This window comes from Phasianus colchicus, chromosome 11 (genome assembly GCF_987193195.1).
Source record: "Phasianus colchicus chromosome 11, bPhaCol1.hap1.1, whole genome shotgun sequence".
Classification (NCBI taxonomy): Eukaryota; Metazoa; Chordata; class Aves; order Galliformes; family Phasianidae; genus Phasianus; species Phasianus colchicus.
Window position 1 is genome coordinate 3,709,376 of NC_143446.1, and position 60,948 is coordinate 3,770,323.

General features: G+C 55.6%; 2 protein-coding genes across 2 annotated transcripts; both read right to left on the reverse strand.

The window, feature by feature from the left end:
* Positions 1 to 17,337: 17,337 nt before the first annotated feature.
* Positions 17,338 to 20,420, reverse strand: LOC149916399 (E3 ubiquitin-protein ligase PHF7-like). Its single transcript, XM_090148538.1, has 9 exons — positions 20,238 to 20,420; positions 19,913 to 20,027; positions 19,523 to 19,614; positions 19,333 to 19,431; positions 18,954 to 19,078; positions 18,602 to 18,764; positions 18,404 to 18,510; positions 18,100 to 18,213; positions 17,338 to 17,947 (listed from the first exon to the last, which is right to left on the reverse strand). Exons 1-9 carry the CDS (start codon positions 20,418 to 20,420, stop codon positions 17,338 to 17,340), a joined length of 1,608 nt encoding a protein of 535 aa, XP_090004664.1.
* Positions 20,421 to 46,368: 25,948 nt separating this feature from the next.
* On the reverse strand, positions 46,369 to 59,853 carry LOC149916400 (E3 ubiquitin-protein ligase RNF123-like). The gene is made up of 16 exons (XM_090148000.1): positions 59,791 to 59,853; positions 57,576 to 57,768; positions 56,534 to 56,618; positions 54,207 to 54,286; positions 53,294 to 53,391; positions 52,743 to 52,797; positions 52,346 to 52,431; positions 51,858 to 51,944; positions 51,282 to 51,349; positions 50,253 to 50,378; positions 49,468 to 49,582; positions 48,584 to 48,688; positions 48,322 to 48,447; positions 47,626 to 47,718; positions 47,359 to 47,432; positions 46,369 to 46,869 (listed from the first exon to the last, which is right to left on the reverse strand). Exons 2-16 carry the CDS (start codon positions 57,655 to 57,657, stop codon positions 46,707 to 46,709), a joined length of 1,443 nt encoding a protein of 480 aa, XP_090004126.1. The 5' UTR covers positions 57,658 to 57,768; positions 59,791 to 59,853; the 3' UTR covers positions 46,369 to 46,706.
* Between the last annotated feature and the right edge of the window lie 1,095 nt (positions 59,854 to 60,948).

The window sequence follows — 60,948 nt, forward strand, 5'->3', positions numbered from 1 at the left end:
ATTTCTTGCCGAAGACGGATTTCTGGTTATCCGCTCGGCCACACAGCACGCATGCTGGAGAGGAGAGAGGAGCACAGTGAGCGCCTTGCGGGGCCAGGTGCCCCCGGGGGCTGTCCCAGGGGCTGCTCTGTGCCGGCCGTGCCAGCTGAGGGGCAGGGCTGGAGGCCGTGGAGGGCAAGGGGCACTGCAGGCCCAGCGGTGCCAGCAGGCAGCCGCAGCCCAACCGCGGCCCCCCTGGCCAAGGAGCACACGGGCCCTGCGTGCCCCCGCCTCCCCTCTCCGCCGCAGGCAGACCCCCAGCACCCCTCTGCCCGGCGGCGGGGAGCTGCGTGCAGGGATACTTTGCTCTCACCCAGCTCGCTCAAGCCGGCGGCCTCCTGCGTCCCCTCGGACATCGTGTGCATCAACAGTGAGCCTCGCAGAGCGTCTGTCCCGGCAACACCAGGCTTTCTCCTCCGCGTGACAACCTGTGGCAGAAGCGGGACGAGGCTGAGTTCTCAGCTCAGGCCCTGAGCGCCGGGGAACCCGCCTCCCTCGGCAGCCCCAGGCAGCCCCTTCCTCCCTGCTCACCTCACCAAGTCGCACTGAGCTCGGCCTGAGCCCCGCAGCCTTAGCTGTGTTCCACACCCCGCGTGTCACCATGGCCGTTCCGTGCCACCTCTGTGACGCCATCACACCTCACAGTGGCTGGGGGCACCCAGGCAGGAGGGCGGAGGCTCTTGCAGCCAGCGCAGGGTGAGGGGCCCGGTGCCGCACGCAGCCCCGCTGGAACCCGGCGTGTTGGTGCTGCTGAAGGCACTGGGCGACACGTCCACCCTCCTGGCCCCACCTGGATGCTGCCGGGCTACGGGTGGCTCCATCAGTATCCCAATGGCGCGTTCAGGTGTTTCCATGACTTTTTGGTTGCTTGCTGCTGATTACCTCTCCTTACAATAAATGACTCGATTCACAGAATCACATTATCTTTGTGGTTGGCAAAGACCTCTAAGATCACCAAGTCCCACCGTCCACCTCCCCACCTGCCCACGTCCCTCAGTGCCACATCCCCACGGTACTGGAACACCTCCATGGACGCTGACTCTCCCAGCTCCCCAGGCAGCTGTGCAAGTGCCCGGCCGCTCTTTCAGCAAAGATCTTCTTCCTGACATCCAATGGGGAGCTCTGCTGGTGCAACTTGAGGCTGTTCTCTCTCATCCCATCTCCCAGGCTGGCCTGGGAGAAGAGGCCAACCCCCACCTCTCTACAACCTCCCTTCACAAAGTTATATGGAATGCAGAGGACTAGGTTTTGCTAATTTGTTTGTGCAAATGCTTCATTTAAGTTTCCAAAACTGTATTATGGTGTCAAAAGCTCTACTCTGTAGAATCCAACCTCTCCTGTTAATCTCAGCAGAGGGCTCGCTGCCTCATGGGTGCTGAGCGAGCCGTCCTTGTTGGTGGCACAGAGCGACGCTGGGGGCCCAAGGCTTCCATGGATGGTCTCAGCCCTCTGGGCAGCGCATCCAGGGATGGTGACTCAACCACCTTCCTGTGGAGCTCATTCCAGTGTTTAACCACCCTTTCTGTAAAGAAGTTTTTCCTGATATCCAACCTAAACTTAACCTGGTGCATCTTAGGACCACTTCCCCTTGTCTTGTCACCAGTGAGAAGAGACCAAAGACCAACCCCGCTCTCACTGTAAGCACCTTTCAAGCCTGCAGGGTTGCCTGGGGTTGTTGTGGGCAAAATGCAGGACTTGACATTTGACCCTATGGAAACTCATACAGTTAACTTTGGCTCATCAATCCAGTCTATCCAGGTCTCTCTGAACATTCTCCACCTGCTCTGCAGAGGCACACACTCACATACTTGCCATTTCTTTTCTCTCTGGAATTAATATTAATTGTGAGGGGAGAATGCACTGCAGTCAGACTGTCTGCCTAGTTCAACAGAAACACAAGGCTGGCCCAGGTGCAGCTCATGTCATCAGTCAACACTGGCAAAGCATCTGAGACTATCTATGAGTCTGTGATTCCATGACAGCCCTTTAAACAGCGCCCAATAACTGTTTCTGCAGTTCAGCCTGCCTGACTGGATCAATTAGAGAATTACTTCTGCGGACGGAACGTCTCCACAGCTGTACTTCTGTACCTTACAAGTCCTGGGATGCAGAGATAATGTAGCAAAAGATCCAGAGAGTGCTTACCCCTCCTCTGTCCTTGTTGTTCAGCAGTAGCTTCAGAATTTGAACCTGGAGACCTTCCACCACTAAAACAGGGACACAGCAGTTTGCTACTGGACAGCAACAACTGGAAAGCAACTGCCCGTGCTAACTCCACCTGTACCCTGCCATCAGGAGAAAGACCACCACCCCAGCACAAAGAACCAGGTCCAGCAGAATGCTAGTCCCATCGCTGGGAGAATTTTCTCCTTCTCCACCCAGCAGTAAATTAATCCCCAGCTGATAAACAATGCCCCTAAAGGTGGGTTTTGCTTTGCTCACAACGCCTGGCAGAATGCTGCATGTGTGGGCAGTGGGGACTCAACACTTGTACCCATCCAACAGTGGCCATGGCTGGCCTCTGCCTCTGCAGTGCAGCCTTTGTGATGGGAATACAGCTGCACGTCAGGTCAGGAAGGCGATTTGGAAACAGCTCATGGGTTGATCCCTCTGGCTGCACACAAAGAATGGGATCTTGGCAATCTCTCTCCTTCCTCACAGACCTTCAATGCGCTTCTTGAGCCGCTGGCAGCCTCTTTCATAAGCCCGCCGCCTCAGTCTTTCCTCAGCACTCTCCTCCTTCACCTCCTTACTCTCCTTGCCCTGGTTGAGGAACAGACAGAGATTAAGAGGAGTACGCAGCATGGGGCAGCATCCTGCCAAAAGGGGAGAAGAAACTCACTGAAATGAGGCATGAGTGTGTGGACACAAGCACACCTAATTGTCCCTCCTTGGCCTTGTAAGAAATCATGGCAGGAGGTCTTCTGAGGACACACAAGCCCATCTACAACTTCTTTGACTCTGTGAGGTTCCCTTCCAAAACTAATGCCATGGAAAACTGTCACCTCCCCAGTCCTGAGACACACACCCTAACAGGAGATGACAGGGCAGCGGAGGGGCGCAGCTTCCACACAGCTCTGCTCAGTTTCCCTGCATTAATAAGGGCCCACAAACTACCGAGGTCCTTTGCTCTCCTTAGCAGATGTGCCCTGACTCACCTCCTTGGTGAAGCGGTTTGGCCACCAGGTGGTGGGAATGAGCTCCTGCAAACCAGCCTCCTCCACACGCAGTGGGCTCTTAATGTAGAAGAACACAACTGAACGGAGCACATCAAAGCTGCAGCAAAGTTAAAGGAAGCACAAAAAGCTGTGGCAGAGAAGGGATGGGATATGTTTTCAGAGCTGGAGTCAGAGACCCCTTTCCAAAACCACTCAAAGCTCTGCAAAATCCAGAGCCTCCTCTTGGGAGAAGCCTCTTGTACTCAGAACAGGAGCTGCCCAAATGCTGGCATGGCAGTTAGTCAGCTCTGAAAGGAGTTAGAGCAGTGGTGTGCCCTAATGCCTAAGGACATTAGACAAGCGGGTCAGGCAGAAATAAAGCCCTGTGTGTTGGTATGATGTGACCTTCATGGCACTGCTTCCCACTCCTCAAAGCAGGACTTTGCACAGAATGCTGTCAGGCAAACAGAGGAGACTTGAGAAATGAGAAATGACCTCTCAAAGATGGGGTGGCTTCTGCCTCCAGGGAACTGCTAATCCTTGCAGTCTCCTTGGCTGCATTATTGAGGGCAGGGAGAACAGAGGACCGAGCAGGCACAAAGGATACAGAACATTGCTGAGGAGGTATTTCCTGGATTTCTCATGCTTCAAGACTGCAATGGTGAGCCGGAGGTAGTGAATCTAGGGAAATGAGAAGCAAAACTGACTCCATCCATAGAAGAGTATGCAACTCTCCAAGAGGTACAGTGGGACAGAACTGCCACTGCAGATCATATAACTGCAGATAATCAAAAACATTAGGGACCTTTGGACAAGGGGTCATAACAGAAGCTGGCTAGTCACAGATTCCTGGAGACTCAGAAATGCAACTCACTTGTAATCCTAGGTCTGGGATGATAGGAGAGAACCTGTAGGCCCGCAGCAGTGACATCAGTAGCTGCTTGAGGCACTCGTGCACTTCATATTCCTGAGGAAACAAGAAACAAAACCAATGGGATGAAGTCAGGAACAGCTATAGTTCCCACAGTGCAGCTTTGGAAGGATGCAGCGTTTACTTCTGAATTGAAAACACAAGCACCCTGCACCCACAGCATTTGCTCACCTTACTCAACAGGAGAGTGTGAGCAGTGGTTGCTACTATCACTTTGTACAGGGGATAAGTTCCTGTGTGAGTAAAATCAACCCAGTGGACAAGCCAAAGTCCCAGGCCCTACTTGGCTGGGCTGAGTCACCCATCCCCACAGCCCCCAAACCTAATCAAATCAGCCCTGGCAGAATCAACCCAGAAGGGAAGGACAAGCTACTCTTGTTAAACGTGATGGTGGAAGAACTGCCTTGTTGAGTCTAACTGACAGACAACCAGTGGGACAAATGCTGTCTCTTCTACGATCTTGGTACCCACACCAGCAAGCACTTTTGGCTTCACGTGGTCAGCAAGATAATCTCAGGAAGAAGAGTGTCTACCGCAAAATGGGATCTCATCACCAGGAAGGCAAAGAAGTTGATCACTACCAGCACGTTCCAGTGGATGCTCCTATTCTAAGCACCTCACAGCACTCCAGCAACTCACCTCCATGAGAAGCCACATGAGATCCAGCAGCTGCTGAATAAGGGGATGGGCCTCCACTGCCCCTCCTCGCTCCAGGATGCTCAACAGGAAGGTCATGAGCACATCTTCCACCAGATACACCTTGCACTGCAGGAAGACAGGCAAGTCAACAGCCTTCCAAGGCAAAGTCACTTCCCAGCAAAGACTGAGGCCTGATTTACATCCCTTTGTCAGCAAGAAACCAGGTACTTACAGAAGCTTGCAATGAGCAGGCAAAACTCACCATAAGAGGGGAGAAATAATTGAAGATGTGGGCCAATGTAATCAGCACTGTGGGTTCTCCCTGCAGCTGCCACATGGATGCATCCTTCTCCACCAGCTTCCCCTCCTGCAATGACAAACCCATAAAAACACAGCTTGGTGCCCACCCAGTCCACCTCTGCACTGACTGAGTGTACCAGGGGCCTGGAGCAGCCACTGCTTGCTATCACACGCTAGAATTGGGCTAGAAAGCTTGAATGTGACAAGTTAGGATGGCAGAGCAGCAGCCACGATCATGCCCCAGGTGTCAGTATCAGTCACATGCATGCACCTTGACAATCTGTTTTTCCAAATGAAAACTTGTTTTCTGAGTGCATGTCATTACTTGTAAATGTGAATCTCTTGCAGATGAGGTCAACAAGTGAACGGGGCTTGCAAGTAAATTGAGACTAAAGCAGAGAGCATTCCCCATGTTTTGGGCATAAAGAGAACATCTCTCACCCTCGAGGGAAAAAACCTGGTTTCTACTGAACACTGGTACAACCAAAACAGTTCTCACAGCAGAGAGCATGACCCCATCATTGCACCAGGACATCAGGAGAATGTATGGGCTGCAAACAAATTTCTTTCAAAGCTTCAAAATCAAATGCAGTAATTCTGAGCCCAACAAACATCACCTCTTGGAAGGAAACTTTGTGGGACTGAGAGCAACAAGGCCCAGTATGATCTATCTGAAGCCTTAGGGTGGAACTATTAGGAATCCCATTTTGCAAACCAAAGACCAGAGATGTGTATGCCCCCATGTAAAGGCACGCAGGTGTCAGGAAAAATCTGAGCATGTACATAGTGCAGAACCACGTTTCCTGGCACGATGCCCCCCAGACCTGCCCAGTAACATCAGCCTACCGTCACATCGATCCCGATATGGATCACATTCTTCAGGAAGCCCAGCAGCTTGCGAGCCTTCACGAGGTCTGCAACAGGAGGATCTTGCAAGGGGCGGTAGCCTTCCACTGGATAAGTGGGCAAGTGTTAAGGTAAAATGCAATCAGATTCTTTCAGGCCTTCTTTATCCGAGCAAAGAAAAGTGTCTGTTTTACGGTATGCATGTCTACATCAGAGTTCAAGGCAAAGTGCACTTCTAAGTGCATGACAGGCCACGAGATCTCCTCCTCAATACTGCAGTACTTCCCTATCTGCTTCTGATCAGAAAGGAGCCTCCATGACAACTATCAAGGGGCACATTCAGGACTGCTGCAGGTCTCAGCTTTCACACAGAAAGGCAGCATGCAATGCTTCTACTATGCTAGTGGTCCTGCATGGCTGAGAGGTTGAACAGACCCAAAGCCAAGAGGTTCAGAAGCACAAAAGGTTTCCAGGTCTGGAAAGTGAGATTTTCTAGGATCTGAATGCCTGGAAACTGGCAGCTCCAGGCTTGAAGCTGTTGATTCAGAGCTTAAAGTAAACTCAATTTCAGCAATTGCTAGCGCCAGCAAAGGTGACTGTGGGCCCTGCAGTTGTGGTCCAGCTGAGGGATGTCTGCTTCTTCTCTCCTTGATCCTGCTCTGAGCAGAAGTGCTAAGAGAAGAGAGTGAACTGCACTCAGATACAGATATTCCACAGCCTCCATAGATGGTTTCAGGGCAGGCTCTTCTCCCTTCAGACCTCCTCTCCCAACAACCAAAGGATATCGAAGTGGACGGCTTCCAAAGTTAAAAGCAACAGACTCTTTGAATGAGAGACTGATGGCAGGGAAGTAAGCCATTCCAGCACCTCTCGTGATGTTATCAAAAGCAGTTCCTAGAGAGATGCCATTTCTGAAAGAAGAAAAGCCCACAAAACCTTAGCCACGGTCAAAAGGTTTTGTGTTCAAGCAGGCAATTCATGTGTCTGCACCCCCCTCTCAGCGACCTGCCAACACAGACATCACAGTCATTCATACTTCTAAACACTTGTAACCTGACAGATGTGCAAACACCACAGTGCTGCTAAGCAAGTACCCTGGCAATCACAGCCGAATTCTCATTTGCATGTAATGGCATGGAAAGGCATTGGAGCCTGCACAATATGAAGAGCCCTGCTCAGCTTCAAGGGCAACCCAAATCCTTGCAAGGTATGTGATTACCAGGACATTTTAAAGGTGCCATTTTTGGCCTCATCTACTTGACACTGATAGAAATAGAAGGATAATGGTCTTAGTCCACTCTTCTCTGGAAGACAATGACAGCCTCTGACAGTTTTTCATTCCAGCTGACTTGTCTCAGGCCATAGTTTATGGCCAGGGAACAATTCTTACTCAGGTTGGCCACTGTTCATTGTCCAGCGAAGATGGAGGCTGCAGATTTATCACATTTACCACACTTCCCTCTGACTCTACTACAGGCAATGTCAACACTTGCCATGAAAGCAATCAGTGGGGCTCAGCCAACTGTAGTATTAAGCATCCCAACATATGCCTTCTCCTTCAAAATCCCAGCAAACTTTACAGCTATTTAGGAGCTTGAGCACTTTTCCAGCAACTGCTCTCACCCAAACTTAGGAGACTCCAAAGCTCACCTAGATGGCTTCTCAAAACAAAGCAGAAAAGCAGAGGCTGGAGCTAACAAGGAACTTAAAGGGGAGAAGGAAGAAAGAGGGATCAGCAACCTGCTGAGCTATGAGGAAACATGTAGACAACACGCAGCCATTCACAGAACAGGGAACTGGGCAAAGATGCTTACAGGCAGAAAGCAATAGTGCCTTCCTCAAGGTCTATCAGACAGCTGACGATGTCTCCTGCAGCCCAAGACTGCATTAAAAGGAGAAAAAAATATATTAGACACATACCCAGCAAGTTCCCACATCAGAAGAAGGACTGTAAGCCCAATCAGTCCCTTATGATTCAGGAAAGAAGGAGTGACAGCTCCTTCTGACAGCAGCTCACATTGCATTTTAGGACACTTCTGGAAGCCTCTGGATGGGATTTTCTTTTTTCCCTTGAGCACTAGGAACATGCACAGGATCAGAATAATGCTTATCCCAACACTGCATCATCCTCTGATGCGCTACAAAGAACCAGAGCCTTTCAGACACCACCAGCAGCACTGTGCTGGGAATCAGTCTGCTGGGCCTGTCAAACAAAGCACCCACACAGGGTGCCCAGCGCCCCTCAAGTACAAATCAGTGCTGGCACACAGCCTCCCCAAGAGCAGACTGAAGCAGGAAGCACAGATCAAATGCTTTCCACAGGGCCCAGCAGAACCCAGTGAGCAGGAGACACCTGCTTTCTTTTCCCTTCCTGGAAGGACAGTACTCACTTTGCCATAGTTGGTAGTGGTCACGTTCCACTTGCGCACCCTATTGCCATCATACGCATAGGAATCTGGAGTATCTCCAACTCCTTCCTGCATCACAGTATCAGAGGAGACTCAGATGTGGACAAGCACAAAGGATCCCTCTCATTGCAAGAGCAGCTTCAGGGGGAGACTGGCAGACAGGGAGCGCAGCTGACAGCAGACATGGTCTGCCCACGGCCTGCGATCTTTGTCTCCATTCCCTACTAACGTTTAAGTTAGAAAAAGAGCACTGCTACATTACACTTTCAAATCACTGTCAAAGCAGCCCCTCTGGATGTTTGTCACCCTCCCTCTCAAGTGCTGCAGATAAGATAGTGAGACCCTGCAGCTGGCAAACCTTCCCAGCACCAAACATCCCACCCAGTGCCTGACAAGAGCTGGCCTGGCCCTGCCTCCCCCAGGCAAAGAGGAGGAACACCGAGCAGCCATGTGCAGGAGTTACACTACCTCCTGATTAAATCTGCAGTTGAGAGTACACCAGCCAATCTGCATGAGTCCCTGGGAGGAGATAAGCATCTCATAAATCCATTTCCCTGAAAAAAAAAGAGATGCCACACAGTAAATCCGTGCCACTCAACTCATTGTTAGAGGAGTAGAATGTGATTCAGTTCCCATAGAAAATAACCTGGCACACAAAGGGTATTTCCAACATCCCCAGGACTCCCCTCCCAACTCTTCACTTAGGCACCACACAATTCTCCACCCTCCTGACTTCCTGGAAAGCCAGTGGATGAATTTGGGAAGACAGAGCTCTGGAACTCTAGTCCTGTGCTCGCCAGTTGTGTAACCCTCCATGGATTCTTCCTGGGATCTTAATCAAAGCATCACCCACTTATCTTCTTACCTTTGTACACACACGTTGTGGCCCTGATAGAGCCAAAGTTACTGTGGCCAATCACCTGCACCAATAAACAGAAGATATTACAAAGTCAGGCACTAAGGCCTCAAACCCAAAGTGTAGTGAAGAATATCAGCTAGTGAACCAGCAGGAAACTGATAGAGACAAGGGAGAAAGGAAAAAGTATAGCAGCTTGGCCTCAACTTGTCCTCACTGTTAAACAACATAGCAGGAAAGGAAGGAAGAGGCAGCCACTGGAGGGATGGACAGGAAAATTGGTTGCCATCCCCTCCTCTTGCTTAGCCAAGCTCTTCAGTGAGCCACTGGGCCAGCGTAACACTTCCCCACCCTTGCAGCTCCACTCAGAGTTTGCTAAGACTGGGGGTACTGCTAGACCTTTTCCCAGGAGAGATCATTTCCTCCAGGACTCCTCAGCTTTTTGAGTAGATTCCATTTAACAACATATTACAAAACCAGTGAAAGGGACCTGCCATGACAAACAAACCGACAGCTTTTAGTCTTAAAAGCCCATTTCCTGCAGCAGCCATCACACTCACCCCAAGTAAGTCATCATCAACCAGCAGGAGCCCCTCAAAGCCACTCGTGTGGTCCAGCACCACAGTAGAGGGACCAAGCCGGCCCTCTGTTAACTGATCTGAAACAAAGAGTTGCAGATAACCTGTTAGAAAAAGAGGTGCAGGATTTAAAGGGAGCTCTGAAGTGTTGCCGGGTAGACTGCAATGGTACCTGAATTCTGCACTCAAACATTGCTACACACGTCAGACCATGAGAACTTCAGGAGAGGAGACACCCAAGAGATTTAAAAGAAGCTTGCACAGCAACACCTTAGGCCTAAGCTATGCAGCAGTCAGACCATAAATGAAGCCTTCATGTCATCTGAAAATTTTACAAGTGCGAAGTTCAAAGGCCAAACTCTGAGCCAAACGTTTGGCCAGCGTATCACATAACTGAAGGCAAGCTCTGACTGTGGTCTGCAAGAAAAATGCTTTGGAGGAGAAGAGCCAGGATGCATCCTGCCACGTGCCTCATTCAGGCAAACAGACGCTAGCAAGAACAGAGGCAACAGGCTGAGGCCCTAACCAGACATCCACAGCAGAGACCCATAGACAGAAACCATCTACAGGCCTCTGCCATTCCCAGTGAAGACAGCACTCCTCACAGCTGGTCATGGCAAAGGCTCTGCACGTCGCTATCGATGAAATATATCCAACTACTGCTCCAAAGCTGCTTTTTCAGGCATTTCCTGGAAACATGCCTCCTCCATCAACAAGCAGACCTGCTTGAGGGCTGTCTGATGGGCTGCTAACAGGCAGGATGTAAAGGGACAATAAATTAGAGCCCAAGATGGCAGAAAACTGCTTACTCAGGGAACTGTGTTGCATGACATAACTTGTCCCCCCTCCAGTTAGGTAGCACAAACACAGACTGCAGGCATCTCGTGCCTCCTACCTTGGCTGTCTTCAGAGCCATTCTCCTCTGCTAGCAACCGGTCAAGGTGCTCCTGCAGGTTCTGGAACATCAGGTGCTTTCTAGGGAATAAACACACACAGGAGCACTTCAGAAAGCTCTGCCTTCAAGTTTTAAAGCATTTTGGTCCAGACACGTGTCAGCATAGGATCGTGTTGACACACGAACCAGGAAGTTCTGTCGATCTGAGTTTCTTGGCATGGATCTGAAGAATTTGCTGACCAGCATGCTGGTGCGATGAATGAAACAAGAACCAAACACAGTGCGAACAAATGAAGCAGTTAACAGAGGATCCTTCAGTCTTCAGCCTGCTAAGGAGTATTTTGCCAGCCTGTATTAGCAATAAGTAATGACTGGGACATTGCTGAGGCAATGTCAATCATACAAACACAGCATAGGACAGGATTTAGTTCTTTTCCCAAGTACTTCATAATACAAAAGCAGAAAGAAGACCATATCAGCAGCTGGAGCAGCTCAGACAGAGGTCAAGCTCGCCCATCATCATCTCCATGAGAACAGCCAAAAACATTTTGTCTTCACACTTTCTGTAATGAAGTAAAATGCCTCGCCAACACCCTCCAGTCTACCACTGTACAGACCTTCCACACAGACCCTCTCAGTTCTCTCATCTCAAGGTTGGATCACTTATTTATTCCTTGTACAGCAGACCTTCCAGACTCGTGGCTGTTGCTCTTACTCTTCCTCCAAATCTCCACAGATCCAAGATAGCCTTTTGGAGCTGGTGCCACCACAGCATGCTAATCAAGATGAGGATTGACCACAAATTCATTCTGTGCCATAATGATTTTCCTTTTCCAGAATCCCTTTGCTAACAATCCTTTACTTCCTATCTGCTTTTTTTTTCCCTAACTTACTGAAGAGTTTATATCCCTCCAGTCTCACTCCTGTGCAGCAGAAATCAGCCCACACCCCACTACTTTATGCGTAAAGTTGGGGCTGTTCTCCTTTCACTACATCACTTTGTAATAGCAGCAAACTTTGTAATTTCATGCTCTTTTCCTTTTAAAACTTCCCAAAGATTGACAGAACAGCACTGCTTGTGTTGTGTTTGTGGGACCATCGTGATTTCCCTTTATTACTGTGAGAATTGCTGGCTTTTCCTATCCTGGTTGCCACTTCCACTCATCTGTGGAACAACCATTCCAATTCTTTGGGACCAGACACTTTTTGAAGGAGTGGTGAGAGACATTCTGAAAGCCCAATGCATGTGAAGATGCACAGAGGTGGAATCAAAGAAGCAGCTTTGGATTGGCAGGAGAAAGTGGCTTCAGCAAAGCAGCTGTATCAGCAGCTAGCATGGAGAAGGAGCACAGGAAAGAGGCAGAAGAGCACGAGACAGACAGAGAGGGGACAGCCAGAGAGGTTTACAATGAGCTCCCCAGAAGACAAGATATCACACCATAAAAGTTGCCCTCATGTAGTAAATACTATTTTTGAGACCAATCTGACTGCTACTGGACTTGCTACCAAGTCCAGGAAGAAGACTGGAAGGGAGCTACAAACAGAGGGACCAAGCCAACAAACTATCAGCTCTGTGCTTGCCAGGCAAAGAAGTTAGCAGTACTGACAACCAGAATGCCTGGGCAGATGGAACATACCAAGGCATGCTGGCAGGAGAGCTTGTGGCCAAGTAACATAACCCACCTTGCCTCCCCCCACAAGAACCTCAGCTCATCAAGCACACACAGAACCAGGAGTATTTTTAGCAGCCACAGGCTCACGTTTGAGCTGGCACTACTAAGTATAGCCCAGGGAACATGACCCCAGCCCACTCTGCAGCACCGCCCACCCAGCAGCAGCTACACGCCTGCCTCTCTGCAACACTTGGACCTGCTTTGCACCCAGCTGACTTGTTTCTGCCAAAAAATTTAAATGCAAAAGACCTTCCTCTCATCCAAAGCTACAAGTTGCTGGACTACAAGGTGAAGGAGAAATGAAAGCAAAGAGGTGGAAACAGACATTGTACAGCAATTTTGTGTTCCTTTTCCTTTGGTGACTCCTAACAAGAAAAGTACTCACAATTCCACTGCCTGAGAAGCATATGGTCTTCGATGTACAAGTAGCAGCCTTGCATTCAGTTTACCAGGCACTGATGACATACTTTTCATTAGCTAAAACCTGTGCATTTTGCATTTCTTTGCAAGCAGAGAGGGAACAGGAATGAGAAGGGGAATGCATACCTGCCTATTTATTTCAGAAATACTGCCTCATGACCTTTTATATGGGGTTTTACATGCAGGGGACTGACACAGCATCGCTGCCATCCAGAGAGTAAGAAGTCCCATACCTGTAAGCAGCTGCAGGCTGGTTCCCATCAGCACTGGAGAAGACCCGATGCAGATAGTCATTCAGTAGCCTGCTGTTCACAATCCCTTGTGGAGAAAAAAAGAGAGAGAAAAAGAAGCTTAGAGAGTTAGAAGTCGAAACATTAACTTCGAGTACAAGCAATGAGGTTTGCAGACCAACACAGGGGCAGACAGAGCTCCAAGAAGTTATTTACTTTCTCTTCACTTACAGCCCTTGAGACCAGCAACATGGAGCGAATGCATTTCTACCACAGGGGAGGCTACCAGTGGTTCTGGCTGCCAGTGGTTCCCCAGGGTGAGACTACATCTTCAGGAGCCCTACTGCTGTACTACTTCCAGATAAAGAAACTTCAAATTTGAAAATGGGGATCCAATTTAAAAGCAAAACCAAACCCCCATAAACAAATACAAATAATACTGGTGTTACAATTCCTGATGTCCTGGAACATTTTAGGTTATCTGCACTAGGGAAGATGCAGAGACAGGAAGGCTTGCAGACACGGATCATCTAGACTAAACTCACAGCTCTCTTTAATCCTGTACACCTCACACCAGCTTTCATTGTGCAAAGTTATCCCTTGTGTCACAAAGCTCTGGGTGCAACAGAGCCCTCAAATCCCAGATCTGTGATCTCACAAGCATGATTCTGATGGATTGCTCAGTCCAGGCAAAAATGGACTGCTTACCAGGTACCGACATTTCCAAGGAAAAGACTGACCTCAGAACCTGAGAAGCCATCTACCCCAAGTCAGATGGGACAAAGACAAGCAACACCACACTCTCCAGCCTCACATCTCTGAAGAAAGGGCACTGTGACCTGAGCTGCTGGTGGTGTCCTTCATACAGCAGGAAAGGCCCTCCCAAAACCTCACCTCAGCTCAGAGATTTACTCAGTTTCAGCCCCGCTATGCCTCTTATCAGCAAGATAACTGCAATTGGAATGCAGATGATCTCAGGTGAGGCCAGGGCCGCTCACCCCAATCCACAGCAGTGCTGCTCATACAAAGCATGCTCAGCCCATACCTGCAACCTTGGACTTCTCTGGCCCAGTGCTCAGCCTGTAGTTCTTCCTTGAGAGAGCCATCCCAGCACCCCGTGAGGTCATTCTTCACAGCCACCAGCTCCAGAGCGAAGGCAGGACAGACACCCAGAACAGAACTTGCTGGGGAGGATGCTGCCACCTGAGGACTTTTCCCTTTCTTGTGGATTCATGCACCTGGAGTAAACAACTGGGTTAAGCCAAAGAAGTCAAAGTGCCACCACTAATGCCACCACACAGGAGCCCAAAGCCAGCTAGTTGCCAATCCTGCTCTCAGATCCACTTGTCCAACTGCTCAAAATCTTCCCAGGATTTTCCCACTCTTTCCCAAGATATGGATTTGAAGGGTGGACTATTTGGTGGGTAAGGAAGTGGCTGGTTGGCAGCATTATGTCCAGGTGGGAGCCAGTGATGAGCGGTGTCCTTCAGGGGGTCCATCTTAAGACCACTACTCTTCAACATCATTACCAATGACATATACAGTGGGATTAGCATGTCTGTGGATGATACCAGCTTGAGTGGTGCAGCTGATAAAATGGAAGGAAAGGATACCATCCAGAGGGACCTGGACAAACTTGAGAAGTGGGCCCATGTGAACTTAACAAAGTTCAGTAAGTCTAAGGGCAAGGTGCTGTACTTGGGTTGGGGCAATACCAGGTATGTGTACAGACTGGGAGAATAATTCTTTCAGAGCAGAAGGACTAAGAGAAGGACTTGGGGGGTCCCTGTATGAGCCAGCAGTGTGCGCTCACAGCCTGGAAGGCCAACAGCATCCTGGGCTGCATCAACAGAGGGGGGCAGCAGGCAGGGAGGGGATTGTTCCACCTCTGCTTTGCCCTCATGAGGCCCCACCTGGAGCACCGCGTCCAGGCCTGGGGGCCCCAGTAAAGGAGGGCTGTGGGGCTGTTGGAGCGGGGCCAGAGGAGGCCACGAAGATGCTCAGCAGGCTGGAGCACCTCTCCTATGGAGACAGGCTGAGGGAGCTGGGGGTGGTCAGCATGGAGGAGAGAAAGCTCCAGGGAGACCCCACTGTGACCTTCCAGTACTTGAGGGGAGCTTACAGGTAGGAGGGAGAGTGACTTCTTACACTGACTGATAATAAAAGGTCAAGGTAACAATTTTAAACTAAAAGAGGGCAGATTTAGGTGAGATATTAGGAAGAAATTCTTTGCTCAAAGGGCAGTGAAGCGCTGGCACTGCTGCCCAGAGCTGCGGCTGCCATCCCTGGAGGTGCCCCAGGCCATGGAGGGGCCCTGGGCAGCCGAGCTGGAGGACAGCCAGAGCATGGCAGGGGTGGGGCTGGGGGGCTGTAAGGTCCCTCTCAATCAAACCATGCTGTGATTCTGCGACGCATCTTATACAGAGCATACAGTAAGTTGGTCTGAGCCAAGTTAGGAACTCGGCGAGTGCCACGCGGAGTGACCAGCCAGGGACCCGAGCTTCTGCACGCCCTGAACAAGTAGGAGCGTGCAGCACTGCTGCCGTGCCACACTGCATATCCCACCGGAGCAGACGGCGCTGCCAGCAGGTCACAGAGAGGGCAGAGCAGCCCCACACATCAGCCCCTTCACCGCCCGGATCGGTGATTCGGTGCCTAAAAACAAAGGCGGCCCATGCAGCCCCAGCAAACGTGGGCTCTGAGTGAGGCCAGGCGCCGGACTCCCCACGCTGGGCAGCCGCGAGCAGAACCTGTGTAGAAGAAGCGCAGAACAAACAGCGCGGGGGAGGCCAGGTTTTAAATCGGGCTGGCACACGACGGGCAGGAGGGCCAGCAAACGCAGCTTTGCCTGGCAGCCGCGCCGCACCCCGCCATCGCGGCAAGGGCGAGGAGACGAGGCCGGCCCCGCCAGCCCGGCAGCATCCGCGGAGCAGCGGCAGCCCTCAGACCTGCGGCCCCGCCGGACGCGGGAGGAAAGCCCGGGTCCCGGCCCACCCACAGCCGGCAGCAGCCCCGGCTCTGCCCGCGCGTGCCGAACGCGGCGACGTCCCCAAGGCCAGGAGCGGGCAGCCTCCCACCGAGCCGCCGGCCCCGGCCCCGGCCCCGGCCCCGGCCCGGAAGGACGCACACGCGGCCTCTCCGCCCCCCCCGGCTGAGGTCGCGCTGCCGGGGGCAGCCCCTGTGCCCGGCCCCGCTCGGCGCACCGCCGCGCGTGGGCTGAAACAGAAGCCGGGCGCCACGGCCCAGCGCCCCGCACTCACCGCCGGCCCGGGCGCGCCGCCGCCGCCGCCGCCGCGCTACGGCGAGCCGCGAGGGCCATGCGGGCGGGCGGGCGCGTTGCCGGGAGACGGGCGGGGGCGCCGAGCGGACCGCGCCCCGCACCCGAACCGCGCCGTGAGTCCGCGCGGGGCGTCCCGGATGCGCGGCGGCCGGCGAGAGCCGGAGCGGGAGGAACGCGCCCAGACAGCCCGGCCGGCCGGGGACGGCCGGGGACAACGGCCGGAGAGCGCCGGGTGCGCGGCGGAGTGCGGGCGACGGGCCTGGAGCGGGCGTGGGAAGGGAGGTTGGGAAGGCTGGAATTAGACGGGGCCGCTCGCACGCCGTGTTGCGAGAGCGAGGGGGGCTGCGACCGCGCTCGGGGCTGCAGGACGGCTCGCTGCCCCTGCGGTGTCATCTGTGGCACGGCAAGAAAACGTCACGCGCTGCGCTGGCTGTGTTAGGAGAACGCATTGGGTGCAGGAAGAGACCGGCGGGCTGTTTGTCTGGGCAGCTGGACCGAGTAAGTGAAGGGTGGCCGTCCCGTTTACAGCAGTGGCAGCACTGCTATTGCTCGCACAGGAGGCGTGATGCCTGACTTCGGGACAGAGATGAGTGGTTCAGTGCTCGATGGGCTGCGTCACCCACAGCCTGGCAGCATCCCCAGAGCAGCAGCAGCCCTCAGACCTGAGGCACTGCCCGAATGCAGCAGGAAAGCCCGGGGCCTGGCCCACCCCACAGCCGGCAGCAGCCGTGGGTCCGCCCGCATGTCCCAAATGCAGCGACATCCCCAAGGTGGCAGAAACACCCCCAGAACGGGGCTGCAGCTGCCAGCCGGGCCTCTGCCACGTTGTGCGTTGGAAACGTTGCGCCCCGCTGGAGTCGGGGCCAGAACCCAGCTCAGCCTGAACCGGGCTGGGGGGAGGAAGGAGTGGGTTGGGTGCTGGGGGAAGAGATGGCCGTGGTTGCAGCCCCTAAAGCTGCCCTCCTTGGGAAAGGCAGAGAAGAAGAAAGCTGACAGTGGCATGATGGAACTCTGTTTTATTGATGGAATGTGATGACTTTATATATACAGCAATTGGAGCTTGCACACAGCAGCTCCCGCAACATCAGAGGAGCCAGCAGGTGAAGTTCTGGGCCCGACGTGGTACCCGGGAGCGGCTTCGCCCCCGGGCTGGGCCTCGCCGCCAGGACCGGCTCCTGCGGCGTCTTCGGCGTCTTCGGGGCTGGCTGTTGTTCTCTGCAGCCCGACGTGTGAGAGGCGAGCGGCTCCGAGTCCGGGCCCGCCCTGCCTGCCTGGAGAGCAGCTCAGGCACCTGGGAACTGGGATCTGGTCCCGACGGTGCCTGGTTGGTGGTGCCGGAGCTGCTGCTCTCCCGTCCTATGGGGCCTTGGGATGGCCCCGGTCCCTGCTGGCTGGTGGTGGTGGGGCCAGCGCTGTCCACGTTGGTGCTGGAGGCTGGAAGGGGAGACAGCAAGGTGAGCGGGACAGATCTCCAGCGCTGGGGAGGGGCAGGGTCCCATTCGTCATGGGCCAAAGGGACTTGAGCAAGGCCTCGCCTGGCCCCAGCCCAGCAGCACGCGGCCGTTTGCCTCTTACCGGTGCCCTCTCCAGCACAGGTGTTGCACTCCCATGCAGATGTCCTTGGACTCAAGTTGGAGCAGAGTCGATGTGTGCCTTGTGCAGCACAGGAGCTGCAGAGGAGCAGCTGCCAGGGCCTGGGGAAACAAATGGTGTGTGGCCGTGAGGACAAAGTGACCTGAGCCAGGGAGTGCCCCTTCACAGCTCTGGTGCTCAGTCTGTTCCACCCCAGCCTGTGGTGAGGCCGCAATCCCACGCAGAGCCCCAGAGGGCTGCTGAGGTAACTCACCCCTCTCCTTCTGCCCGCTCCCTGCCACGTGGATGATGGCAGTACCTGGCATCACAGCGCTGATGCCTGACTCCCAAGGATGCATAGGCATAGTTGTCCTCCCATGTTGGTTTTCTGCCAGAGAAGGGAGAGAACGTGATGCCCAGGGCTAAAACTAATGCATGGCATCCCTCCCCTTCCACCCCATGCCCAGTTCCAGCTTCCCAGTGAAGCTGAGGCCCATCTTAATGGCCGCAGAGGGCCAGGCCTGCTGGGCACAGCTTGTGTGCCCTCACATCTCAAGGGCTGGTTGAAAGACACCAACCTGAATGGGATTCGGATCCCCGTAAAGAGCATGTCCATAATAAACCAGTCTCTGTCTTGGCAGAGGGGGCATTGGAAGCAGTAAATCCCTGCGCTCACGGCCTGTTCCTGCAGCAGAAACAGAAGCAGCGTGAGTGTGAGCTGGGCCCGGTGCTGCTGAGCATCTGCTGTGCCTGTTGGGTGAGGGGAGAACTCCTACCTGGATGCAAGCCCGGTGAAACCAGGCGTGTTTGCAGGCTGGGCACACCATGGTGCAGTACGATCTGCTCTCTGCCATGGGCTCCATGCAGATGATGCAGGTCGTGTCCTGTGCCGGCACTGCCTCCACTGCCTGATGCGGACGATGCACCCAGCAGAAGCACCTGGGGGAAGATGGGAGGGATGGGCAAGGTGAGAAGTGCTGCGAGGAGGGCAGAGGAACAGGAAGGAGCCCCAGGCCTTGGCTCTGGCTCTGTCAGGCTGCTGGGAGGTGTCACAGCACACTCCTCACTTCTTTGGCTGGTGCTGACAGAGGGGTTGGAGGCTCGCAGACGATGCCTGGCAGCCCTTACCTGAAGTCTTCAAAGAACTGGGTGACACATTCACCCTCTGAAGCGCAGGAGAGGTGGAAGCTGCGGTCACAGTCTGGCTCTGCGCAGGTGATGCTGGCCCCCCGCTTGCCACAGACGTAGCAGTGCTGGAATGAGCAGAGCATTTCCATCAGCAGCAGGCTCAGGGCCTACACAGCGGGTCCCGCACCTCTGTGCAGGGCACAGGATGGGGCAGGGCTGGGTGGCACTCTGCAGAGCTGCCTGCTGCACAGGGCTCATCTGCAAGAGCGGGAATGTGTCTCGGGGCTGGTTGGAAGGGCTGGGATTGCTTTCTTTGGACCAGGCGAAGCTCGCCATGCCTCTGCTGGCACCAAGCTCCCTGTTCGGGTCCGGTGCTCACCGTCTGCTCTCCCTGCCTGATTGCACGTATCAGGCCTTCCTCGAAATGGCATGTATTTCCGTGATCTTTTCCTGGTTTACAAAGACCAGTGGAGAATATCTGTACAAGAAGAAAAAGCATGATCTTGTTAGGGCAGATAGGAGGGAAACACTGGTTGGAGGAAGGAGGCAGGAGCCACATGGGAACTCACAGCACAAAAAGTATGGAAGCACAACCCATTTTTCTCATGTTTGTGCCCAAGGATGCTCGAGTCCTCATCCACTTGGCCACACAGCACGCATGCTGGAGAGGAGAGAGGAGCACAGTGAGCGCCTTGCGGGGCCAGGTGCCCCCGGGGGCTGTCCCAGGGGCTGCTCTGTGCCGGCCGTGCCAGCTGAGGGGCAGGGCTGGAGGCCGTGGAGGGCAAGGGGCACTGCAGGCCCAGCGGTGCCAGCAGGCAGCCGCAGCCCAACCGCGGCCCCCCTGGCCAAGGAGCACACGGGCCCTGCGTGCCCCCGCCTCCCCTCTCCGCCGCAGGCAGACCCCCAGCACCCCTCTGCCCGGCGGCGGGGAGCTGCGTGCAGGGATACTTTGCTCTCACCCAGCTCGCTCAAGCCGGCGGCCTCCTGCGTCCCCTCGGACATCGTGTGCATCAACAGTGAGCCTCGCAGAGCGTCTGTCCCGGCAACACCAGGCTTTCTCCTCCGCGTGACAACCTGTGGCAGAAGCGGGACGAGGCTGAGTTCTCAGCTCAGGCCCTGAGCGCCGGGGAACCCGCCTCCCTCGGCAGCCCCAGGCAGCCCCTTCCTCCCTGCTCACCTCACCAAGTCGCACTGAGCTCGGCCTGAGCTCCGCAGCCTTAGCTGTGTTCCACACCCCGCGTGTCACCATGGCCGTTCCGTGCCACCTCTGTGACGCCATCACACCTCACAGTGGCTGGGGGCACCCAGGCAGGAGGGCGGAGGCTCTTGCAGCCAGCGCAGGGTGAGGGGCCCGGTGCCGGACACAGCCCCGCTGGAACCCGGCGTGTTGGTGCTGCTGAAGGCACTGGGCGACACGTCCACCCTCCTGGCCCCACCTGGATGCTGCCGGGCTACGGGTGGCTCCATCAGTATCCCAATGGCGTGTTCAGGTGGTTCTGCGGTGTTCTGAACGCTTTACTTTTTGGTTGCTTGCTGCTGATTACCTCTCCTTACAATAAATGACTCGATTCACGGAATCACATTATCTCTGTGGTTGGCAAAGACCTCTAAGATCACCAAGTCCCACCGTCCACCTCCCCACCTGCCCACGTCCCTCAGTGCCACATCCCCACGGCTCTGGAACACCTCCATGGACGCTGACTCTCCCAGCTCCCCAGGCAGCTGTGCCAGTGCCCAGCCGCTCTTTCAGCAAAGATCTTCTTCCTGACATCCAATGGGGAGCTCTGCTGGTGCAACACTCGTGTCCCATCGCTGTTACCGGGGAGAAGAGGCCAACCCCCACCTCTCTACAACCTCCTTCCAGGCAGTCATACGGAGTGGTGAGGCCTCTCCTGAGCCTCCTCCAGATGGAACTTTCCCAGGTCACTGTGCTGCTCCTCATGGGACTTTTGTCCAGACCCTTTCCTGCCCTATTGCCTTTCCAGGGACACACTGCAGGGCCTCCATGTTTTTCTTGTAGTGAGGGGCCCAGTACGGAACACAGCTCTTGAGGTGCAGCCTCACCAGTGTCGGCTGCGGGGGCACGATCACCTCCCAGCTCCTGCTGGCTGCACCGTTTCCGCTACAAGCCAGGATGCCCTTGGCCTTCTTGGGCGCCTGGGCACGGTGCTGCAGCGCTGTGCTGTTGCCTGGGGTGGTTGTGAGCAAAGAGCAGCAGCCAGCACTTGGTCTTCTTGGGCCTCATCCAGTTGCACTCGGCCCATCCAACCAGCCATCCCGATCCCTGTGCAGGGCTTCAAGCAGATCAACGCTTCTTCCCCACTGCCCTCGGTCCTGAACCCCAGGGAGCAACAAGCCAACTTTGGTGCTATGTTAGCCCTACCTGGGCTGACAGTGGGGCACGGGACGCGGGGCTAACTTCTGCTGCAGCAAATAAGTATGTGCGTTTTGACACGCTGGCTAAACACAGGCTTCTGTGTGGAGGGGTGGCTTGGGGAGCGGGGCCACTGCGGGAATGATAAGGACTTTGTGAGGATTCAAGATAAACACGTGGTTGCTGAGTTGTGTCCAATGAGGAGGTTGGCGGGAAAAAATAGGCGGTTCCGGGGAATTCCGCGTTGTCACGGTGCCAGCTTTCGCCCGCTGATAGGATACGCGCGGTGAGAGGTTACGCGCGGGCTCGTATAACAATCGTATGAGGCCAAGGGTTCTTTTCGTGTAGATATTGCTGCGTTAACTCATTACAGTTGGACATAGCTGCTAACTCGTATCGAGTCGTCACTGAGTTCCACAATCCCGCTCCCGCACTTCTGAACAGCCAAAAACAGGCAGCCTTACTTTCTGGTTGGACAGAGGCAGTTGAGAAGAGGATTGGAAGCCGGGTGCTTATGGGATTTCTTGTGTGTCCTTCAGTGTCCAATACCTTGAGTTGGAAGAGACTCACCGAACAAACTGAATGCGCAAATAATTGCCGATAAAATAAAATCGTAGACCCCTATGAATACTGTCTGCTGTAAATCCACTGCGGTGGGCTACTGAAATTCCAGGATGATCCAAAGCAGCAGAAAATGGTATGAATACCCCTAAAGCCAAAGCTAAGCCCGCATGACAAAACCAGTACCCCCTGAAAATGGAAGGTGGGAGAGGAACTCGTGCTGCTGAACTGGGGCAAGGCGATTTGCTTAAGTCCCTTTTGCCCAGGACGGATGGGAGTCTGTCCACCCCAGGGCTGGAGTTCCATCCCACTCATCTTCCTGCCTTCCCTTATAGCCTCCAGCAGCAATGTGTCAGCGCTGTCCCCAGCACTGCCATCCAACAGGGACAGGGGTCTCTCCAAGGCCCCGTGACGTCGCAGAGCAGCAGCAGTTCCAGCACCACCAGCCAGGCCCCTTTGGGGTCAGCTCACAGCTCTAAGGTGCCTGAGAGCAGCGTCCCGTCCAGCCAGCAGCCTCTGATTGGTAGTGCTGTGACTCACGGACCGTTACGAGAATGCTGTTCACAGTGCAGTACGGCACTTCTGCCAGCCAGAAAGCCTCACTCCACAGAACGTCAGCTGGTTCTGGAAGGAAGGGCTATAAGTCCAATTATGATGGAAGTACATCCCCGTATGGAAAACCCACATACCCTCCTGACGACTATTGAAGAGAAAGATCAAAGGTGTACAGTTTTAGATTTGAAGGATGCTTGTTTTTATATCTTGCTGGACACTGCAAGCCAGACTTTGTGTTGGAGTGCAAAAACCCCAAAACTGGGAGGAAAACACAGTGGTGCTGGACTGTGCCCCCCCAGGGCTTTAAAAATTGCCCCATCATACCTGGGAATCGGCTTGCTAAGGAACTGGAGGGATGGCGGCACAAACAGCTGGAAGCTACACTGCGCCAGGGTGCAGATGAACTCCTTATAGGTGCTGAGATGAGGGAGGAAATAACACAAGTGGCAACAAGTCTCCTGAATTTTCCGAGCTCTGTGGGACACAGAGTATCCACAAAGAAAGCACCACTAGCTTGTCAGTCTGTGATCTACGTTGGTTTTACCATCCCTCGGGGATACCAAAGCCTGGGGGTGAGGGCAAGGAGGCCGTATGTCAAATACCACTTGACCAAAGTCAAAATGGGAAATGCAAGCTTCCTTAGGTTCGGCAGGATGCTGTAGATTATGGATACCAAACTGTGGAGTGATGGAGGATCGTGGAATAGGAAGCTGTGAAAGGAGAAGGAGAAATTTTGGACTGGAACCCAGAATGCCAAACAGCCTTTATTCAACGGAGAGCAGCTCTGATGTCTACCCCTGCTTAGGACTGCCCAGTCTGGAAAAGTCTTTTGAACTGTATGGGCAAGAAAGATGTCACTTTGCAATGGAAGAGACAGCAGAACACATTGGATCCAGGAAGAGACCAGCAGGCTAATTCTCTAGACAATTGGACCAAGTAAATATAGGGTGGACGTCACGGTTACCAGCAGTGGCAGCAGACCTGAGGCACTGCCCAAATGCAGCAGGAAAGCCCGGGGCCTGGCCCACCCCACAGCCGGCAGCAGCCGTGGGGCTGCCCACATGTCCCAAGCACAGCGACATCCCCAAGGTGGCAGAAACACCCCCAGAACGGGGCTGCAGCTGCCAGCCGGGCCTCTGCCACGTTGTGCGTTGGAAACGTTGCGCCCCGCTGGAGTCGGGGCCAGAACCCAGCTCAGCCTGAACCGGGCTGGGGGGAGGAAGGAGTGGGTTGGGTGCTGGGGGAAGAGATGGCCGTGGTTGCAGCCCCTAAAGCTGCCCTCCTTGGGAAAGGCAGAGAAGAAGAAAGCTGACAGTGGCATGATGGAACTCTCAGTTTTATTGATGGACTGTGATGACTTTATATATACAGCAATTGGAGCTTGCACACAGCAGCTCCCGCAACATCAGAGGAGCCAGCAGGTGAAGTTCTGGGCCCGACGTGGTACCCGGGAGCGGCTTCGCCCCCGGGCTGGGCCTCGCCGCCAGGACCGGCTCCTGCGGCGTCTTCGGCGTCTTCGGGGCTGGCTGTTGTTCTCTGCAGCCCGACGTGTGAGAGGCGAGCGGCTCCGAGTCCGGGCCCGCCCTGCCTGCCTGGAGAGCAGCTCAGGCACCTGGGAACTGGGATCTGGTCCCGACGGTGCCTGGTTGGTGGTGCCGGAGCTGCTGCTCTCCCGTCCTATGGGGCCTTGGGATGGCCCCGGTCCCTGCTGGCTGGTGGTGGTGGGGCCAGCGCTGTCCACGTTGGTGCTGGAGGCTGGAAGGGGAGACAGCAAGGTGAGCGGGACAGATCTCCAGCGCTGGGGAGGGGCAGGGTCCCATTCGTCATGGGCCAAAGGGACTTGAGCAAGGCCTCGCCTGGCCCCAGCCCAGCAGCACGCGGCCGTTTGCCTCTTACCGGTGCCCTCTCCAGCACAGGCGTTGCACTCCCAGCTGGTTGTTCTCGGACTCAAGTTGGAGCAGCGCCGGTGAGTGCCTTGTGCAGCGCAGGATCTGCAGAGGAGCAGCTGCCAGGGCCTGGGGAAAACAAGGGGTTGTGGCCGTGAGGACAAAGTGACCTGAGCCAGGGAGTGCCCGGCACAGCTCTGGTGCTCAGTCTGTGCTCCTCCCGGCTGTGGTGAGGCCGCGATCCCACGCAGAGCCCCAGAGGGCTGCTGAGGTAACTCACCCCTCTGCCTCTGCCCGATCCCTGCCGTGTGGGGAACGGCAGTCGCTGGCATTGCAGCTCCTGTGCCTGACTCCCAGGGATGCGTAGGCACGGTTGGTCTCCCATGTTGGTTTTCTGCCAGAGAAGGGAGGGAATGTGATGAGCTCCCAGTGCCTCAAGACTAAGACTGACCAAAGCCATCCCTGCTCTTCCAGCCTGACTGCCGTTCCACCATATGTGTGAAGCTGAGGCCGCTGCTCCCAGGCAGCAAAGGGCCAGGCCTGCCAGGACAGTCCTTGGGCAGGCACTTGTGCTCTTGTGCCCTCATGTCTCGAGAGCTGGCTGAAGGACACTAACCTGGCTGGGATGTGGATCCCCAGATTGATCATTTCTTGAATAAAGATGTCTCTGTCTCTGCACAGAGGGCACTGGAAGCAGCGAAGCCCAGCACTCTTGGCCATGCCCTGCAGCGGGAACAGAAGCAGCGCGAGTGTAAGTGGAGCCCGGTGCTGCTGAGCACCTGTGGTGCCTGCGGGTGACGGGAGGGCTCCTACCTGGATGCAGGCCCGGTGGAACCAGGCGTGTTGGCAGGCTGGGCACACCATGGTGCAGTACGACCTGCTGAGTCCCACGGGCTCCATGCAGATGATGCAGGTCGTGTCCTGCGTTGGCGCTGTCTCCACTGGCAGGTGCGGGAGGTGCTCCCAGCAGAAGCACCTGGGGGAAGATGGGAGGGATGGGCAAGGTGAGAAGTGCTGCGAGGAGGGCAGAGGAACAGGAAGGAGCCCCGGGCCTTGGCTCTGGCTCTGTCAGGCTGCTGGGAGGCATCATGGCAAGGTGTCTTTGGCTGGTACTGACAGCAGGGATTGGAGGCTCGCAGACGATGCCTGGCAGCCCTTACCTGTGCTGGCCAAAAAACTGGGTGACGCACTGACCCTCCGAGGCGCAGGGGAAATGGAAGCTGCGGTCACAGCCCATCTCTGCGCAGGTGATGCTGGCCCCCCGCTTGCCACAAACGAAGCAGAGCTGGAAAGAGCAGAGCATTTCCATCAGCAGCAGGCTCAGGCTGAGCAGCAGGGCACAGGATGGGGCAGGGCTGGGTGGCGCTCTGCAGAGCTGCCTGCTGCACAGGGCTCATCTGCAAGAGCGGGAATGTGTCTCGGGGCTGGTTGGAAGGGCTGGGATTGCTTTCTCGGGACCAGGCGAAGCTCGCCATGCCTCTGCTGGCACCAAGCTCCCTGTTCGGGTCCGGTGCTCACCGTCTGCTCTGCCTGCCTCAGTACGCATACGAGGTGTTCAACATAGAAAAGTCCTCTATTTTGGTTGTCTATTCCATGTTGACACAGACCGTTGGCAAATCCCTGTAGACAGGAGGAAAGAGCACGGTCTTGTTAGTGCAGAAAGGAGGGAAGCACAGGATGGAGGAAGGTGGCAGGAGGCGCGAGGGAACTCACCACACAAAGTGCATGGAAGCACATCCCATACATCTCGTATTTCTTGCCGAAGACGGATTTCTGGTTATCCGCTCGGCCACACAGCACGCATGCTGGAGAGGAGAGAGGAGCACAGTGAGCGCCTTGCGGGGCCAGGTGCCCCCGGGGGCTGTCCCAGGGGCTGCTCTGTGCCGGCCGTGCCAGCTGAGGGGCAGGGCTGGAGGCCGTGGAGGGCAAGGGGCACTGCAGGCCCAGCGGTGCCAGCAGGCAGCCGCAGCCCAACCGCGGCCCCCCTGGCCAAGGAGCACACGGGCCCTGCGTGCCCCCGCCTCCCCTCTCCGCCGCAGGCAGACCCCCAGCACCCCTCTGCCCGGCGGCGGGGAGCTGCGTGCAGGGATACTTTGCTCTCACCCAGCTCGCTCAAGCCGGCGGCCTCCTGCGTCCCCTCGGACATCGTGTGCATCAACAGTGAGCCTCGCAGAGCGTCTGTCCCGGCAACACCAGGCTTTCTCCTCCGCGTGACAACCTGTGGCAGAAGCGGGACGAGGCTGAGTTCTCAGCTCAGGCCCTGAGCGCCGGGGAACCCGCCTCCCTCGGCAGCCCCAGGCAGCCCCTTCCTCCCTGCTCACCTCACCAAGTCGCACTGAGCTCGGCCTGAGCCCCGCAGCCTTAGCTGTGTTCCACACCCCGCGTGTCACCATGGCCGTTCCGTGCCACCTCTGTGACGCCATCACACCTCACAGTGGCTGGGGGCACCCAGGCAGGAGGGCGGAGGCTCTTGCAGCCAGCGCAGGGTGAGGGGCCCGGTGCCGGACGCAGCCCCGCTGGAACCCGGCGTGTTGGTGCTGCTGAAGGCACTGGGCGACACGTCCACCCTCCTGGCCCCACCTGGATGCTGCCGGGCTACGGGTGGCTCCATCAGTATCCCAATGGCGCGTTCAGGTGGTTCTGCGGTGTTCTGAACGCTTTACTTTTTGGTTGCTTGCTGCTGATTACCTCTCCTTACAATAAATGACTCGATTCACGGAATCACATTATCTCTGTGGTTGGCAAAGACCTCTAAGATCACCAAGTCCCACCGTCCACCTCCCCACCTGCCCACGTCCCTCAGTGCCACATCCCCACGGCTCTGGAACACCGCCATGGACGCTGACTCTCCCAGCTCCCCAGGCAGCTGTGCCAGTGCCCAGCCGCTCTTTCAGCAAAGATCTTCTTCCTGACATCCAATGGGGAGCTCTGCTGGTGCAACACTCGTGTCCCATCGCTGTTACCGGGGAGAAGAGGCCAACCCCCACCTCTCTACAACCTCCTTCCAGGCAGTCATACGGAGTGGTGAGGCCTCTCCTGAGCCTCCTCCAGATGGAACTTTCCCAGGTCACTGTGCTGCTCCTCATGGGACTTTTGTCCAGACCCTTTCCTGCCCTATTGCCTTTCCAGGGACACACTGCAGGGCCTCCATGTTTTTCTTGTAGTGAGGGGCCCAGTACGGAACACAGCTCTTGAGGTGCAGCCTCACCAGTGTCGGCTGCGGGGGCACGATCACCTCCCAGCTCCTGCTGGCTGCACCGTTTCCGCTACAAGCCAGGATGCCCTTGGCCTTCTTGGGCGCCTGGGCACGGTGCTGCAGCGCTGTGCTGTTGCCTGGGGTGGTTGTGAGCAAAGAGCAGCAGCCAGCACTTGGTCTTCTTGGGCCTCATCCAGTTGCACTCGGCCCATCCAACCAGCCATCCCGATCCCTGTGCAGGGCTTCAAGCAGATCAACGCTTCTTCCCCACTGCCCTCGGTCCTGAACCCCAGGGAGCAACAAGCCAACTTTGGTGCTATGTTAGCCCTACCTGGGCTGACAGTGGGGCACGGGACGCGGGGCTAACTTCTGCTGCAGCAAATAAGTATGTGCGTTTTGACACGCTGGCTAAACACAGGCTTCTGTGTGGAGGGGTGGCTTGGGGAGCGGGGCCACTGCGGGAATGATAAGGACTTTGTGAGGATTCAAGATAAACACGTGGTTGCTGAGTTGTGTCCAATGAGGAGGTTGGCGGGAAAAAATAGGCGGTTCCGGGGAATTCCGCGTTGTCACGGTGCCAGCTTTCGCCCGCTGATAGGATACGCGCGGTGAGAGGTTACGCGCGGGCTCGTATAACAATCGTATGAGGCCAAGGGTTCTTTTCGTGTAGATATTGCTGCGTTAACTCATTACAGTTGGACATAGCTGCTAACTCGTATCGAGTCGTCACCGAGTTCCACAATCCCGCTCCCGCACTTCTGAACAGCCAAAAACAGGCAGCCTTACTTTCTGGTTGGACAGAGGCAGTTGAGAAGAGGATTGGAAGCCGGGTGCTTATGGGATTTCTTGTGTGTCCTTCAGTGTCCAATACCTTGAGTTGGAAGAGACTCACCGAACAAACTGAATGCGCAAATAATTGCCGATAAAATAAAATCGTAGACCCCTATGAATACTGTCTGCTGTAAATCCACTGCGGTGGGCTACTGAAATTCCAGGATGATCCAAAGCAGCAGAAAATGGTATGAATACCCCTAAAGCCAAAGCTAAGCCCGCATGACAAAACCAGTACCCCCTGAAAATGGAAGGTGGGAGAGGAACTCGTGCTGCTGAACTGGGGCAAGGCGATTTGCTTAAGTCCCTTTTGCCCAGGACGGATGGGAGTCTGTCCACCCCAGGGCTGGAGTTCCATCCCACTCATCTTCCTGCCTTCCCTTATAGCCTCCAGCAGCAATGTGTCAGCGCTGGCCCCAGCACTGCCATCCAACAGGGACAGGGGTCTCTCCAAGGCCCCGTGACGTCGCAGAGCAGCAGCAGTTCCAGCACCACCAGCCAGGCCCCTTTGGGGTCAGCTCACAGCTCTAAGGTGCCTGAGAGCAGCGTCCCGTCCAGCCAGCAGCCTCTGATTGGTAGTGCTGTGACTCACGGACCGTTACGAGAATGCTGTTCACAGTGCAGTACGGCACTTCTGCCAGCCAGAAAGCCTCACTCCACAGAACGTCAGCTGGTTCCGGATGGAAGGGCTATAAGTCCAATTGTGATGGAAGTACATCCCCGTATGGAAAACCCACATACCCTCCTGACGACTATTGAAGAGAAAGATCAAAGGTGTACAGTTTTAGATTTGAAGGATGCTTGTTTTTATATCTTGCTGGACACTGCAAGCCAGACTTTGTGTTGGAGTGCAAAAACCCCAAAACTGGGAGGAAAACACAGTGGTGCTGGACTGTGCCCCCCCAGGGCTTTAAAAATTGCCCCATCATACCTGGGAATCGGCTTGCTAAGGAACTGGAGGGATGGCGGCACAAACAGCTGGAAGCTACACTGCGCCAGGGTGCAGATGAACTCCTTATAGGTGCTGAGATGAGGGAGGAAATAACACAAGTGGCAACAAGTCTCCTGAATTTTCCGAGCTCTGTGGGACACAGAGTATCCACAAAGAAAGCACCACTAGCTTGTCAGTCTGTGATCTACGTTGGTTTTACCATCCCTCGGGGATACCAAAGCCTGGGGGTGAGGGCAAGGAGGCCGTATGTCAAATACCACTTGACCAAAGTCAAAATGGGAAATGCAAGCTTCCTTAGGTTCGGCAGGATGCTGTAGATTATGGATACCAAACTGTGGAGTGATGGAGGATCGTGGAATAGGAAGCTGTGAAAGGAGAAGGAGAAATTTTGGACTGGAACCCAGAATGCCAAACAGCCTTTATTCAACGGAGAGCAGCTCTGATGTCTACCCCTGCTTAGGACTGCCCAGTCTGGAAAAGTCTTTTGAACTGTATGGGCAAGAAAGATGTCACTTTGCAATGGAAGAGACAGCAGAACACATTGGATCCAGGAAGAGACCAGCAGGCTAATTCTCTAGACAATTGGACCAAGTAAATATAGGGTGGACGTCACGGTTACCAGCAGTGGCAGCAGACCTGAGGCACTGCCCAAATGCAGCAGGAAAGCCCGGGGCCTGGCCCACCCCACAGCCGGCAGCAGCCGTGGGGCTGCCCACATGTCCCAAGCACAGCGACATCCCCAAGGTGGCAGAAACACCCCCAGAACGGGGCTGCAGCTGCCAGCCGGGCCTCTGCCACGTTGTGCGTTGGAAACGTTGCGCCCCGCTGGAGTCGGGGCCAGAACCCAGCTCAGCCTGAACCGGGCTGGGGGGAGGAAGGAGTGGGTTGGGTGCTGGGGGAAGAGATGGCCGTGGTTGCAGCCCCTAAAGCTGCCCTCCTTGGGAAAGGCAGAGAAGAAGAAAGCTGACAGTGGCATGATGGAACTCTCAGTTTTATTGATGGACTGTGATGACTTTATATATACAGCAATTGGAGCTTGCACACAGCAGCTCCCGCAACATCAGAGGAGCCAGCAGGTGAAGTTCTGGGCCCGACGTGGTACCCGGGAGCGGCTTCGCCCCCGGGCTGGGCCTCGCCGCCAGGACCGGCTCCTGCGGCGTCTTCGGCGTCTTCGGGGCTGGCTGTTGTTCTCTGCAGCCCGACGTGTGAGAGGCGAGCGGCTCCGAGTCCGGGCCCGCCCTGCCTGCCTGGAGAGCAGCTCAGGCACCTGGGAACTGGGATCTGGTCCCGACGGTGCCTGGTTGGTGGTGCCGGAGCTGCTGCTCTCCCGTCCTATGGGGCCTTGGGATGGCCCCGGTCCCTGCTGGCTGGTGGTGGTGGGGCCAGCGCTGTCCACGTTGGTGCTGGAGGCTGGAAGGGGAGACAGCAAGGTGAGCGGGACAGATCTCCAGCGCTGGGGAGGGGCAGGGTCCCATTCGTCATGGGCCAAAGGGACTTGAGCAAGGCCTCGCCTGGCCCCAGCCCAGCAGCACGCGGCCGTTTGCCTCTTACCGGTGCCCTCTCCAGCACAGGCGTTGCACTCCCAGCTGGTTGTTCTCGGACTCAAGTTGGAGCAGCGCCGGTGAGTGCCTTGTGCAGCGCAGGATCTGCAGAGGAGCAGCTGCCAGGGCCTGGGGAAAACAAGGGGTTGTGGCCGTGAGGACAAAGTGACCTGAGCCAGGGAGTGCCCGGCACAGCTCTGGTGCTCAGTCTGTGCTCCTCCTGGCTGTGGTGAGGCTGCGATCCCACGCAGAGCCCCAGAGGGCTGCTGAGGTAACTCACCCCTCTGCCTCTGCCCGATCCCTGCCGTGTGGGGAACGGCAGTCGCTGGCATTGCAGCTCCTGTGCCTGACTCCCAGGGATGCGTAGGCACGGTTGGTCTCCCATGTTGGTTTTCTGCCAGAGAAGGGAGGGAATGTGATGAGCTCCCAGTGCCTCAAGACTAAGACTGACCAAAGCCATCCCTGCTCTTCCAGCCTGACTGCCGTTCCACCATATGTGTGAAGCTGAGGCCGCTGCTCCCAGGCAGCAAAGGGCCAGGCCTGCCGGGACAGTCCTTGGGCAGGCACTTGTGCTCTTGTGCCCTCATGTCTTGAGAGCTGGCTGAAGGACACTAACCTGGCTGGGATGTGGATCCCCAGATTGATCATTTCTTGAATAAATACGCCTCTGTCTCTGCACAGAGGGCACTGGAAGCAGCGAAGCCCAGCACTCTTGGCCATGCCCTGCAGCGGGAACAGAAGCAGCGCGAGTGTAAGCGGAGCCCGGTGCTGCTGAGCACCTGTGGTGCCTGCGGGTGACGGGAGGGCTCCTACCTGGATGCAGGCCCGGTGGAACCAGGCGTGTTGGCAGGCTGGGCACACCATGGTGCAGTACGACCTGCTGAGTCCCACGGGCTCCATGCAGATGATGCAGGTCGTGTCCTGCGTTGGCGCTGTCTCCACTGGCAGGTGCGGGAGGTGCTCCCAGCAGAAGCACCTGGGGGAAGATGGGAGGGATGGGCAAGGTGAGAAGTGCTGCGAGGAGGGCAGAGGAACAGGAAGGAGCCCCGGGCCTTGGCTCTGGCTCTGTCAGGCTGCTGGGAGGCATCACGGCAAGGTGTCTTTGGCTGGTACTGACAGCAGGGATTGGAGGCTCGCAGACGATGCCTGGCAGCCCTTACCTGTGCTGGCCAAAAAACTGGGTGACGCACTGACCCTCCGAGGCGCAGGGGAAATGGAAGCTGCGGTCACAGCCCATCTCTGCGCAGGTGATGCTGGCCCCCCGCTTGCCACAAACGAAGCAGAGCTGGAAAGAGCAGAGCATTTCCATCAGCAGCAGGCTCAGGCTGAGCAGCAGGGCACAGGATGGGGCAGGGCTGGGTGGCGCTCTGCAGAGCTGCCTGCTGCACAGGGCTCATCTGCAAGAGCGGGAATGTGTCTCGGGGCTGGTTGGAAGGGCTGGGATTGCTTTCTCGGGACCAGGCGAAGCTCGCCATGCCTCTGCTGGCACCAAGCTCCCTGTTCGGGTCCGGTGCTCACCGTCTGCTCTGCCTGCCTCAGTACGCATACGAGGTGTTCAACATAGAAAAGTCCTCTATTTTGGTTGTCTATTCCATGTTGACACAGACCGTTGGCAAATCCCTGTAGACAGGAGGAAAGAGCACGGTCTTGTTAGTGCAGAAAGGAGGGAAGCACAGGATGGAGGAAGGTGGCAGGAGGCGCGAGGGAACTCACCACACAAAGTGCATGGAAGCACATCCCATACATCTCGTATTTCTTGCCGAAGACGGATTTCTGGTTATCCGCTCGGCCACACAGCACGCATGCTGGAGAGGAGAGAGGAGCACAGTGAGCGCCTTGCGGGGCCAGGTGCCCCCGGGGGCTGTCCCAGGGGCTGCTCTGTGCCGGCCGTGCCAGCTGAGGGGCAGGGCTGGAGGCCGTGGAGGGCAAGGGGCACTGCAGGCCCAGCGGTGCCAGCAGGCAGCCGCAGCCCAACCACGGCCCCCCTGGCCAAGGAGCACACGGGCCCTGCGTGCCCCCGCCTCCCCTCTCCGCCGCAGGCAGACCCCCAGCACCCCTCTGCCCGGCGGCGGGGAGCTGCGTGCAGGGATACTTTGCTCTCACCCAGCTCGCTCAAGCCGGCGGCCTCCTGCGTCCCCTCGGACATCGTGTGCATCAACAGTGAGCCTCGCAGAGCGTCTGTCCCGGCAACACCAGGCTTTCTCCTCCGCGTGACAACCTGTGGCAGAAGCGGGACGAGGCTGAGTTCTCAGCTCAGGCCCTGAGCGCCGGGGAACCCGCCTCCCTCGGCAGCCCCAGGCAGCCCCTTCCTCCCTGCTCACCTCACCAAGTCGCACTGGGCTCGGCCTGAGCCCCGCAGCCTTAGCTGTGTTCCACACCCCGCGTGTCACCATGGCCGTTCCGTGCCACCTCTGTGACGCCATCACACCTCACAGTGGCTGGGGGCACCCAGGCAGGAGGGCGGAGGCTCTTGCAGCCAGCGCAGGGTGAGGGGCCCGGTGCCGGACGCAGCCCCGCTGGAACCCGGCGTGTTGGTGCTGCTGAAGGCACTGGGCGACACGTCCACCCTCCTGGCCCCACCTGGATGCTGCCGGGCTACGGGTGGCTCCATCAGTATCCCAATGGCGCGTTCAGGTGGTTCTGCGGTGTTCTGAACGCTTTACTTTTTGGTTGCTTGCTGCTGATTACCTCTCCTTACAATAAATGACTCGATTCACGGAATCACATTATCTCTGTGGTTGGCAAAGACCTCTAAGATCACCAAGTCCCACCGTCCACCTCCCCACCTGCCCACGTCCCTCAGTGCCACATCCCCACGGCTCTGGAACACCGCCATGGACGCTGACTCTCCCAGCTCCCCAGGCAGCTGTGCCAGTGCCCAGCCGCTCTTTCAGCAAAGATCTTCTTCCTGACATCCAATGGGGAGCTCTGCTGGTGCAACACTCGTGTCCCATCGCTGTTACCGGGGAGAAGAGGCCAACCCCCACCTCTCTACAACCTCCTTCCAGGCAGTCATACGGAGTGGTGAGGCCTCTCCTGAGCCTCCTCCAGATGGAACTTTCCCAGGTCACTGTGCTGCTCCTCATGGGACTTTTGTCCAGACCCTTTCCTGCCCTATTGCCTTTCCAGGGACACACTGCAGGGCCTCCATGTTTTTCTTGTAGTGAGGGGCCCAGTACGGAACACAGCTCTTGAGGTGCAGCCTCACCAGTGTCGGCTGCGGGGGCACGATCACCTCCCAGCTCCTGCTGGCTGCACCGTTTCCGCTACAAGCCAGGATGCCCTTGGCCTTCTTGGGCGCCTGGGCACGGTGCTGCAGCGCTGTGCTGTTGCCTGGGGTGGTTGTGAGCAAAGAGCAGCAGCCAGCACTTGGTCTTCTTGGGCCTCATCCAGTTGCACTCGGCCCATCCAACCAGCCATCCCGATCCCTGTGCAGGGCTTCAAGCAGATCAACGCTTCTTCCCCACTGCCCTCGGTCCTGAACCCCAGGGAGCAACAAGCCAACTTTGGTGCTATGTTAGCCCTACCTGGGCTGACAGTGGGGCACGGGACGCGGGGCTAACTTCTGCTGCAGCAAATAAGTATGTGCGTTTTGACACGCTGGCTAAACACAGGCTTCTGTGTGGAGGGGTGGCTTGGGGAGCGGGGCCACTGCGGGAATGATAAGGACTTTGTGAGGATTCAAGATAAACACGTGGTTGCTGAGTTGTGTCCAGTGAGGAGGTTGGCGGGAAAAAATAGGCGGTTCCGGGGAATTCCGCGTTGTCACGGTGCCAGCTTTCGCCCGCTGATAGGATACGCGCGGTGAGAGGTTACGCGCGGGCTCGTATAACAATCGTATGAGGCCAAGGGTTCTTTTCGTGTAGATATTGCTGCGTTAACTCATTACAGTTGGACATAGCTGCTAACTCGTATCGAGTCGTCACTGAGTTCCACAATCCCGCTCCCGCACTTCTGAACAGCCAAAAACAGGCAGCCTTACTTTCTGGTTGGACAGAGGCAGTTGAGAAGAGGATTGGAAGCCGGGTGCTTATGGGATTTCTTGTGTGTCCTTCAGTGTCCAATACCTTGAGTTGGAAGAGACTCACCGAACAAACTGAATGCGCAAATAATTGCCGATAAAATAAAATCGTAGACCCCTATGAATACTGTCTGCTGTAAATCCACTGCGGTGGGCTACTGAAATTCCAGGATGATCCAAAGCAGCAGAAAATGGTATGAATACCCCTAAAGCCAAAGCTAAGCCCGCATGACAAAACCAGTACCTCCTGAAAATGGAAGGTGGGAGAGGAACTCGTGCTGCTGAACTGGGGCAAGGCGATTTGCTTAAGTCCCTTTTGCCCAGGACGGATGGGAGTCTGTCCACCCCAGGGCTGGAGTTCCATCCCACTCATCTTCCTGCCTTCCCTTATAGCCTCCAGCAGCAATGTGTCAGCGCTGGCCCCAGCACTGCCATCCAACAGGGACAGGGGTCTCTCCAAGGCCCCGTGACGTCGCAGAGCAGCAGCAGTTCCAGCACCACCAGCCAGGCCCCTTTGGGGTCAGCTCACAGCTCTAAGGTGCCTGAGAGCAGCGTCCCGTCCAGCCAGCAGCCTCTGATTGGTAGTGCTGTGACTCACGGACCGTTACGAGAATGCTGTTCACAGTGCAGTACGGCACTTCTGCCAGCCAGAAAGCCTCACTCCACAGAACGTCAGCTGGTTCCGGATGGAAGGGCTATAAGTCCAATTGTGATGGAAGTACATCCCCGTATGGAAAACCCACATACCCTCCTGACGACTATTGAAGAGAAAGATCAAAGGTGTACAGTTTTAGATTTGAAGGATGCTTGTTTTTATATCTTGCTGGACACTGCAAGCCAGACTTTGTGTTGGAGTGCAAAAACCCCAAAACTGGGAGGAAAACACAGTGGTGCTGGACTGTGCCCCCCCAGGGCTTTAAAAATTGCCCCATCATACCTGGGAATCGGCTTGCTAAGGAACTGGAGGGATGGCGGCACAAACAGCTGGAAGCTACACTGCGCCAGGGTGCAGATGAACTCCTTATAGGTGCTGAGATGAGGGAGGAAATAACACAAGTGGCAACAAGTCTCCTGAATTTTCCGAGCTCTGTGGGACACAGAGTATCCACAAAGAAAGCACCACTAGCTTGTCAGTCTGTGATCTACGTTGGTTTTACCATCCCTCGGGGATACCAAAGCCTGGGGGTGAGGGCAAGGAGGCCGTATGTCAAATACCACTTGACCAAAGTCAAAATGGGAAATGCAAGCTTCCTTAGGTTCGGCAGGATGCTGTAGATTATGGATACCAAACTGTGGAGTGATGGAGGATCGTGGAATAGGAAGCTGTGAAAGGAGAAGGAGAAATTTTGGACTGGAACCCAGAATGCCAAACAGCCTTTATTCAACGGAGAGCAGCTCTGATGTCTACCCCTGCTTAGGACTGCCCAGTCTGGAAAAGTCTTTTGAACTGTATGGGCAAGAAAGATGTCACTTTGCAATGGAAGAGACAGCAGAACACATTGGATCCAGGAAGAGACCAGCAGGCTAATTCTCTAGACAATTGGACCAAGTAAATATAGGGTGGACGTCACGGTTACCAGCAGTGGCAGCAGACCTGAGGCACTGCCCAAATGCAGCAGGAAAGCCCGGGGCCTGGCCCACCCCACAGCCGGCAGCAGCCGTGGGGCTGCCCACATGTCCCAAGCACAGCAACATCCCCAAGGTGGCAGAAACACCCCCAGAACGGGGCTGCAGCTGCCAGCCGGGCCTCTGCCACGTTGTGCGTTGGAAACGTTGCGCCCCGCTGGAGTCGGGGCCAGAACCCAGCTCAGCCTGAACCGGGCTGGGGGGAGGAAGGAGTGGGTTGGGTGCTGGGGGAAGAGATGGCCGTGGTTGCAGCCCCTAAAGCTGCCCTCCTTGGGAAAGGCAGAGAAGAAGAAAGCTGACAGTGGCATGATGGAACTCTCAGTTTTATTGATGGACTGTGATGACTTTATATATACAGCAATTGGAGCTTGCACACAGCAGCTCCCGCAACATCAGAGGAGCCAGCAGGTGAAGTTCTGGGCCCGACGTGGTACCCGGGAGCGGCTTCGCCCCCGGGCTGGGCCTCGCCGCCAGGACCGGCTCCTGCGGCGTCTTCGGCGTCTTCGGGGCTGGCTGTTGTTCTCTGCAGCCCGACGTGTGAGAGGCGAGCGGCTCCGAGTCCGGGCCCGCCCTGCCTGCCTGGAGAGCAGCTCAGGCACCTGGGAACTGGGATCTGGTCCCGACGGTGCCTGGTTGGTGGTGCCGGAGCTGCTGCTCTCCCGTCCTATGCGGCCTTGGGATGGCCCCGGTCCCTGCTGGCTGGTGGTGGTGGGGCCAGCGCTGTCCACGTTGGTGCTGGAGGCTGGAAGGGGAGACAGCAAGGTGAGCGGGACAGATCTCCAGCGCTGGGGAGGGGCAGGGTCCCATTCGTCATGGGCCAAAGGGACTTGAGCAAGGCCTCGCCTGGCCCCAGCCCAGCAGCACGCGGCCGTTTGCCTCTTACCGGTGCCCTCTCCAGCACAGGCGTTGCACTCCCAGCTGGTTGTTCTCGGACTCAAGTTGGAGCAGCGCCGGTGAGTGCCTTGTGCAGCGCAGGATCTGCAGAGGAGCAGCTGCCAGGGCCTGGGGAAAACAAGGGGTTGTGGCCGTGAGGACAAAGTGACCTGAGCCAGGGAGTGCCCGGCACAGCTCTGGTGCTCAGTCTGTGCTCCTCCCGGCTGTGGTGAGGCCGCGATCCCACGCAGAGCCCCAGAGGGCTGCTGAGGTAACTCACCCCTCTGCCTCTGCCCGATCCCTGCCGTGTGGGGAACGGCAGTCGCTGGCATTGCAGCTCCTGTGCCTGACTCCCAGGGATGCGTAGGCACGGTTGGTCTCCCATGTTGGTTTTCTGCCAGAGAAGGGAGGGAATGTGATGAGCTCCCAGTGCCTCGAGACTAAGAGCGGCCAAAGCCATCCCTGCTCTTCCAGCCTGACTGCCGTTCCACCATATGTGTGAAGCTGAGGCCGCTGCTCCCAGGCAGCAAAGGGCCAGGCCTGCCAGGACAGTCCTTGGGCAGGCACTTGTGCTCTTGTGCCCTCATGTCTCGAGAGCTGGCTGAAGGACACTAACCTGGCTGGGATGTGGATCCCCAGATTGATCATTTCTTGAATAAAGATGTCTCTGTCTCTGCACAGAGGGCACTGGAAGCAGCGAAGCCCAGCACTCTTGGCCATGCCCTGCAGCGGGAACAGAAGCAGCGCGAGTGTAAGCGGAGCCCGGTGCTGCTGAGCACCTGTGGTGCCTGCGGGTGACGGGAGGGCTCCTACCTGGATGCAGGCCCGGTGGAACCAGGCGTGTTGGCAGGCTGGGCACACCATGGTGCAGTACGACCTGCTGAGTCCCACGGGCTCCATGCAGATGATGCAGGTCGTGTCCTGCGTTGGCGCTGTCTCCACTGGCAGGTGCGGGAGGTGCTCCCAGCAGAAGCACCTGGGGGAAGATGGGAGGGATGGGCAAGGTGAGAAGTGCTGCGAGGAGGGCAGAGGAACAGGAAGGAGCCCCGGGCCTTGGCTCTGGCTCTGTCAGGCTGCTGGGAGGCATCACGGCAAGGTGTCTTTGGCTGGTACTGACAGCAGGGATTGGAGGCTCGCAGACGATGCCTGGCAGCCCTTACCTGTGCTGGCCAAAAAACTGGGTGACGCACTGACCCTCCGAGGCGCAGGGGAAATGGAAGCTGCGGTCACAGCCCATCTCTGCGCAGGTGATGCTGGCCCCCCGCTTGCCACAAACGAAGCAGAGCTGGAAAGAGCAGAGCATTTCCATCAGCAGCAGGCTCAGGCTGAGCAGCAGGGCACAGGATGGGGCAGGGCTGGGTGGCGCTCTGCAGAGCTGCCTGCTGCACAGGGCTCATCTGCAAGAGCGGGAATGTGTCTCGGGGCTGGTTGGAAGGGCTGGGATTGCTTTCTCGGGACCAGGCGAAGCTCGCCATGCCTCTGCTGGCACCAAGCTCCCTGTTCGGGTCCGGTGCTCACCGTCTGCTCTGCCTGCCTCAGTACGCATACGAGGTGTTCAACATAGAAAAGTCCTCTATTTTGGTTGTCTATTCCATGTTGACACAGACCGTTGGCAAATCCCTGTAGACAGGAGGAAAGAGCACGGTCTTGTTAGTGCAGAAAGGAGGGAAGCACAGGATGGAGGAAGGTGGCAGGAGGCGCGAGGGAACTCACCACACAAAGTGCATGGAAGCACATCCCATACATCTCGTATTTCTTGCCGAAGACGGATTTCTGGTTATCCGCTCGGCCACACAGCACGCATGCTGGAGAGGAGAGAGGAGCACAGTGAGCGCCTTGCGGGGCCAGGTGCCCCCGGGGGCTGTCCCAGGGGCTGCTCTGTGCCGGCCGTGCCAGCTGAGGGGCAGGGCTGGAGGCCGTGGAGGGCAAGGGGCACTGCAGGCCCAGCGGTGCCAGCAGGCAGCCGCAGCCCAACCGCGGCCCCCCTGGCCAAGGAGCACACGGGCCCTGCGTGCCCCCGCCTCCCCTCTCCGCCGCAGGCAGACCCCCAGCACCCCTCTGCCCGGCGGCGGGGAGCTGCGTGCAGGGATACTTTGCTCTCACCCAGCTCGCTCAAGCCGGCGGCCTCCTGCGTCCCCTCGGACATCGTGTGCATCAACAGTGAGCCTCGCAGAGCGTCTGTCCCGGCAACACCAGGCTTTCTCCTCCGCGTGACAACCTGTGGCAGAAGCGGGACGAGGCTGAGTTCTCAGCTCAGGCCCTGAGCGCCGGGGAACCCGCCTCCCTCGGCAGCCCCAGGCAGCCCCTTCCTCCCTGCTCACCTCACCAAGTCGCACTGAGCTCGGCCTGAGCCCCGCAGCCTTAGCTGTGTTCCACACCCCGCGTGTCACCATGGCCGTTCCGTGCCACCTCTGTGACGCCATCACACCTCACAGTGGCTGGGGGCACCCAGGCAGGAGGGCGGAGGCTCTTGCAGCCAGCGCAGGGTGAGGGGCCCGGTGCCGGACACAGCCCCGCTGGAACCCGGCGTGTTGGTGCTGCTGAAGGCACTGGGCGACACGTCCACCCTCCTGGCCCCACCTGGATGCTGCCGGGCTACGGGTGGCTCCATCAGTATCCCAATGGCGCGTTCAGGTGGTTCTGCGGTGTTCTGAACGCTTTACTTTTTGGTTGCTTGCTGCTGATTACCTCTCCTTACAATAAATGACTCGATTCACGGAATCACATTATCTCTGTGGTTGGCAAAGACCTCTAAGATCACCAAGTCCCACCGTCTACCTCCCCACCTGCCCACGTCCCTCAGTGCCACATCCCCACGGCTCTGGAACACCTCCATGGACGCTGACTCTCCCAGCTCCCCAGGCAGCTGTGCCAGTGCCCAGCCGCTCTTTCAGCAAAGATCTTCTTCCTGACATCCAATGGGGAGCTCTGCTGGTGCAACACTCGTGTCCCATCGCTGTTACCGGGGAGAAGAGGCCAACCCCCACCTCTCTACAACCTCCTTCCAGGCAGTCATACGGAGTGGTGAGGCCTCTCCTGAGCCTCCTCCAGATGGAACTTTCCCAGGTCACTGTGCTGCTCCTCATGGGACTTTTGTCCAGACCCTTTCCTGCCCTATTGCCTTTCCAGGGACACACTGCAGGGCCTCCATGTTTTTCTTGTAGTGAGGGGCCCAGTACGGAACACAGCTCTTGAGGTGCAGCCTCACCAGTGTCGGCTGCGGGGGCACGATCACCTCCCAGCTCCTGCTGGCTGCACCGTTTCCGCTACAAGCCAGGATGCCCTTGGCCTTCTTGGGCGCCTGGGCACGGTGCTGCAGCGCTGTGCTGTTGCCTGGGGTGGTTGTGAGCAAAGAGCAGCAGCCAGCACTTGGTCTTCTTGGGCCTCATCCAGTTGCACTCGGCCCATCCAACCAGCCATCCCGATCCCTGTGCAGGGCTTCAAGCAGATCAACGCTTCTTCCCCACTGCCCTCGGTCCTGAACCCCAGGGAGCAACAAGCCAACTTTGGTGCTATGTTAGCCCTACCTGGGCTGACAGTGGGGCACGGGACGCGGGGCTAACTTCTGCTGCAGCAAATAAGTATGTGCGTTTTGACACGCTGGCTAAACACAGGCTTCTGTGTGGAGGGGTGGCTTGGGGAGCGGGGCCACTGCGGGAATGATAAGGACTTTGTGAGGATTCAAGATAAACACGTGGTTGCTGAGTTGTGTCCAGTGAGGAGGTTGGCGGGAAAAAATAGGCGGTTCCGGGGAATTCCGCGTTGTCACGGTGCCAGCTTTCGCCCGCTGATAGGATACGCGCGGTGAGAGGTTACGCGCGGGCTCGTATAACAATCGTATGAGGCCAAGGGTTCTTTTCGTGTAGATATTGCTGCGTTAACTCATTACAGTTGGACATAGCTGCTAACTCGTATCGAGTCGTCACTGAGTTCCACAATCCCGCTCCCGCACTTCTGAACAGCCAAAAACAGGCAGCCTTACTTTCTGGTTGGACAGAGGCAGTTGAGAAGAGGATTGGAAGCCGGGTGCTTATGGGATTTCTTGTGTGTCCTTCAGTGTCCAATACCTTGAGTTGGAAGAGACTCACCGAACAAACTGAATGCGCAAATAATTGCCGATAAAATAAAATCGTAGACCCCTATGAATACTGTCTGCTGTAAATCCACTGCGGTGGGCTACTGAAATTCCAGGATGATCCAAAGCAGCAGAAAATGGTATGAATACCCCTAAAGCCAAAGCTAAGCCCGCATGACAAAACCAGTACCTCCTGAAAATGGAAGGTGGGAGAGGAACTCGTGCTGCTGAACTGGGGCAAGGCGATTTGCTTAAGTCCCTTTTGCCCAGGACGGATGGGAGTCTGTCCACCCCAGGGCTGGAGTTCCATCCCACTCATCTTCCTGCCTTCCCTTATAGCCTCCAGCAGCAATGTGTCAGCGCTGGCCCCAGCACTGCCATCCAACAGGGACAGGGGTCTCTCCAAGGCCCCGTGACGTCGCAGAGCAGCAGCAGTTCCAGCACCACCAGCCAGGCCCCTTTGGGGTCAGCTCACAGCTCTAAGGTGCCTGAGAGCAGCGTCCCGTCCAGCCAGCAGCCTCTGATTGGTAGTGCTGTGACTCACGGACCGTTACGAGAATGCTGTTCACAGTGCAGTACGGCACTTCTGCCAGCCAGAAAGCCTCACTCCACAGAACGTCAGCTGGTTCCGGATGGAAGGGCTATAAGTCCAATTGTGATGGAAGTACATCCCCGTATGGAAAACCCACATACCCTCCTGACGACTATTGAAGAGAAAGATCAAAGGTGTACAGTTTTAGATTTGAAGGATGCTTGTTTTTATATCTTGCTGGACACTGCAAGCCAGACTTTGTGTTGGAGTGCAAAAACCCCAAAACTGGGAGGAAAACACAGTGGTGCTGGACTGTGCCCCCCCAGGGCTTTAAAAATTGCCCCATCATACCTGGGAATCGGCTTGCTAAGGAACTGGAGGGATGGCGGCACAAACAGCTGGAAGCTACACTGCGCCAGGGTGCAGATGAACTCCTTATAGGTGCTGAGATGAGGGAGGAAATAACACAAGTGGCAACAAGTCTCCTGAATTTTCCGAGCTCTGTGGGACACAGAGTATCCACAAAGAAAGCACCACTAGCTTGTCAGTCTGTGATCTACGTTGGTTTTACCATCCCTCGGGGATACCAAAGCCTGGGGGTGAGGGCAAGGAGGCCGTATGTCAAATACCACTTGACCAAAGTCAAAATGGGAAATGCAAGCTTCCTTAGGTTCGGCAGGATGCTGTAGATTATGGATACCAAACTGTGGAGTGATGGAGGATCGTGGAATAGGAAGCTGTGAAAGGAGAAGGAGAAATTTTGGACTGGAACCCAGAATGCCAAACAGCCTTTATTCAACGGAGAGCAGCTCTGATGTCTACCCCTGCTTAGGACTGCCCAGTCTGGAAAAGTCTTTTGAACTGTATGGGCAAGAAAGATGTCACTTTGCAATGGAAGAGACAGCAGAACACATTGGATCCAGGAAGAGACCAGCAGGCTAATTCTCTAGACAATTGGACCAAGTAAATATAGGGTGGACGTCACGGTTACCAGCAGTGGCAGCAGACCTGAGGCACTGCCCAAATGCAGCAGGAAAGCCCGGGGCCTGGCCCACCCCACAGCCGGCAGCAGCCGTGGGGCTGCCCACATGTCCCAAGCACAGCAACATCCCCAAGGTGGCAGAAACACCCCCAGAACGGGGCTGCAGCTGCCAGCCGGGCCTCTGCCACGTTGTGCGTTGGAAACGTTGCGCCCCGCTGGAGTCGGGGCCAGAACCCAGCTCAGCCTGAACCGGGCTGGGGGGAGGAAGGAGTGGGTTGGGTGCTGGGGGAAGAGATGGCCGTGGTTGCAGCCCCTAAAGCTGCCCTCCTTGGGAAAGGCAGAGAAGAAGAAAGCTGACAGTGGCATGATGGAACTCTCAGTTTTATTGATGGACTGTGATGACTTTATATATACAGCAATTGGAGCTTGCACACAGCAGCTCCCGCAACATCAGAGGAGCCAGCAGGTGAAGTTCTGGGCCCGACGTGGTACCCGGGAGCGGCTTCGCCCCCGGGCTGGGCCTCGCCGCCAGGACCGGCTCCTGCGGCGTCTTCGGCGTCTTCGGGGCTGGCTGTTGTTCTCTGCAGCCCGACGTGTGAGAGGCGAGCGGCTCCGAGTCCGGGCCCGCCCTGCCTGCCTGGAGAGCAGCTCAGGCACCTGGGAACTGGGATCTGGTCCCGACGGTGCCTGGTTGGTGGTGCCGGAGCTGCTGCTCTCCCGTCCTATGGGGCCTTGGGATGGCCCCGGTCCCTGCTGGCTGGTGGTGGTGGGGCCAGCGCTGTCCACGTTGGTGCTGGAGGCTGGAAGGGGAGACAGCAAGGTGAGCGGGACAGATCTCCAGCGCTGGGGAGGGGCAGGGTCCCATTCGTCATGGGCCAAAGGGACTTGAGCAAGGCCTCGCCTGGCCCCAGCCCAGCAGCACGCGGCCGTTTGCCTCTTACCGGTGCCCTCTCCAGCACAGGCGTTGCACTCCCAGCTGGTTGTTCTCGGACTCAAGTTGGAGCAGCGCCGGTGAGTGCCTTGTGCAGCGCAGGATCTGCAGAGGAGCAGCTGCCAGGGCCTGGGGAAAACAAGGGGTTGTGGCCGTGAGGACAAAGTGACCTGAGCCAGGGAGTGCCCGGCACAGCTCTGGTGCTCAGTCTGTGCTCCTCCCGGCTGTGGTGAGGCCGCGATCCCACGCAGAGCCCCAGAGGGCTGCTGAGGTAACTCACCCCTCTGCCTCTGCCCGATCCCTGCCGTGTGGGGAACGGCAGTCGCTGGCATTGCAGCTCCTGTGCCTGACTCCCAGGGATGCGTAGGCACGGTTGGTCTCCCATGTTGGTTTTCTGCCAGAGAAGGGAGGGAATGTGATGAGCTCCCAGTGCCTCGAGACTAAGAGCGGCCAAAGCCATCCCTGCTCTTCCAGCCTGACTGCCGTTCCACCATATGTGTGAAGCTGAGGCCGCTGCTCCCAGGCAGCAAAGGGCCAGGCCTGCCAGGACAGTCCTTGGGCAGGCACTTGTGCTCTTGTGCCCTCATGTCTCGAGAGCTGGCTGAAGGACACTAACCTGGCTGGGATGTGGATCCCCAGATTGATCATTTCTTGAATAAAGATGTCTCTGTCTCTGCACAGAGGGCACTGGAAGCAGCGAAGCCCAGCACTCTTGGCCATGCCCTGCAGCGGGAACAGAAGCAGCGCGAGTGTAAGTGGAGCCCGGTGCTGCTGAGCACCTGTGGTGCCTGCGGGTGACGGGAGGGCTCCTACCTGGATGCAGGCCCGGTGGAACCAGGCGTGTTGGCAGGCTGGGCACACCATGGTGCAGTACGACCTGCTGAGTCCCACGGGCTCCATGCAGATGATGCAGGTCGTGTCCTGCGTTGGCGCTGTCTCCACTGGCAGGTGCAGGAGGTGCTCCCAGCAGAAGCACCTGGGGGAAGATGGGAGGGATGGGCAAGGTGAGAAGTGCTGCGAGGAGGGCAGAGGAACAGGAAGGAGCCCCGGGCCTTGGCTCTGGCTCTGTCAGGCTGCTGGGAGGCATCACGGCAAGGTGTCTTTGGCTGGTACTGACAGCAGGGATTGGAGGCTCGCAGACGATGCCTGGCAGCCCTTACCTGTGCTGGCCAAAAAACTGGGTGACGCACTGACCCTCCGAGGCGCAGGGGAAATGGAAGCTGCGGTCACAGCCCATCTCTGCGCAGGTGATGCTGGCCCCCCGCTTGCCACAAACGAAGCAGAGCTGGAAAGAGCAGAGCATTTCCATCAGCAGCAGGCTCAGGCTGAGCAGCAGGGCACAGGATGGGGCAGGGCTGGGTGGCGCTCTGCAGAGCTGCCTGCTGCACAGGGCTCATCTGCAAGAGCGGGAATGTGTCTCGGGGCTGGTTGGAAGGGCTGGGATTGCTTTCTCGGGACCAGGCGAAGCTCGCCATGCCTCTGCTGGCACCAAGCTCCCTGTTCGGGTCCGGTGCTCACCGTCTGCTCTGCCTGCCTCAGTACGCATACGAGGTGTTCAACATAGAAAAGTCCTCTATTTTGGTTGTCTATTCCATGTTGACACAGACCGTTGGCAAATCCCTGTAGACAGGAGGAAAGAGCACGGTCTTGTTAGTGCAGAAAGGAGGGAAGCACAGGATGGAGGAAGGTGGCAGGAGGCGCGAGGGAACTCACCACACAAAGTGCATGGAAGCACATCCCATACATCTCGTATTTCTTGCCGAAGACGGATTTCTGGTTATCCGCTCGGCCACACAGCACGCATGCTGGAGAGGAGAGAGGAGCACAGTGAGCGCCTTGCGGGGCCAGGTGCCCCCGGGGGCTGTCCCAGGGGCTGCTCTGTGCCGGCCGTGCCAGCTGAGGGGCAGGGCTGGAGGCCGTGGAGGGCAAGGGGCACTGCAGGCCCAGCGGTGCCAGCAGGCAGCCGCAGCCCAACCGCGGCCCCCCTGGCCAAGGAGCACACGGGCCCTGCGTGCCCCCGCCTCCCCTCTCCGCCGCAGGCAGACCCCCAGCACCCCTCTGCCCGGCGGCGGGGAGCTGCGTGCAGGGATACTTTGCTCTCACCCAGCTCGCTCAAGCCGGCGGCCTCCTGCGTCCCCTCGGACATCGTGTGCATCAACAGTGAGCCTCGCAGAGCGTCTGTCCCGGCAACACCAGGCTTTCTCCTCCGCGTGACAACCTGTGGCAGAAGCGGGACGAGGCTGAGTTCTCAGCTCAGGCCCTGAGCGCCGGGGAACCCGCCTCCCTCGGCAGCCCCAGGCAGCCCCTTCCTCCCTGCTCACCTCACCAAGTCGCACTGAGCTCGGCCTGAGCCCCGCAGCCTTAGCTGTGTTCCACACCCCGCGTGTCACCATGGCCGTTCCGTGCCACCTCTGTGACGCCATCACACCTCACAGTGGCTGGGGGCACCCAGGCAGGAGGGCGGAGGCTGGTTGAGGAACAGACAGAGATTAAGAGGAGTACGCAGCATGGGGCAGCATCCTGCCAAAAGGGGAGAAGAAACTCACTGAAATGAGGCATGAGTGTGTGGACACAAGCACACCTAATTGTCCCTCCTTGGCCTTGTAAGAAATCATGGCAGGAGGTCTTCTGAGGACACACAAGCCCATCTACAACTTCTTTGACTCTGTGAGGTTCCCTTCCAAAACTAATGCCATGGAAAACTGTCACCTCCCCAGTCCTGAGACACACACCCTAACAGGAGATGACAGGGCAGCGGAGGGGCGCAGCTTCCACACAGCTCTGCTCAGTTTCCCTGCATTAATAAGGGCCCACAAACTACCGAGGTCCTTTGCTCTCCTTAGCAGATGTGCCCTGACTCACCTCCTTGGTGAAGCGGTTTGGCCACCAGGTGGTGGGAATGAGCTCCTGCAAACCAGCCTCCTCCACACGCAGTGGGCTCTTAATGTAGAAGAACACAACTGAACGGAGCACATCAAAGCTGCAGCAAAGTTAAAGGAAGCACAAAAAGCTGTGGCAGAGAAGGGATGGGATATGTTTTCAGAGCTGGAGTCAGAGACCCCTTTCCAAAACCACTCAAAGCTCTGCAAAATCCAGAGCCTCCTCTTGGGAGAAGCCTCCTGTACTCAGAACAGGAGCTGCCCAAATGCTGGCATGGCAGTTAGTCAGCTCTGAAAGGAGTTAGAGCAGTGGTGTGCCCTAATGCCTAAGGACATTAGACAAGCGGGTCAGGCAGAAATAAAGCCCTGTGTGTTGGTATGATGTGACCTTCATGGCACTGCTTCCCACTCCTCAAAGCAGGACTTTGCACAGAATGCTGTCAGGCAAACAGAGGAGACTTGAGAAATGAGAAATGACCTCTCAAAGATGGGGTGGCTTCTGCCTCCAGGGAACTGCTAATCCTTGCAGTCTCCTTGGCTGCATTATTGAGGGCAGGGAGAACAGAGGACCGAGCAGGCACAAAGGATACAGAACATTGCTGAGGAGGTATTTCCTGGATTTCTCATGCTTCAAGACTGCAATGGTGAGCCAGAGGTAGTGAATCTAGGGAAATGAGAAGCAAAACTGACTCCATCCATAGAAGAGTATGCAACTCTCCAAGAGGTACAGTGGGACAGAACTGCCACTGCAGATCATATAACTGCAGATAATCAAAAACATTAGGGACCTTTGGACAAGGGGTCATAACAGAAGCTGGCTAGTCACAGATTCCTGGAGACTCAGAAATGCAACTCACTTGTAATCCTAGGTCTGGGATGATAGGAGAGAACCTGTAGGCCCGCAGCAGTGACATCAGTAGCTGCTTGAGGCACTCGTGCACTTCATATTCCTGAGGAAACAAGAAACAAAACCAATGGGATGAAGTCAGGAACAGCTATAGTTCCCACAGTGCAGCTTTGGAAGGATGCAGCGTTTACTTCTGAATTGAAAACACAAGCACCCTGCACCCACAGCATTTGCTCACCTTACTCAACAGGAGAGTGTGAGCAGTGGTTGCTACTATCACTTTGTACAGGGGATAAGTTCCTGTGTGAGTAAAATCAACCCAGTGGACAAGCCAAAGTCCCAGGCCCTACTTGGCTGGGCTGAGTCACCCATCCCCACAGCCCCCAAACCTAATCAAATCAGCCCTGGCAGAATCAACCCAGAAGGGAAGGACAAGCTACTCTTGTTAAACGTGATGGTGGAAGAACTGCCTTGTTGAGTCTAACTGACAGACAACCAGTGGGACAAATGCTGTCTCTTCTACGATCTTGGTACCCACACCAGCAAGCACTTTTGGCTTCACGTGGTCAGCAAGATAATCTCAGGAAGAAGAGTGTCTACCGCAAAATGGGATCTCATCACCAGGAAGGCAAAGAAGTTGATCACTACCAGCACGTTCCAGTGGATGCTCCTATTCTAAGCACCTCACAGCACTCCAGCAACTCACCTCCATGAGAAGCCACATGAGATCCAGCAGCTGCTGAATAAGGGGATGGGCCTCCACTGCCCCTCCTCGCTCCAGGATGCTCAACAGGAAGGTCATGAGCACATCTTCCACCAGATACACCTTGCACTGCAGGAAGACAGGCAAGTCAACAGCCTTCCAAGGCAAAGTCACTTCCCAGCAAAGACTGAGGCCTGATTTACATCCCTTTGTCAGCAAGAAACCAGGTACTTACAGAAGCTTGCAATGAGCAGGCAAAACTCACCATAAGAGGGGAGAAATAATTGACGATGTGGGCCAATGTAATCAGCACTGTGGGTTCTCCCTGCAGCTGCCACATGGATGCATCCTTCTCCACCAGCTTCCCCTCCTGCAATGACAAACCCATAAAAACACAGCTTGGTGCCCACCCAGTCCACCTCTGCACTGACTGAGTGTACCAGGGGCCTGGAGCAGCCACTGCTTGCTATCACACGCTAGAATTGGGCTAGAAAGCTTGAATGTGACAAGTTAGGATGGCAGAGCAGCAGCCACGATCATGCCCCAGGTGTCAGTATCAGTCACATGCATGCACCTTGACAATCTGTTTTTCCAAATGAAAACTTGTTTTCTGAGTGCATGTCATTACTTGTAAATGTGAATCTCTTGCAGATGAGGTCAACAAGTGAACGGGGCTTGCAAGTAAATTGAGACTAAAGCAGAGAGCATTCCCCATGTTTTGGGCATAAAGAGAACATCTCTCACCCTCGAGGGAAAAAACCTGGTTTCTACTGAACACTGGTACAACCAAAACAGTTCTCACAGCAGAGAGCATGACCCCATCATTGCACCAGGACATCAGGAGAATGTATGGGCTGCAAACAAATTTCTTTCAAAGCTTCAAAATCAAATGCAGTAATTCTGAGCCCAACAAACATCACCTCTTGGAAGGAAACTTTGTGGGACTGAGAGCAACAAGGCCCAGTATGATCTATCTGAAGCCTTAGGGTGGAACTATTAGGAATCCCATTTTGCAAACCAAAGACCAGAGATGTGTATGCCCCCATGTAAAGGCACGCAGGTGTCAGGAAAAATCTGAGCATGTACATAGTGCAGAACCACGTTTCCTGGCACGATGCCCCCCAGACCTGCCCAGTAACATCAGCCTACCGTCACATCGATCCCGATATGGATCACATTCTTCAGGAAGCCCAGCAGCTTGCGAGCCTTCACGAGGTCTGCAACAGGAGGATCTTGCAAGGGGCGGTAGCCTTCCACTGGATAAGTGGGCAAGTGTTAAGGTAAAATGCAATCAGATTCTTTCAGGCCTTCTTTATCCGAGCAAAGAAAAGTGTCTGTTTTACGGTATGCATGTCTACATCAGAGTTCAAGGCAAAGTGCACTTCTAAGTGCATGACAGGCCACGAGATCTCCTCCTCAATACTGCAGTACTTCCCTATCTGCTTCTGATCAGAAAGGAGCCTCCATGACAACTATCAAGGGGCACATTCAGGACTGCTGCAGGTCTCAGCTTTCACACAGAAAGGCAGCATGCAATGCTTCTACTATGCTAGTGGTCCTGCATGGCTGAGAGGTTGAACAGACCCAAAGCCAAGAGGTTCAGAAGCACAAAAGGTTTCCAGGTCTGGAAAGTGAGATTTTCTAGGATCTGAATGCCTGGAAACTGGCAGCTCCAGGCTTGAAGCTGTTGATTCAGAGCTTAAAGTAAACTCAATTTCAGCAATTGCTAGCGCCAGCAAAGGTGACTGTGGGCCCTGCAGTTGTGGTCCAGCTGAGGGATGTCTGCTTCTTCTCTCCTTGATCCTGCTCTGAGCAGAAGTGCTAAGAGAAGAGAGTGAACTGCACTCAGATACAGATATTCCACAGCCTCCATAGATGGTTTCAGGGCAGGCTCTTCTCCCTTCAGACCTCCTCTCCCAACAACCAAAGGATATCGAAGTGGACGGCTTCCAAAGTTAAAAGCAACAGACTCTTTGAATGAGAGACTGATGGCAGGGAAGTAAGCCATTCCAGCACCTCTCGTGATGTTATCAAAAGCAGTTCCTAGAGAGATGCCATTTCTGAAAGAAGAAAAGCCCACAAAACCTTAGCCACGGTCAAAAGGTTTTGTGTTCAAGCAGGCAATTCATGTGTCTGCACCCCCCTCTCAGCGACCTGCCAACACAGACATCACAGTCATTCATACTTCTAAACACTTGTAACCTGACAGATGTGCAAACACCACAGTGCTGCTAAGCAAGTACCCTGGCAATCACAGCCGAATTCTCATTTGCATGTAATGGCATGGAAAGGCATTGGAGCCTGCACAATATGAAGAGCCCTGCTCAGCTTCAAGGGCAACCCAAATCCTTGCAAGGTATGTGATTACCAGGACATTTTAAAGGTGCCATTTTTGGCCTCATCTACTTGACACTGATAGAAATAGAAGGATAATGGTCTTAGTCCACTCTTCTCTGGAAGACAATGACAGCCTCTGACAGTTTTTCATTCCAGCTGACTTGTCTCAGGCCATAGTTTATGGCCAGGGAACAATTCTTACTCAGGTTGGCCACTGTTCATTGTCCAGCGAAGATGGAGGCTGCAGATTTATCACATTTACCACACTTCCCTCTGACTCTACTACAGGCAATGTCAACACTTGCCATGAAAGCAATCAGTGGGGCTCAGCCAACTGTAGTATTAAGCATCCCAACATATGCCTTCTCCTTCAAAATCCCAGCAAACTTTACAGCTATTTAGGAGCTTGAGCACTTTTCCAGCAACTGCTCTCACCCAAACTTAGGAGACTCCAAAGCTCACCTAGATGGCTTCTCAAAACAAAGCAGAAAAGCAGAGGCTGGAGCTAACAAGGAACTTAAAGGGGAGAAGGAAGAAAGAGGGATCAGCAACCTGCTGAGCTATGAGGAAACATGTAGACAACACGCAGCCATTCACAGAACAGGGAACTGGGCAAAGATGCTTACAGGCAGAAAGCAATAGTGCCTTCCTCAAGGTCTATCAGACAGCTGACGATGTCTCCTGCAGCCCAAGACTGCATTAAAAGGAGAAAAAAATATATTAGACACATACCCAGCAAGTTCCCACATCAGAAGAAGGACTGTAAGCCCAATCAGTCCCTTATGATTCAGGAAAGAAGGAGTGACAGCTCCTTCTGACAGCAGCTCACATTGCATTTTCAGACACTTCTGGAAGCCTCTGGATGGGATTTTCTTTTTTCCCTTGAGCACTAGGAACATGCACAGGATCAGAATAATGCTTATCCCAACACTGCATCATCCTCTGATGCGCTACAAAGAACCAGAGCCTTTCAGACACCACCAGCAGCACTGTGCTGGGAATCAGTCTGCTGGGCCTGTCAAACAAAGCACCCACACAGGGTGCCCAGCGCCCCTCAAGCACAAATCAGTGCTGGCACACAGCCTCCCCAAGAGCAGACTGAAGCAGGAAGCACAGATCAAATGCTTTCCACAGGGCCCAGCAGAACCCAGTGAGCAGGAGACACCTGCTTTCTTTTCCCTTCCTGGAAGGACAGTACTCACTTTGCCATAGTTGGTAGTGGTCACGTTCCACTTGCGCACCCTATTGCCATCATACGCATAGGAATCTGGAGTATCTCCAACTCCTTCCTGCATCACAGTATCAAAGAGGAGACTCAGATGTGGACAAGCACAAAGGATCCCTCTCATTGCAAGAGCAGCTTCAGGGGGAGACTGGCAGACAGGGAGCGCAGCTGACAGCAGACATGGTCTGCCCACGGCCTGCGATCTTTGTCTCCATTCCCTACTAACGTTTAAGTTAGAAAAAGAGCACTGCTACATTACACTTTCAAATCACTGTCAAAGCAGCCCCTCTGGATGTTTGTCACCCTCCCTCTCAAGTGCTGCAGATAAGATAGTGAGACCCTGCAGCTGGCAAACCTTCCCAGCACCAAACATCCCACCCAGTGCCTGACAAGAGCTGGCCTGGCCCTGCCTCCCCCAGGCAAAGAGGAGGAACACCGAGCAGCCATGTGCAGGAGTTACACTACCTCCTGATTAAATCTGCAGTTGAGAGTACACCAGCCAATCTGCATGAGTCCCTGGGAGGAGATAAGCACCTCATAAATCCATTTCCCTGAAAAAAAAAGAGATGCCACACAGTAAATCCGTGCCACTCAACTCATTGTTAGAGGAGTAGAATGTGATTCAGTTCCCATAGAAAATAACCTGGCACACAAAGGGTATTTCCAACATCCCCAGGACTCCCCTCCCAACTCTTCACTTAGGCACCACACAATTCTCCACCCTCCTGACTTCCTGGAAAGCCAGTGGATGAATTTGGGAAGACAGAGCTCTGGAACTCTAGTCCTGTGCTCGCCAGTTGTGTAACCCTCCATGGATTCTTCCTGGGATCTTAATCAAAGCATCACCCACTTATCTTCTTACCTTTGTACACACACGTTGTGGCCCTGATAGAGCCAAAGTTACTGTGGCCAATCACCTGCACCAATAAACAGAAGATATTACAAAGTCAGGCACTAAGGCCTCAAACCCAAAGTGTAGTGAAGAATATCAGCTAGTGAACCAGCAGGAAACTGATAGAGACAAAGGAGAAAGGAAAAAGTATAGCAGCTTGGCCTCAACTTGTCCTCACTGTTAAACAACATAGCAGGAAAGGAAGGAAGAGGCAGCCACTGGAGGGATGGACAGGAAAATTGGTTGCCATCCCCTCCTCTTGCTTAGCCAAGCTCTTCAGTGAGCCACTGGGCCAGCGTAACACTTCCCCACCCTTGCAGCTCCACTCAGAGTTTGCTAAGACTGGGGGTACTGCTAGACCTTTTCCCAGGAGAGATCATTTCCTCCAGGACTCCTCAGCTTTTTGAGTAGATTCCATTTAACAACATATTACAAAACCAGTGAAAGGGACCTGCCATGACAAACAAACCGACAGCTTTTAGTCTTAAAAGCCCATTTCCTGCAGCAGCCATCACACTCACCCCAAGTAAGTCATCATCAACCAGCAGGAGCCCCTCAAAGCCACTCGTGTGGTCCAGCACCACAGTAGAGGGACCAAGCCGGCCCTCTGTTAACTGATCTGAAACAAAGAGTTGCAGATAACCTGTTAGAAAAAGAGGTGCAGGATTTAAAGGGAGCTCTGAAGTGTTGCCGGGTAGACTGCAATGGTACCTGAATTCTGCACTCAAACATTGCTACACACGTCAGACCATGAGAACTTCAGGAGAGGAGACACCCAAGAGATTTAAAAGAAGCTTGCACAGCAACACCTTAGGCCTAAGCTATGCAGCAGTCAGACCATAAATGAAGCCTTCATGTCATCTGAAAATTTTACAAGTGCGAAGTTCAAAGGCCAAACTCTGAGCCAAACGTTTGGCCAGCGTATCACATAACTGAAGGCAAGCTCTGACTGTGGTCTGCAAGAAAAATGCTTTGGAGGAGAAGAGCCAGGATGCATCCTGCCACGTGCCTCATTCAGGCAAACAGACGCTAGCAAGAACAGAGGCAACAGGCTGAGGCCCTAACCAGACATCCACAGCAGAGACCCATAGACAGAAACCATCTACAGGCCTCTGCCATTCCCAGTGAGGACAGCACTCCTCACAGCTGGTCATGGCAAAGGCTCTGCACGTCGCTATCGATGAAATATATCCAACTACTGCTCCAAAGCTGCTTTTTCAGGCATTTCCTGGAAACATGCCTCCTCCATCGACAAGCAGACCTGCTTGAGGGCTGTCTGATGGGCTGCTAACAGGCAGGATGTAAAGGGACAATAAATTAGAGCCCAAGATGGCAGAAAACTGCTTACTCAGGGAACTGTGTTGCATGACATAACTTGTCCCCCCTCCAGTTAGGTAGCACAAACACAGACTGCAGGCATCTCGTGCCTCCTACCTTGGCTGTCTTCAGAGCCATTCTCCTCTGCTAGCAACCGGTCAAGGTGCTCCTGCAGGTTCTGGAACGTCAGGTGCTTTCTAGGGAATAAACACACACAGGAGCACTTCAGAAAGCTCTGCCTTCAAGTTTTAAAGCGTTTCAGTCCAGACACGTGTCAGCATAGGATCGTGTTGACACACGAACCAGGAAGTTCTGTCGATCTGAGTTTCTTGGCATGGATCTGAAGAATTTGCTGACCAGCATGCTGGTGTGATGAATGAAACAAGAACCAAACACAGTGCGAACAAATGAAGCAGTTAACAGAGGATCCTTCAGTCTTCAGCCTGCTAAGGAGTATTTTGCCAGCCTGTATTAGCAATAAGTAATGACTGGGACATTGCTGAGGCAATGTCAATCATACAAACACAGCATAGGACAGGATTTAGTTCTTTTCCCAAGTACTTCATAATACAAAAGCAGAAAGAAGACCATATCAGCAGCTGGAGCAGCTCAGACAGAGGTCAAGCTCGCCCATCATCATCTCCATGAGAACAGCCAAAAACATTTTGTCTTCACACTTTCTGTAATAAAGTAAAATGCCTCGCCAACACCCTCCAGTCTACCACTGTACAGACCTTCCACACAGACCCTCTCAGTTCTCTCATCTCAAGGTTGGATCACTTATTTATTCCTTGTACAGCAGACCTTCCAGACTCGTGGCTGTTGCTCTTACTCTTCCTCCAAATCTCCGTAGCCCCAAGATAGCCTTTTGGAGCTGGTGCCACCACAGCATGCTAATCAAGATGAGGATTGACCACAAATTCATTCTGTGCCATAATGATTTTCCTTTTCCAGAATCCCTTTGCTAACAATCCTTTACTTCCTATCTGCTTTTTTTTTCCCCTAACTTACTGAAGAGTTTATATCCCTCCAGTCTCACTCCTGTGCAGCAGAAATCAGCCCACACCCCACTACTTTATGAGTAAAGTTGGGGCTGTTCTCCTTTCACTACATCACTTTGTAATAGCAGCAAACTTTGTAATTTCATGCTCTTTTCCTTTTAAAACTTCCCAAAGATTAACAGAACAGCACTGCTTGTGTTGTGTTTGTGGGACCATCGTGATTTCCCTTTATTACTGTGAGAATTGCTGGCTTTTCCTATCCTGGTTGCCATTTCCACTCATCTGTGGAACAACCATTCCAATTCTTTGGGACCAGACACTTTTTGAAGGAGTGGTGAGAGACATTCTGAAAGCCCAATGCATGTGAAGATGCACAGAGGTGGAATCAAAGAAGCAGCTTTGGATTGGCAGGAGAAAGTGGCTTCAGCAAAGCAGCTGTATCAGCAGCTAGCATGGAGAAGGAGCACAGGAAAGAGGCAGAAGAGCACGAGACAGACAGAGAGGGGACAGCCAGAGAGGTTTACAATGAGCTCCCCAGAAGACAAGATATCACACCATAAAAGTTGCCCTCATGTAGTAAATACTATTTTTGAGACCAATCTGACTGCTACTGGACTTGCTACCAAGTCCAGGAAGAAGACTGGAAGGGAGCTACAAACAGAGGGACCAAGCCAACAAACTATCAGCTCTGTGCTTGCCAGGCAAAGAAGTTAGCAGTACTGACAACCAGAATGCCTGGGCAGATGGAACATACCAAGGCATGCTGGCAGGAGAGCTTGTGGCCAAGTAACATAACCCACCTTGCCTCCCCCCACAAGAACCTCAGCTCATCAAGCACACACAGAACCAGGAGTATTTTTAGCAGCCACAGGCTCACGTTTGAGCTGGCACTACTAAGTATAGCCCAGGGAACATGACCCCAGCCCACTCTGCAGCACCGCCCACCCAGCAGCAGCTACACGCCTGCCTCTCTGCAACACTTGGACCTGCTTTGCACCCAGCTGACTTGTTTCTGCCAAAAAATTTAAATGCAAAAGACCTTCCTCTCATCCAAAGCTACAAGTTGCTGGACTACAAGGTGAAGGAGAAATGAAAGCAAAGAGGTGGAAACAGACATTGTACAGCAATTTTGTGTTCCTTTTCCTTTGGTGACTCCTAACAAGAAAAGTACTCACAATTCCACTGCCTGAGAAGCATATGGTCTTCGATGTACAAGTAGCAGCCTTGCATTCAGTTTACCAGGCACTGATGACATACTTTTCATTAGCTAAAACCTGTGCATTTTGCATTTCTTTGCAAGCAGAGAGGGAACAGGAATGAGAAGGGGAATGCATACCTGCCTATTTATTTCAGAAATACTGCCTCATGACCTTTTATATGGGGTTTTACATGCAGGGGACTGACACAGCATCGCTGCCATCCAGAGACTAAGAAGTCCCATACCTGTAAGCAGCTGCAGGCTGGTTCCCATCAGCACTGGAGAAGACCCGATGCAGATAGTCATTCAGTAGCCTGCTGTTCACAATCCCTTGTGGAGAAAAAAAGAGAGAGAAAAAGAAGCTTAGAGAGTTAGAAGTCGAAACATTAACTTCGAGTACAAGCAATGAGGTTTGCAGACCAACACAGGGGCAGACAGAGCTCCAAGAAGTTATTTACTTTCTCTTCACTTACAGCCCTTGAGACCAGCAACATGGAGCGAATGCATTTCTACCACAGGGGAGGCTACCAGTGGTTCTGGCTGCCAGTGGTTCCCCAGGGTGAGACTACATCTTCAGGAGCCCTACTGCTGTACTACTTCCAGATAAAGAAACTTCAAATTTGAAAATGGGGATCCAATTTAAAAGCAAAACCAAACCCCCATAAACAAATACAAATAATACTGGTGTTACAATTCCTGATGTCCTGGAACATTTTAGGTTATCTGCACTAGGGAAGATGCAGAGACAGGAAGGCTTGCAGACACGGATCATCTAGACTAAACTCACAGCTCTCTTTAATCCTGTACACCTCACACCAGCTTTCATTGTGCAAAGTTATCCCTTGTGTCACAAAGCTCTGGGTGCAACAGAGCCCTCAAATCCCAGATCTGTGATCTCACAAGCATGATTCTGATGGATTGCTCAGTCCAGGCAAAAATGGACTGCTTACCAGGTACCGACATTTCCAAGGAAAAGACTGACCTCAGAACCTGAGAAGCCATCTACCCCAAGTCAGATGGGACAAAGACAAGCAACACCACACTCTCCAGCCTCACATCTCTGAAGAAAGGGCACTGTGACCTGAGCTGCTGGTGGTGTCCTTCATACAGCAGGAAAGGCCCTCCCAAAACCTCACCTCAGCTCAGAGATTTACTCAGTTTCAGCCCCGCTATGCCTCTTATCAGCAAGATAACTGCAATTGGAATGCAGATGATCTCAGGTGAGGCCAGGGCCGCTCACCCCAATCCACAGCAGTGCTGCTCATACAAAGCATGCTCAGCCCATACCTGCAACCTTGGACTTCTCTGGCCCAGTGCTCAGCCTGTAGTTCTTCCTTGAGAGAGCCATCCCAGCACCCCGTGAGGTCATTCTTCACAGCCACCAGCTCCAGAGCGAAGGCAGGACAGACACCCAGAACAGAACTTGCTGGGGAGGATGCTGCCACCTGAGGACTTTTCCCTTTCTTGTGGATTCATGCACCTGGAGTAAACAACTGGGTTAAGCCAAAGAAGTCAAAGTGCCACCACTAATGCCACCACACAGGAGCCCAAAGCCAGCTAGTTGCCAATCCTGCTCTCAGATCCACTTGTCCAACTGCTCAAAATCTTCCCAGGATTTTCCCACTCTTTCCCAAGATATGGATTTGAAGGGTGGACTATTTGGTGGGTAAGGAAGTGGCTGGTTGGCAGCATTATGTCCAGGTGGGAGCCAGTGATGAGCGGTGTCCTTCAGGGGGTCCATCTTAAGACCACTACTCTTCAACATCATTACCAATGACATATACAGTGGGATTAGCATGTCTGTGGATGATACCAGCTTGAGTGGTGCAGCTGATAAAATGGAAGGAAAGGATACCATCCAGAGGGACCTGGACAAACTTGAGAAGTGGGCCCATGTGAACTTAACAAAGTTCAGTAAGTCTAAGGGCAAGGTGCTGTACTTGGGTTGGGGCAATACCAGGTATGTGTACAGACTGGGAGAATAATTCTTTCAGAGCAGAAGGACTAAGAGAAGGACTTGGGGGGTCCCTGTATGAGCCAGCAGTGTGCGCTCACAGCCTGGAAGGCCAACAGCATCCTGGGCTGCATCAACAGAGGGGGGCAGCAGGCAGGGAGGGGATTGTTCCACCTCTGCTTTGCCCTCATGAGGCCCCACCTGGAGCACCGCGTCCAGGCCTGGGGGCCCCAGTAAAGGAGGGCTGTGGGGCTGTTGGAGCGGGGCCAGAGGAGGCCACGAAGATGCTCAGCAGGCTGGAGCACCTCTCCTATGGAGACAGGCTGAGGGAGCTGGGGGTGGTCGGCATGGAGGAGAGAAAGCTCCAGGGAGACCCCACTGTGACCTTCCAGTACTTGAGGGGAGCTTACAGGTAGGAGGGAGAGTGACTTCTTACACTGACTGATAATAAAAGGTCAAGGTAACAATTTTAAACTAAAAGAGGGCAGATTTAGGTGAGATATTAGGAAGAAATTCTTTGCTCAAAGGGCAGTGAAGCGCTGGCACTGCTGCCCAGAGCTGCGGCTGCCATCCCTGGAGGTGCCCCAGGCCATGGAGGGGCCCTGGGCAGCCGAGCTGGAGGACAGCCAGAGCATGGCAGGGGTGGGGCTGGGGGGCTGTAAGGTCCCTCTCAATCAAACCATGCTGTGATTCTGCGACGCATCTTATACAGAGCATACAGTAAGTTGGTCTGAGCCAAGTTAGGAACTCGGCGAGTGCCACGCGGAGTGACCAGCCAGGGACCCGAGCTTCTGCACGCCCTGAACAAGTAGGAGCGTGCAGCACTGCTGCCGTGCCACACTGCATATCCCACCGGAGCAGACGGCGCTGCCAGCAGGTCACAGAGAGGGCAGAGCAGCCCCACACATCAGCCCCTTCACCGCCCGGATCGGTGATTCGGTGCCTAAAAACAAAGGCGGCCCATGCAGCCCCAGCAAACGTGGGCTCTGAGTGAGGCCAGGCGCCGGACTCCCCACGCTGGGCAGCCGCGAGCAGAACCTGTGTAGAAGAAGCGCAGAACAAACAGCGCGGGGGAGGCCAGGTTTTAAATCGGGCTGGCACACGACGGGCAGGAGGGCCAGCAAACGCAGCTTTGCCTGGCAGCCGCGCCGCACCCCGCCATCGCGGCAAGGGCGAGGAGACGAGGCCGGCCCCGCCAGCCCGGCAGCATCCGCGGAGCAGCGGCAGCCCTCAGACCTGCGGCCCCGCCGGACGCGGGAGGAAAGCCCGGGTCCCGGCCCACCCACAGCCGGCAGCAGCCCCGGCTCTGCCCGCGCGTGCCGAACGCGGCGACGTCCCCAAGGCCAGGAGCGGGCAGCCTCCCACCGAGCCGCCGGCCCCGGCCCCGGCCCCGGCCCCGGCCCGGAAGGACGCACACGCGGCCTCTCCGCCCCCCCCGGCTGAGGTCGCGCTGCCGGGGGCAGCCCCTGTGCCCGGCCCCGCTCGGCGCACCGCCGCGCGTGGGCTGAAACAGAAGCCGGGCGCCACGGCCCAGCGCCCCGCACTCACCGCCGGCCCGGGCGCGCCGCCGCCGCCGCCGCCGCGCTACGGCGAGCCGCGAGGGCCATGCGGGCGGGCGGGCGCGTTGCCGGGAGACGGGCGGGGGCGCCGAGCGGACCGCGCCCCGCACCCGAACCGCGCCGTGAGTCCGCGCGGGGCGTCCCGGATGCGCGGCGGCCGGCGAGAGCCGGAGCGGGAGGAACGCGCCCAGACAGCCCGGCCGGCCGGGGACGGCCGGGGACAACGGCCGGAGAGCGCCGGGTGCGCGGCGGAGTGCGGGCGACGGGCCTGGAGCGGGCGTGGGAAGGGAGGTTGGGAAGGCTGGAATTAGACGGGGCCGCTCGCACGCCGTGTTGCGAGAGCGAGGGGGGCTGCGACCGCGCTCGGGGCTGCAGGACGGCTCGCTGCCCCTGCGGTGTCATCTGTGGCACGGCAAGAAAACGTCACGCGCTGCGCTGGCTGTGTTAGGAGAACGCATTGGGTGCAGGAAGAGACCGGCGGGCTGTTTGTCTGGGCAGCTGGACCGAGTAAGTGAAGGGTGGCCGTCCCGTTTACAGCAGTGGCAGCACTGCTATTGCTCGCACAGGAGGCGTGATGCCTGACTTCGGGACAGAGATGAGTGGTTCAGTGCTCGATGGGCTGCGTCACCCACAGCCTGGCAGCATCCCCAGAGCAGCAGCAGCCCTCAGACCTGAGGCACTGCCCGAATGCAGCAGGAAAGCCCGGGGCCTGGCCCACCCCACAGCCGGCAGCAGCCGTGGGTCCGCCCGCATGTCCCAAATGCAGCGACATCCCCAAGGTGGCAGAAACACCCCCAGAACGGGGCTGCAGCTGCCAGCCGGGCCTCTGCCACGTTGTGCGTTGGAAACGTTGCGCCCCGCTGGAGTCGGGGCCAGAACCCAGCTCAGCCTGAACCGGGCTGGGGGGAGGAAGGAGTGGGTTGGGTGCTGGGGGAAGAGATGGCCGTGGTTGCAGCCCCTAAAGCTGCCCTCCTTGGGAAAGGCAGAGAAGAAGAAAGCTGACAGTGGCATGATGGAACTCTGTTTTATTGATGGAATGTGATGACTTTATATATACAGCAATTGGAGCTTGCACACAGCAGCTCCCGCAACATCAGAGGAGCCAGCAGGTGAAGTTCTGGGCCCGACGTGGTACCCGGGAGCGGCT

What these genes read in the sequence shown, in the direction of transcription:
- LOC149916400 (XM_090148000.1), bottom strand. Translation starts at nt 57,657, where the DNA reads ATGACCTCACGGGGTGCTGGGATGGCTCTCTCAAGGAAGAACTACAGG. An exon ending in CCACTACCAACTATGGCAAA is followed by an intron (nt 51,350 to 51,857) that starts GTGAGTACTGTC and finishes CTTTTAATGCAG; the next exon opens with TCTTGGGCTGCAGGAGACAT. An exon ending in TTTGGAAGCCGTCCACTTCG is followed by an intron (nt 49,583 to 50,252) that starts ATATCCTTTGGT and finishes ACACTTGCCCAC; the next exon opens with TTATCCAGTGGAAGGCTACC.
- LOC149916399 (XM_090148538.1), bottom strand. Translation starts at nt 20,420, where the DNA reads ATGGAGCCACCCGTAGCCCGGCAGCATCCAGGTGGGGCCAGGAGGGTG. An exon ending in GTGCCCCCAGCCACTGTGAG is followed by an intron (nt 20,028 to 20,237) that starts GTGTGATGGCGT and finishes CTTCTGCCACAG; the next exon opens with GTTGTCACGCGGAGGAGAAA. An exon ending in GGGATCCGAATCCCATTCAG is followed by an intron (nt 18,214 to 18,403) that starts GTTGGTGTCTTT and finishes CTTCTCTGGCAG; the next exon opens with AAAACCAACATGGGAGGACA.